Raw genomic sequence first — 62,379 nt, 5'->3', positions numbered from 1 at the left:
ACTTTGTATCCCCTAAATGTACAATGTTTAAATTGTAAGATACCTCAGACAAAATTGGAAACCATCAAATTACCAATGTTACATCACCAATACAGAAGCCTTCCTTTCAATGTACACCTTAATGTGTGTGGTACCAAAAAATGTTACATTTCCTGAAGAATGACATAACAGAAGCTTAAGAATTTCTTACAGTGAGATGAAGCCAAGAAGTGAGAAAAACCCATAAGCAGACTTCATTCTTGAAGCTCACACAACCAAAAATCACATGTTCAATGTAAGCCCTTCTTTAAGAGAGTGCGCAGCAAAGGCACTTGTGAAGGGGCTTAAGTGAAGTTTATTTCAAAGCCGGATCTTGCAATCAAACCAACACTGAATTCCTAAACTGATATAAAAAACCTTATCATATGTATCTTGAAAGTTAATGATTGGTTTTGATTCAATTGATCTCCTTGACTGTATATTCATGAAGAAAGTATTTCAAGAAACACAATTTCATCCCCCCCAAAAAAACCAAAACAAAACAAACAATGAAGATCTAAAACATCAAGGAATTCTTGAATACATACTATACAAGAGAAGAAATTCAATGATGAAAAGATAATGTGATATATGTTGTAGTCACAAGAAATTTGCAGAAAAACAAAAACAAAATCATATATTACAAAATTTAAAAAACCAACCTCAAATGAGCTATGCTTGAACCTTGATCAGCTTGGTTGAAAATTACAACAAGATAATCTAGGTCATAATGAATTCTAATTGGTTACCCTTTTTCGCCTCACCTTTAAATTATCTTTCCTTTATTCATCTTCATCTTCATAAAGACAAGATAAGTTAAAGAAAAACACTACACAATTCCAAAGTTCAAAACTTGGTTTTATCTTTTTTCCTACTTGATCCATTCTCACAGTTCCTTACATTACGGGTAAGGTTTGTAAGAAAGGTCAATCTTAGATTGGTTTGTACCAAATTACTATATTTGGTTTTTAACCTTTCTTAATTAGTTATAGAGACTTGCTGAGCAAGTCTCTACCTTTATCCTCAACCTTGGCTCCTAATCGTGGCTGAGGTTGAGGTCCTTTTGGGGGAGCCCGGGCGCGGGATCGGCACGGCATTGCGTCACGGTATAATAGCCGCTGACGCTTGCCAATCCCTCGCCCAGCTGGGTGGGTGGGTGGATTTAAAAACTTTGTTGAAATAAACGATTATTTCCACCCGTGAGAATGTAGAGTATAGTGTATTGAGTTTCGATCAGATGCTGAGTGAGAGAGGGAGGAGTTTGAATTGTTCTCTACTAATTCAAGCTCTCCCCGTGAAAACTCTGATTATGGGTTATGGGTTTTCCCTCTCACTACGAAACTGTATTATGGAACTTTGTCTTAAGTCGTTCCTTTGATAAGACTACCAATCCATTCTCACAGTTCCTTACATTACGGGTAAGGTTTGTAAGAAAGGTCAATCTTAGATTGGTTTGTACCAAATTACTATATTTGGTTTTTAACCTTTCTTAATTAGTTATAGAGACTTGCTGAGCAAGTCTCTACCTTTATCCTCAACCTTGGCTCCTAATCGTGGCTGAGGTTGAGGTCCTTTTGGGGGAGCCCGGGCGCGGGATCGGCACGGCATTGCGTCACGGTATAATAGCCGCTGACGCTTGCCAATCCCTCTTTGGGTCTGTCGATCTTGTTTGTGGGCTGCGTGAACCTCCTACTTAGGTGAGTCTCGTGAGAGCCTCAACTCGTTGAGAAGCCCACAACTCGCACGGGCTCAGCTCGGTCATCAGGTCTCCACTCGCTTATCAGATTAACAGGCATATGGGCTCAGCTCGGTCATCTTATCCTCAAGCTTTCACTCTCTGGTACTCTCAAGCTTTTGCTTACCGCTCATATTACGCAGTCTTTGAACTTTGATTTCACATCTCTGCTTCTCTTAGTTTCCCGAGTTTTTCCTTCTTTCCCTTTCTCTCCTTTCCCCTTCTGCCCTTCCGTTCCTTCTATCTATTATCCATAGGAATTCCTTTGTTTCTTCTCTTTCCTTCTCCGTACACTTCTTCAAATACACATCTACCGCGTTTGACTTCCATCTGCCCTCTTCCATTATCCTCTCTTTATCCCAACCCATATTAAACTTTAGCAACGCGCCTCCCACTCTGAAAGAGTGTCCGGACCACCCGCCTTCTTTCACTCCTCCTGGACCCCATACGCTTTCCAACATCTTCCGGAACCTTAACTTGGATAAGGTTTGGCGCTCACCTCCTACTACCGCTGAGAACAGTAGATCACTCCCCTTCCTCTTTACGTGTTCGCTCGCCAACAACCGTGTCAGAGCCGAGACCGGGTCAAGGACTGAGAACTGTTCGTATAATCTGTCAACATTGGGCAGCGGTGTTAGCTCTGTTTAGCCCTGTTTATCTCTTTCTACTGCTTTCCTTACCTTATATATTGGGGTTCACCGGGCTTGGCCGTTTTAGCTTTCCACAGCCTTAACACCGCAATTCTCCCCTTCTTTCCCTGTTTGAAAGATAAGTCTTCTACTTTAATCGCTCCATCTTCTGCTGATTCCCTTAAGATTTCCCCCAGTCGTGCCATTCCCCAAAAGGCTACTAAAGCTATCACCACCGCCAAGTCATGTAACTCTGATTTACCATTTAAGCCTGCCACCATCTCGAACAGGTCCATCACCGTTATCGCCTTCTTCTCTGTCTTCTCTTCTTTCGTCAGTTCTCTTTTCTCCGCCGATCTTTCTGTGGCTCTCAAAAGTCCGTCTATCATTGTTCTGTCCAGTTTTGGTTCTTCGTGATGCTTGGCCATGTGCCAAGCTTTTAAACCCGCTATATACTTCGCTATCGTTCTCGACTTCAGTTCCTTCCCTGGTGCTTCTGCTTTCCCTACTTCCGACGGCCCCGCCCATACGATAAATCCGTATACGTCTTCCGCCTTCATTGGTTCATCTCCTTTGAAATCTCTCCCTGTACTCTCTATGTAAGCTTTTCGTGTACCCCTTCAACGTCCCTGGTGTCCAAGCCCCCTTTACTAGATGCTCCGTCACTGCTTCCTTTTGCGATTCCCCGTCTCTAACCGTTGATCCTTCAAAACTTATGTCCTCCTTCTTTCTCGAGTTCCTCGTCGTTTTTGGGCTCATATTCTAGGTATTTTCGCAAATCGCTCGGTAGATCTGGCTTCAAATAGTAGTGGATGTACTTGTTTCCTCTCAGTCCTCTAGAGAGTGCGTCTGCATTGTTATCTCCAGTTGCTACTTGTTTCTCTTCTAACTCGCATCCTAAGTACGCTAGTCTCTTTTGTAGCTTCTTCCATTCATCATTGACCGATCAATCTCTCGACTTCAGGTTTTGAATCACTGCTTTGGTTCCGGTATTATCGGTTATCGCCAAGAACCTCTTCCCCTTTGTTTCATACAACATCCTTACCATTTCGAGTCCAATCCTCACTGCGACCGTCTCCGCCCACGCTATCCCTCGTTTTACTCCGTCTCGATCTCGTTTGTTCCACCCCTCTTTGTACCTCAACTGGGTCCAACATTTACCTACAATTACGCCTATCCCGTAGCCCGTCGACGCGTCGCCAATCCAACCTACATTGTCTACCCCTCTCTTTGGCAAAAGCCTATGGTTCTCAAAGTTCTCCAGGACTTCTTTCCACTCCTCTAGGTCCGATACCACCTCTTTCGGCAGCCTCCTGATTGCCATCTTGTTTCTCCACGACGCCATCAGTGCATGAAGATTCCTACAAAAGCACCTCATCTGCGGTACCATATAAGTCACGTGTACAAGCCTTCCCACTAACTTTTTGATTTCCTTAAAGGTATGTGGTCTTCCCTTTTCCAGAGCTTCCTTCACCTGCCTTATCCTTTCCTGCTTTTTCGCTTCTGGTAGTCTTACTGACCTGTCTTTCCCGTTCCAGATAAACCCGATGTACTTCTGCTCCTCATCGAACTCCGAATACTTGCCTTCATTGGTTTTCACCCCTAGCTTCGCGCTCGCCTCCACCACCTCTAGCATTGATACCTTCCTTGTTTCGTTCTTCCTTCTTACGAACAGATTGTCGTCTACCCAGCGAAAAACTTCCAAGAATTGGAACTTCAGCTTCATTATCGCTCTCCAAGCATCCGCTGGTCCCCCGAAGCTGCCACATCCGGCCACACCACCGAAAGTAACTCGTAAGTCTACCAATATCCAACCTTCAGGTGTCCTCACCATCAGGTACCTCCACTGACACGGCTTCGTTGGGATCTGCCGGTAGGCTTTTTCCCAGTTGAAAATTCCGACCTCTACCTCCTCCTTCAGATTGCTGAAGAACTTCTCTACTTTTTTGAAATCGTCCCAGCTGGTCTCAAACTCGGTCTTGTCTACTAGTGAGTTCACCGACATTATCTTTTCATGTCGTTTGGGATATGATAGATCGTTGATGATTCTCGTGCTTCCGTCTCCGTTTACTACCATTCCCATTGGACTTGTCCTAAAGAACCCCACTTTCTCTAACACTTCTTTCTCTGTGAACGGTCCCAGCATCCTTCCCGCCTTCAGCTCTTTCTTTATTTTTCTCGTATCTCCTCTCTGTCCTCGGCCGACGTTTTGTGATTGCCTGGCAAATAGAACTCGAGGCCTTCCAGGTCGTGCTCCGGTATCCCCTGCGTGAAACCTTCTCTAAACCCTACCACAACATATCCGTGTTCTTCCCACAGGCCTAGTTCTTGTAGCTCTTTTTCCCACGCATCGATGTCCATCTCGCACTTCACCTCGGTCGGCCACTCCCTACTTTCCGGGTAGTCGTGTTCAAGTGGTGTCTCCGATCCTTTGTCTCCCTCTTCTTCGCTTTGCTCTGCCTGTTCTTCTTCGTACTCTAGGTCGAATTCCTCTTGTACTTGTTCGTCTTCCGATACTGCTTGGCATCTTGTTTCGCCTTCTATTTCCGCTGCTATCTTGTTTCTTGTTCCTCCACCATCTTCCCCTGGCTCGTCTATTGTCCTTGCTACTCTTTCTATCTGTATCTGCTCTTCTGCCGGTGGCATCTCACTCACTTGAATTTCACCGACTAGGTCCTTTGTCATTTCGGGTTTGTTGCTCTCATACTTCTCATAGCTCTCCTCTCTTGTCTTGGGCTCTCTTAGGGTGTGGCGCGTGTCACTGGGCAATTAGGTATGTCATTACTTTCTCCTTACGTGACTTTGTCTACAACTAACGACATCTATCTCTGGACTAGACTTACTCCTTCCCGTTTGCCGCTACATTTCCTGCCCCACCACCTCTCGCTTTGGCCCACCAACCTGCACCTCTCCCTTGAAACCATCCGTTTCCTTGCGCTCTCTGGGCTCCACCTCCTAGTCCTCTCGCGTTCTGGCCAGTACCTCTGTTCGAGTACCCTCTGGCCCTTCCTCTGCCCGGTACGCCTCCTAACCATCAGAACGAAATGTACGTCAGTACCAGTCTCTCCCGTCTCTCTCTCCTCCAATCTACTGACCTCTACTTCCGCCCTGCTCTACTCCTTGGTAGCCTCCCCACGTCGACGGTGCCGACCAGCCTGTGGCTGGGTCTACGTGTTCCATACCTCCTCCTGGGGCATATGGATTGTCTACGAACTTTCTCTCCCCCTTCGCGTCCGCCTCTTCCTTGGCTTCCCTCAAGAGGTCCTCATGCATGTATCCGGCGTCTTCCATCACCCATCCTCCGCCTGGCGCCTTCTTCACCTTCATTGTCACCATCCTAACCTTCATGTCGTATCGTAACGCTACCATCCAACACTTCGTTATACGCTTCACCTTCACCACATTCACCCTGTGCCTCTCGAACATCTTCGCCGCCTTCGGTCGCTCATACTCCTCTCTCAAGTATCTTATGAATAGGTCAAAGGCGTCTATCCAGAAGCCGTACGTCATCAGGAGTTCCTCGTTGGGTGCTAGGCCCGAGTAAGTTGCTGAAGAATCATCTTCTTGAAGTTCTTTTATAGTCTTCACTTTCTTCTTCCCAGCGGCTCTCTGGTCTCTCTCTATCCAACTCAGATCGAAGATTGTGAGAGGTACGTAGGCCTTCAGCGTTTTCATTCGGTTCTCGAAATACGGCGTCAACGGCATCAACATTGAGGAGTTTCCCAGGGGTTTGCCTATCCTATAGGTTATACCTCCCTCGGTCTCTACGTTCAGTTACGGTCATCTCAGTATACTTCGTTTGACACTCTGCGACTATTCTTCTTACCTTCTTCTCCCTGGTTTTCCTCTACTTCCTTCGACTTCGTCGTCTCTTCTCTATCATTTCTTTCTTCTGAAGTATCTTCTCTTCTTCTCTTCATCAATGATTTCTTTCTTCTGTCTCTGCCTCTCTCATCTTGTACATCATCCACCGCTGTTGCGTTTTCTGCTTCATTCTCTTCGTCATCATCTTCTCCTACTATCAGTGACTGTGTTCGGGGTCTCTCGTCTCTGAACCTGACTGGTGATCGCTTCCGCCTCGTGCGACCTTCTACCGCTGCCTCAGTCTGTTCATTCTTGCCGTACATCAAGTTGAAGCCTTGCAGCATTGTCATAGCGAGCTCGTCTTGCTGCGTCTCGAAAGCAAATTCGATCGCTGACCACCACTTCGCTTGGGCCGACATTTCCTCCGGTTCTGTCTCTGCTTCAAACATACAAGCGTTCCTCCCATCAGTCTCTTCGTCTGATGCTCTCCTCGCTTCTCCGCCTTCGCCCCTACTGGCGTGTTCCTCTAATGGTGAGCTTTCTCCTCCTCGTCTCCGTTTCTCCCTCGTGCCTCTCTGCACTTCTCGTCACCCTCACGTGACTTCAACATAGAGGCAAGGTTGACCACCCCAACTACCTTCAGGGCTTCGTACACTCACCGTTATTTCCGCCGTCGCCTCCGTTTCCCTCAGGCGTCTCTCCTCTTTGGTTCGCATCTTGGTCACCTTCTGCTTCTTCACCGTCTGCTTCTTCTACCTGTTGCTGGTCGGTGTTGTTACCTTCACCACTACCACCCGCTTGTGGTCCTGCCGCGTCAGTTTCTCCACTGTTCTCTACTTCTGCCGCTGCTCTATTCTTAGATTGGCTCCTCGTTGTCGCGCTACTAGTTCCTTCACCTCTGTCCGCGTTTTCTTTTGATCCTATCCTCTTCATCTTTATCCCCGCTGCCTTCAACTTATCTTGTGTGCTTTTGAGCTCGTTGTCGAAAGATGTCATATTGTGAAGCTAAAGGTCTTATGTCCGGATTCTTGACTTGTCTTCTGTCTGAAATTTTAAAAACTTTGTTGAAATAAACGATTATTTCCACCCGTGAGAATGTAGAGTATAGTGTATTGAGTTTCGATCAGATGCTGAGTGAGAGAGGGAGGAGTTTGAATTGTTCTCTACTAATTCAAGCTCTCTCCGTGAAAACTCTGATTATGGGTTATGGGTTTTCCCTCTCACTACGAAACTGTATTATGGGACTTTGTCTTAAGTCGTTCCTTTGATAAGACTACCAAGGAAAATCAAACCTTTAAAAAAAATACAAAAATAACCTTTTACCAAACCCACTGCCAAGAAAAAACCCACAAATGATCACCTTTCAACACAAATCAAAGATCATTCCATATTTTCAAAAAAAATCCTTTATACAAATCACCCTTGGTGAGTTTCAAAACTAACTAATATGCAAAAAAAAAAAATTTAACTGATATACTTTAATTTTAAATAAAACAAAAACAACAAGGAGAAAAAAAATCAAACCAAGAAACTTAACAAACAATGAATTTTTGATAAAAAGAACACAATACATATCATAAACCGAATGATAACAAGATAGTCAAAAAAAACTCAATGTCGAAATCTACAAACTCATGCGTATCTTTTCCTCATAAAAACCCAATTGTTCAAAAACTTCTTCACTTCAAAAAAAACCCTCTTTCCCTTGACCCCGTCACACAAACCCAAGAATCCCAAAACCCTCGCCCAATCTTTTTCAATTTCTTAAAACAAAACCCTCAAGTACTACAACTTCTAAATTTTTCAAGATCAAGCTTTTGCCTTCCCTTTTGCCTTGCCTCTCCCTCTACCAGTACCATTCCCATTGCCTTTCCTACCATAAAGTGTTCCAATCCTACTAGATTTCCTACACCAAGGCGTACAACTTCTATTCCTATCACTCAAAAAATCCAACTCATCTACTTCTTCAACTTCTTCATCTTTTATCAATCGAATCTTCCCTTTACCTTTGATCAAACTTTCAACTTTTCTCATCTTTGGAATCCTTTCAATCCGATTTGATATTCTTAACTTTTTATTTTCTGGTGGCTTTGAACTTCCAGTTTGATACCTTTCTTTTATAAATGAAATCTCATCTTCTGATGATGAAGATGCAGAAGAAGACAGTTTCGTTTTTGATGAGCTACTGATACGGGTCTCTTGGATCGATCTTAACGGTGTTCTAAACAACTTTGAATCTTTTTCCATTTCTTCTTCTTCTTCTTCATTTTCCTCATCAGATTTCATATTCATTGAACTGCTTCGATAACTCTGATGATCTTTTCTCAATCCCGAAGAAACTCTAGATGATTTCGATTTGATGATCATTTCGTCATCCTCATCATCTGACGTGTTACCAAATGAACTATTTTGATGTCTTTGATGATCTTTTCCTGATTTCAATGTTCCTTTTCTAGACGATTTCGAATGGATGATCATTTCATCATCATCAGATTTAATAGCGAATCCAATCTTTCGACGTCCTTCATTCCTTTGACTCGATCTCAATGATCCTCCAAACGAACTCGATTCAATCTTTTCCTCTTCTTCATCAATTTTAACATCCACCAAACCTCTGTCCTCTTCGTACTCTTCATCTTCATCTTCATCTTCATCCAATTCAACATCATCATCTTCTTCTTCATCTGATTTAATCTCCACCGAGTTTCGATCTGGTATTGATTCAAATTTGACTCCAGACGATTTCGAATCCATCATCATTTCTTCACCTTCACCTTCATCTGATCCAACATCCAATAAACCAGTTTGCAAATCTTCATGATCCCCAAAACCTTCATCCACATCTGATTTAACATCTACCAAATCGATTTCTTGAACTTGATCATCTTGAACCGCTTTCAACACACCTCTCGAACCCTTTGAACCGATCCTCATCTCATCCTCATCCCCATCCTCATCCTCTCGTACATCCCTTCGACCACGTAAGCTAACCAACCGAATCCGATCCTCAGCCGGCTTGCTCAACCCTCGAATCTTCCTAAACTTTTTGCCACCAAGACTCAAAGTCTCCAAAGTCCAATCCACCTGTTTTTCCCTCTGATCCTGATCCTCATCCTGCTCATCCATTCGATCAATCTCATCAAACCTAGTGTACCAATCATCCAACCAATCTCTCACAAACCTAACCTGATCTTCTTTCCCATTCCACCATCCAATCGGATCTGTCTTCAACAAACATTCGATCCAAAGCTTTCCTAATCCGATCAAACTTTTCCGATCATCCGATCCATTGATCATCAATTCAAATAATTCATTTAATCCTCGGATCATCGTTTCATTTGGACTTAGAATCGAAAATAATTCCGTTGATTGATGTGATCTTAAGAAATGTTTTGAAACTTTAGATAACAGATGATGATCATGATTAATAAAGTTTAACAGTTTGATCAGTTTAGTGGGTTCTTGTTTAGTAAGCTTTAATGGAGTCGAAGTACTTGAACTGGTGTTAATGGTAGTGTATGGTAATTTAAAGATTGATAGATTCGAGAGTGTGAACCGATGTGATTCGATTAAAAGTGAAATAAAGATTAAAAGTTGATTAGATGGATTAAGATTGGTAGAATTCAGTGGATCACGAGAAGTAGAAGCAGATTGAGAAGTGGAATATGATCCATCAAATCGGATCTCATCAAACACCAAATCTGAAATGCCATCCAACTGATCTCTCGAAACTCTAGAATGAATCGAATTAGGCAACGAATTCTTGACCAAACCATCAATCCATTTCCCTAAAACCATTCCAGTCTTTTCATCAAACTCTTCAATCAATTCACAATTATACTGATGATCAAAATCCGAATCATTTAAATCTGATCTTAATCCTACTGAAACTTCTTCTTGTTTAATCAAATTCTCTTTCAAAACTCTTGATCTTTCTTTTACCCATTTTTGAAACCCAATCAAACCAAAATCATGTATCGATTTATCAATAAACCCAATCAAACCAAATTTCCAATTCGACCAATCTTTTAAAAAACTTGTCTCTTTTGTTCTTTGATGAAATTGGTTTAAAAACTCATGCTTTAATCCGAATTGATGAAATGATGCATCATATAATTCATACCAATCAATTTGAGGTAATTCAAATAATGCATTTAATAATTTAGAAGCTTGTGAACAAATCAAATCGGAACTCGCGTAAGTTCGATGTAATTCATGAAGTTTGTAAAGTAAATCGTATGAAAGATTACATGAACTTGAACGTTCATGTGTCAATTCATTTAAAATCAAACTCAGTGAATGTTGAGCTAAAGCATATCTAAAGAAAAAGCCCAAAATTCAGAACCCAAAACACTTTATGAGTCATGAATGAGAATCTGATGAACTTCAAAACTCACTTTCTATAATTGATTGGAATCGCATCATACCATTCATCCATCAAACTAGTTTTCCAATCTTCTTCTTCAATCAAACTAATCTGATTGGATTCCTCCTGATGATCATCATCATCATCATACCCATCCTCATCCAAACCAAACTGATTAACCAAAAGAGACTCAAGTTGAAATCCAATAACTTGAGCACAAATCACTGTCAATGGAATCCTCTCATTCGAAATCACTAATAAATCTGTCAAAGTAACCGAATCTAATACGTTTTTATAAGCTGCTAAAACTTTTGAAAGTTTCTGTTCGATTTGATTAGAGGTCTTGATCGAATTAGAATTCGTAGTAAAACTTGATGACTTTCCACGAGTGAATGGTAATCTTTTGATACATCTCTTTGGACCGTAGTATGGTTTCTTAGGGATCTTGTTGATCGTATTTGTTGATTCAAAGAGTGGTGAACTGATTAAACTTGGATGAGATTTGAAAGGAGTGATGGTAGTTGTGGTGGTTGATTTAGATGATAATCGTTTGATATTCTTTTTGATGATTAATGATTGTTGTTTTGGATTAGGATGATAATCTGATTGTTCTATTGTCTTTCGTTTGATTGATTTTGATTCATGATAGATATGGTGATGGTTTGGTTGTGATGCTTGTTGTTGATGTTGATGAATGAGTTCTTGTTTTAGTGAGATGATGGATGATTTGAGTGGTCTGAGTAATCTGTGAATCTTTGATAATGGGAATTTGATAGGATGTTGGGTTTGTTTTGAATTGGATGGGTTCATTTTGTTTTGAGTTGATACTTGTTTTGTTTTTGATTTTGTTGTTGTTGTTGATTTGTGAAGGGGTTGACTCTTTGAGACGCGTTCAGAGTGAAGAGTGAATTTGAGTGTTAAGTATGATAAGTTTAAGTATTGGTTAAGTTAAGTACACTTGATTAAATTTTCACTATCTTCATCTTCTCGATTCTCATCCCTCGACTAGCACTCACTCCATTCACCATTCGCACCATCTCACAACGACAACATGACCACTCTCAACACAGGTTTACCCATCGATCATCAAATCCCATCAAAACTAACACCAGCTCTAAGAATATCAATCCAAAAAGCAACATCAACCTTTCAAAAAGATTTCTGTTACGATTTTTTACAAGCGATTGTTGAAGAACCTGAAATTTCAGATACATTAGGAATCCGATTGTTTTTAAACTTTTGTTTAAAAAAACCTGAAACTCTTATCGAATCATGGCAAGATTCGATTGATCAAACCTTAGATTCAAATGATTTATACAATTCATCTGATTCAATCTTATGTGAAATTGATAATTTTTTAGATTTCATTGATGGATTCATTCAAATTATCAATACAACTGAACTATTTAAATTAGCTTATCATGAGATAGATGCATGGAATTTGTGTTTTAAATTACTTGATTCGATCCAACGAAAGTTATACGAATTAGCTTCTCTAGATCTATCTAATTTAAAATCCGATCCAAATCATCAACTTACCATTGCTTCAGATTCATCATCTTCTTCATTTTATCAAGCCTTCATGTCATTTGATAAATACTTAAAACATACATTTGATTCAAGAGTATTATTAGAACCGGCAAAATTGGTGGATCATCTTTCTGATCTAAACGAAAGACAAATCGAATTAAAGGCTTATCGAACTCGGTTTCCTACCATTCAATCTTCTACTGTCTTGACTAAAAAGTTTGGTAGGTTCGGTCGTGAAGAATTGGCTATTGATCAATTCTTAGAATCAGATAAGTTTAAAGATTTAATTAAAAAGAAAAACTCTGTAGGTGGTGGTAAGTTTCTCTCCTTACCTTATCTAGAACCAAACCAGAATCGAGTTTTGATCTTGTTTCTTTTCTTTTGGGTGTATAGCTCAATTAACCAGGCAACCATCTACCAGAGTAAGAAAATCGACTACTCAAACAGATCCACCAATCATCCCAACCAAATCAAAACCAAAACGATCGACTTCAACCCTCGAACCCGAATCGAATCCCAAAAGAAAATCACAAGTTCATCGATCTACTAGCCATTCAACCAAACCAAATTCTCCTCAACCTGATACTGGTGCTCATATCGATCCTTATTTACTAGACGTTGAAACTTCTCCTATCTTGGGAAAACTTGCTTTTGCAGACGCGTTCGTTTGCTTTCATCTTTTTTTCTTTCTTTCTTCTTATTCCCAAACTCAATTTGAATTGATGAGTTTTCTTTCGTCTGGGTAGTCCAAGATCAAGTCCAAGTTCGAATCCATCTCCAATCCAATCCCCAAAACCAAAACCAACCCAACCCAAACCCCCCAACGAATCTACTAAAAAAACGTCTTCTTCTTCTACAACAACCACTACAACCACTACCACTTCATCTTCCTTATCCAAACTGACTCGTAAACGAAAACCGAACCAAGAAGATTCCAAAAAACATGGATCTAATCGTCATTCTAACTCATCTGATTCGAATAAGAAACGAAAAAGTAAAGGGTTTGTTGAAGAAGAAATCAAACATCAAGATAAAAAGATCAGTATACAAGACGAAGATGATGAGGATGATGATGGGGATGGGGATGGGGATGGGGATGATGATGGGGTGTTTGTGATTGAAAAGATTATTGGAGAAAGGTTAGATGAAGAAGGTCAAGTGGTATACAAAGTCTTATGGGTACGTTTCTTTACCTCTTTCACTTTTTGATCTCATCAACTGATTTTCATTGAGAATTGGTGAACCCAACAGGCAGGTTATCCAGAATCAGAAGCTACATGGCAAGCCTTCAATACATTAGAAGATTGTGCAGCTATAGACGTTTGGGAAGAAGAAAAGAAAAGTAATGCTCAACTTGTTAAAAAGAATTTAAAGAAGATCGTTGAGGATTCAGATGCGGATGTGGATGCGGATGGTGAAGTTGATGAAGAACTAGTGGGCAATCGTGGTAAATCTCCGGCTGCTATTGTGTAGTGGGAATACTGATTAAGTAAGTGTTTGTGTTGGGGGGGTTGGAACGGATTGGAAAGGGGTTTTTGGAGAATCGGGTTGGGTTGGTACTTGTTGGGATTTAAGAGTATGAAGTTATATTATGATGGATTCATGGTTGGTTTCGAAAATTGATAAATTGATAATTCAGGGTTATAAAGAAAAAAGTTTAGTTTTCTTTAAACAAGACAAACAAAAATGATTATATAAACAAGGTGTGTGTGTGTGTTTTTGTGGGGGTTGGAAAATGGAAATGTGTTTGTGTTACTTTCACTGGTGTCTATTTGTTATATAATTAAATTAAAAAAAAATCACTTCTCTTTTACAATATTATCATCATGTTGATGATGATGATGATGATTGTGTTCTCTGAGTTTTCTAAATTGAATTGATGAAATTTTTGACAATCAAATCAATTAAAAAGTTTTTGTTTTTTTACTTTATTTTTATTTTGGTTTGGTTTTGAAAGAAAAAAAAATGGTTATAAATATATATTTAATTAAAACTTAAAAATAAGTTAATCAAAATGTTTTAAAGTTTTTACGAAAAAGAATGAGAACTTGGATGAGGGTTATAAAGGAATTCACATAAATTAAAAATGTAGATATTTTTTTCTTTTTTTGAAGACAGTTTGTTGTTTCTTTTGTGTACAAAAATCAATGATGAGTTAAAAGTTCTGTCATGAGGATTAATAAATTCTTGAAAAGATATAAATCAGATAAAACATCAACTGATCTTCCCATTTCCACACGTAGGGAAAATAATCCTTCCTACTTATAATTTTTTCAACTTTTTTTTGTTTCTCAGCCTATGTATCAAAGGGAAACCTCCCACACCTACTGTGATCCTCACAAACTCACCAATCAAATTTCTTACATTCTAATCATTCGACTGTCTCTACTAAATTTATTGAAGAAACCCATCCTCTTGTCTACGGTTTTTTCCTCAATTTGTTAAATTTGAGCAGGTGCGAATAACTTGCATGACCGTAAAACTGTGATACTCTCTTGTTTCACTCAAATACTCCAAACCAAAAAGATAATAAAAAAAATCAAATTTCTTGCATTGCTCATTGGTTTCAGAAACCAGATACGAACACACAAAAAAGATAAGCTCGACCATCCCAGGACTCGAACCTGGAGTCTCTTGCTATACCAACACGATCGCATCGCATGAAGATATCGTAGGCAAGCGCCTTAACCATTGGGCCAGACAGCCGGTGACGTCACGCGTGTTATAGCGCATTCGAGCCACGTGACAAAAATCAAAAAGAAGAATAAGTTTGTAGGAAAGATTTTATAGTGAGGAAGGGATGGAAGAAAGAAAGATGATGGGTTTGTAGAAGTTTAACCAAGTGAAGATGACAAAAAAGACGTGATGAAGTTGAGAAGTATTTAAACGCGTAACAAAATGAAATGAGTTTACAAATTAGATTTTGATTACATATTTCTCTTTAAAAAGATTTCCATCAAATCCATTTCATTTCATTTCATTTGTGAATCGAAAACTTCAACTTATAAAGTTATCGAATGATGTCCAAAACCAAGAATTCAAGTATCACTTCATTCTTCAAATCAACAACTCAACCTAAACCAACACCAACACCAACACCAATTATCATCATAGAAGAAGAAGACGAAGAAGATCAAACCAAATCGAATCAACTTCAATCTTCTACTACTTCTTCAAACCATCATTCATTCCAACCTCAAAATCCTAAACCAAACAATAAATCAAAACAATCGAACCCCAACACCTGTTCAACCAAACCTACCGATGAAGATGACGAAATCCAATTTATTTCAATCACAAAACCACCAGAACCCAAATCGAATCCTAAACCCAAACCGAAACCGAAATCGAAACCCAATCAAACTTTCTTAACCTTTGCAGAATTAGAAGCCATACGAAAATCAAAACAATCATCAAAACTAATAGCCACAGAAGCAAGTTGGCCAACCGATTCACTACAACACAATCGAGAATCATATCAATCTTATTCTACTCATCATCATCTATCTGAAATTCCGGTTCATCATCCACTCAAATTCAAAAAAGGAAAATCAAAACCCAAGACGCGTTTTACAGAAGAATTAAAATTAGATGAAATTACGTTCTCTGAACCATTGTTTCCTTCCAACAAATTACCAAGACTTGAACGATTAGATTTAGTTGAACCCTCACAATTGATTTCGGATTTACAAACCAATTCGGTTTATCAAAGCCCTTTGATTTCTAGAATCTTGAACTTTTTGAAACCTTTACCTCATCAAACTTCTATTAGGTTTGATCATCCTTCTTTACAAAGACAACATCATAGGTCTTCCGCTTCTTCTTCTTTACTATGGACTCAAAAATATGCTCCTAAAAGTTCTTTGGAGGTTCTGGGAGAACAGAATTTGAAAAATGTTCAGATTCTCAAGGCTTGGTTGAAAGAGATTGCCCTGAAGGAAGCAGATTCACAAGGTAAGTTTCAAAAAAAACATTTCCAAGTTCTTCTATAAAGTCTAAGTTGGTGTCTTTTTGAACATTTTCAGATCCTTCTGTATCTCAACAATCCAAAACCAGTCATGGAAAAAAATCAAAACGATCATCTAATCATTCCAACAAGACCGGTTCACAGAAACGTACGATCACTCGAAAAGTAGATCGAAAAAGTAAAAGAAGAAGAATGAATGATGAGGATGAGGATGATATACGGGATTTCATAGTGGAATCAGATGATGAAGATTCCGACACGATTTATGCAAAAGATGTAGATGTATTGGATTTTGAAGAAGACCAAAGTGAAGAAGAGATCAGTATGAATAAATCACCGAGAAAACGAATCGGATCATTTAAATTTGGATCTACTTCCATCGAAACCATCAACACACCAGAAAAGATTGAAGAACCTAAGATCGAGTTTGAGAATTTAACAAATCTAATGTTATTAACTGGACCGACTGGGATAGGTAAAACTTCATCTGTTTATGCACTGGCCAATGAAATCGGTTGGGATGTCTTTGAACTGAATTCAGGAGTCTTAAGAAATCGTAAAGAGATTGAAAGATTAGTTGGTGATGTAGCTAGGAATCATGTTTTACCTAATTCTTCGAATCATCAACCTATCAAATCTACCACCAAAAAGAAAGTGGAAAATCCAAAAGGAAAACTTGGGAATCTGTTTAGTGAAATGATGAAAGGAGAAAAAGGTAAGAAAGATCCAATCGAAACCAAAGAGAATGATTCGAACTCATCGATGGTGGAAGAAGTCGAAATCAAATTGAATGGAACTACCAAACAAACTTTGATTTTATTAGAAGAAGTGGATGTAGTCTATCAACAAGATAAAGAGTTTTGGTTAGGCGTCATTCAATTAATTTCACAATCTATGAGACCCGTGATCATGACGTGTAACGATCGAAACGTTTTACCAACCGAAAGCTTACCTATTCAAGATTGTTTAGAATTCACATCACCATCGATTGAAGAAGCTACCGGTTTGATGAAAGTGATTTGTTTGAATGAAGGTCATTTGATCGATCATCGAACTTTACAAAGCTTTTATTCATCTGAACATCAGTATCGAAAACCGATTGAGATGGGAATCGAATCAGAAATGGAAGGAATGGATCTAAGGAGATCTTTGAATATGTTACAGTTTTGGTGTCAATGGGCAATCGGATGTAAGATGGGAGGTGTGAGTTGGTTAGATTTGAAATCTGATAAAGAAAGCAAAATGTTGTTTTCTTCAAATTCGTTACCTATCTCTAGAATCGAACAAGATTTAAGTGAAATGAGTGTTGAAGAACGAATTAAAGAGATGGATAAGAAAGATTATCAGGGTTTGCAGGGTTTGTGGGATGGATTGGATTTGTTTGAAAAAACTGTCAAGGGTTTGGAAATCAGATCGTTTGTGGATGGGTTTATTGATAAACGTGAAAAAGTACAAATTCAAGTTGAGTAAGAATTTGAATTGAATATAAATCCAACTTCAACTTGACTGATTGGTTTTTGGTTTTGAATTTTAGAACTTTGAATGGGATTTAAATGTAGATGAAACTGATGAGATCGTCTTACCAAACCTAACGAAATGGTTAGAAAAAGATGAGTTTAATGAGTTTTGTTATAGAGAAAGTTTAGCAAGTGATGATCAAGAAAGAATGAATGCCATTCAGATTAGAATGAAGTTAATTGGAATCCTAGATGAATTTGATGAAAGGAAATTCCAAATCGAAAGGTAAAAAGATCTTTTCTCTTAAAACTGTTTGATCACTAATCAATACTACCAAACTAAAAGAAGAAATTGATCAGAAAACTGTTTTTTGTTTTGTGTTTTATCAAAAAAAATAGGAAAACCCATTCGAATTTAATCGAACTTTCAACCGAATTCTTACCATTATCCGCACCCTTAAATTCAACAGAAGGATTAATCCTAGATCACCTTCCATGGTTAAGAATGATCATTGAAATTGAAGATGAAGCAGAAGAATTGTATAAAAGATCATCTGAAATAGAAGTGAGCAAGATCAAGACTCAGAATCATAGGACGCTTAGAGAGAGTATGAATCGGACTAGGATGAGTTATAGATTGAATGCTGGGTTTGTTGAGTTTACTAGAAAGGTTTTGCTTGATGAAGTTTATGTGGATGGGATTAAGAAATCGGGAATTGGGTTTTGATTTGGATTTTGGGTTTTTGGAGGTGATGGAGTTGAATGGGTTTGGAATGGATTTCTTTTTTTTCTTGGTGGTTTTGAGGATTTGGTTTTCTTTATTATTGATTGGTTTATATGATTTTTGATTGAAAAGTTGAATTTATTGAATCTTTAGGTATGACTGATATGTGGAATGGATTTAAAGAAATGGAATTTGTAATATATTATATATATATATGATTTTTTTCCTCTTCCTGTTACAATTACAATCATGAAGTCGTGATCCCAAACTTCAAACCTTCAAGAAATCTAATACGAAGGATCTCAAAAATCTTGTTCAACTTTGAAGTACAAAGGAAAAAAAGTTTATGTAATGATATGAAAGGTGTTGTATTTGTTTCAAGTGTGAGGATGGGTAGGAAGGACACGAAAAAAAGAATGGTAAGATTGAAAAGATGGTAAAAGCGTAGGTAAGGTTTTGAGGATGAAATGATCAATGTCGAGTGGTAAACAGCTAAAGTAATGATGTCATTTGAATCTCATTCCAATGAAACTCGAACCAAACATCACAGCAAGAGCCAATGATCCGTAAGCCATTCTTGATTTCAGCGATGGATGTTTCATGCCAGTGGCGGTGACCAATTAGAAATGAGTTAGTCGAGAAAACTTACAAACCTCTGCATTCCTCACTCACCAGTTTCTGGTCGGATATTGGTCATGAGATAGGATTGGTATTGACCAAATTAAATCATAGCTGTTTAATATAAAATTAGTTCTTCATTCTAAATCTCTATTTCTATCATCACAATTTCATTGAATACCACATTACCGATAAGAAAGACTTTTTTTGATCAGGGAGATAAAGAGAATTCAATTCTAAAGTTTCATGTCTTGGTGCTTTAGAAATCAAATCAAATCTTTAGTCAAAGGTTATTCTGAATGGATTAAAGAATCAGTTTTGGCTTTTAATTAAGAGGTAAAACCATGAGATTTTTCCTCAAGTTTTAACTAGAGATCTACCTCTCATGACAATATGCACTTTTTATTTGGGATGTCAAAAGTTTCATGCCACATTCGACTTTTTTAGAAAAACGGTTTTGGACTGCTGTAAACATACAGGTTTGTGAGGGTTTTGGCTCGCTGAGATGGTAAAGTGAATGATCTTTCCACTCAAGTATAGGCTGAAGTCAATGAAGTCATTCAACTCATTTCAAGACATCTTCACTTATAAGAAATGGCCCGAGTATACGTGTTGGTTTACTAAGGGTTTTCAAGAGAATTGCATGCATGGTACACATCACAACCTAAGGTCAGAAGGAAAGTCTACTAGTGACGAATGATGAACAAGTCTATTGTAAGAAAGTATCGAAAGATGAAGTATAGAAAGCATAGTAGAACAAATCTTGGAATTCATTTAACAAAAGCTAAGAAAATTGTATCAACATATCAAGTAAGCTACTGGGTTGAGTTCTTCTTTGATGGTGTTGTGTTCGATCCTGACATGTTGGATTTGGTCCAGATATGAGGTCCAATGGGCATTGAGCTATTTCCAGTGCCGGTGCTGTTGTGCTTCATGATGGGAGGAGATACAATAGGAGCTGAAGCATTTGTAGTATGATTACCACCACCAAGCTTTGTAAACAGGCAGAAAAACATGATCAGTGAAAATCTAAGGGTGAGAATTGTGGGATTTACAAACCTTTACGAGCTTTTCTTTCTCAATGACTAATTTACTTTCTGCACGTTGAAGCTTTTGCTTATGTTCTGCTAACTTGGCTTCGAGTCTTGTGATTCTCTCATCAATAGTTGCGTTCTTTGGTAAAGGACCTAAGAGAGGGTTGGATGTGCCGTTACCAGTAGAGTTGGATGATCCAGTTAAATCGTCATCCGGATCTGGGCTACTGTCAGTACCATTGTTACCTGAGGTAGCATTCGTGCTGGATCCAATCGAGCTACCGTTTCCTGAAGAAGTCTTGTGATCAGGCTTAGGTTTCTTGCTGCCTCCAACTGAGCTGCTGTTGGTAGGGGTTCCGATCGAGCTACCGTTTCCAGAGGTGTGGTTGAGCGCATCAGACATGGGTTTCTGGCTGGCACGCGTCTATGTATGGGAAAGAGATCAGTCTTTAGTGAAGAATCCTAAGAGATCATAATGTAGGTCTCATGAAAATCAGCTACTAACCGCAAGTGATCCGGATCCAATCATAGAACTATGAACAGCTGAAGCGCTGAGCGAGGCAACAAGGGTGATCAATGTGAATCTCATCTTGAAAGTTTAGTAAAGGGCTTTGTGGAAATGAAGTCCGAAAATGTGAGGAAGAGTTGAATGGATAAGACAACAAAAAAGATAAGTTGAACTGGTTGAAGTATATACAGAGAAGGTCAAAGACTGGATGTAAGTGATGTAGAAGATAGGATGAGGAATAAAAGCTGCTGGTCACTTGCTTTGTTTATATACCTTTATTTTGGCGTATGATGAAAGATTTCGCCAAGGTGTAAGATAACCCAGCTTGTGAGTGAGAAAGAGATGATCGAAGACGCCAAGGTCGAAGATCAACTCATATCATCAGGGTTCTTTGCGCGTGTTGTTTTCTCAGTCGGTTCCTCTCACCTAGGTGGTAGTACCTGGAGACAAAAAGATGAGGGTTTATAGGCTGCCGCGCATGGGTTGATCAAGTGTGATATGATATGGGCTACAAGCGTCTCCATCTTGGACGTTGGAAGGGGTACAATGATTTTATCCTAGGCAGGCTCTCGATCACATAGAAACTATGGACAGGGAAAGGGTGGAAGGCAAATACCAACCAATAGCGCCGTGGCTATCGTGCCATTGCCTACTGACAATCAGCAATCATACGTTTTTTTGCTTCTCCTCTTCAACCGTAACGGTACACAAAGCCAAGTTACAGAGAGCACATAGAATTGCTTTGCCTCTTGAGAGGCGAGGGAAATCGATACATCTGAACAACTCTATCCAGGGAATTTAGTTCTGCTTGTATGTCCTTGAGTGAGGCTAGACCTGACTCGACTCATGGATCGAGATGAGGATCTTCGGAACGAAGAGAACGAGTGCCGTCAGCTTCTGGATATAAGCCGCTCACAATGATGACCTTCATTTAGCAGTTTTATCATGAATTTTTGGAGTGTTTCTCCTGTTGAAAACATTTCAACATCCACATGCATACATCTCATGTCAGAGTCAAATTTACACCATATAATGATCATCCACTAGTCTGATCACATAATACACCGAGGGAAAGGTGAGGCTTTAATCAGATTAGAGGCGCACAAGATGAATGACTTGATGAATCAAAAGAAATCAAAAAGAACCTCAATTGATACTTAAATTCAAGTATTGAGTGCAGATGATGAAGACACTCGACTCGTCTCTGAATATCACTCTTAAGGAGACACTCGGAAGTAAAATCACTGTTTTATGAGTAATTTCAAGATGATTATATGTTACAAATCACAATTCAAGCCTACAAGGAAATTCTACTAGTACAAGATGACGGACACGTCTATTGTAAAAGTAGCAAAGGACAAAGTATAGAAATCAAAAGAAGAAATCTCGAAGTGATTTTCAATTGGCTTTACACGCAATGAAAAAAATAGTATCAACACCTGGAAAGCTCTGGTGAATTGTGTTCTTTTGATGGCGTGGTACTTGATCCTGAAATGTTGGTAGTCTTTCAAGAGCGAGGTGCAATAGGTGCTGAGTTATTTCCAATGTGATCATGACCAGAAATCTGTGAGAAGAAGAAGATGATGATCAATGAGAGTCTAAGAGTTGAAATAAGTTTAGGATCTACAAACCTGTGATAGTTTCTGTTTTTCTGCGGCCAATTTGCTTTCTGCATGTTCAAGCTTTTGCTTGTGATCCACAATTTTAGCTTCGAGTCTTGCAATCTTTTGATCAATGTTTGCGTTCTTTGGAAGTGGACCTAAGAGTGGGTTCGCAGTGCCGTTTGTAACAGAGCTGGTACCGTTACCAGTAGAGTTGGATGCTCCAGTTAAATTGGTCTCGGGAGTTGGCCTACCATCGGTGCCGTTGACTGAAGTAGCATTGTTACCTTGTTCAATCGAACTACCGTTTCCAGTAGTGGTATTGAGAGAAGGCAAGGTGGAGTTGTTATCAGGCATAGATTGATTACCGCGTCCTTGTGTACCGTTAACTGAGCTGCTGTTGCTACTTGGTTCAATCAAGCTACCGTTTCCAGAGGTAGTATTGAGAGCATCGGACATGGATTTCTCGCCAGCTCGTGTCTGTAGGAAAGAAATCAACCTTTAGTGACTAATTCTGAGAGATCATGATGAAAGTCACATAAGAATCAACTACTAACCACAAGTGATCCGGATCCAATCATAGAACAATGAACAGCGGAAGCGCTGAGCGAAGCAACAATGGTGATCAATGTAAATCTCATCTTGAAAGTTTTTGGTAGGCTTATTGAACAATGAAGTCAGGAATATGGGGAAAAAATGGACGAGTGAGAATAAAAACCAGTGGAGGTAATTAAGGTTGTATATACAGAGAAGATCACAAGATGGATTATGTTTAACGTAAGGGATGCAGAAGGTGGAATGAGGAATAATGTTTCGGAGGCACTTACTTCAACTCTTTATATGCGTCCATCCTCAGTTGTAGGTTGGGCAAATCAGTCAAGGCGATCAAAAAGACCCCGGCTTTGAGATGGAAAGAGATCATCGGAAACGCCAAGTTCGAATAACCACTCGCCGAGTCAGGGTTCATTGCACATTTTCGTTTGACGGTCAGTTTGCCTAATTTTGGTGACACTGCCTGGAAGCCCAAAAATCAGGATCTGCAGGCTCTTGCGCCTGAGGAACCTACCTGTGATGTGTGCAATGAGCAAGTTATCTTCTGTAAGGCTTGCGCCGTGTTCACTTGGGACTTTGAAAGGGGCAGATTAATCCCTGTGAAACTGTTGGTTAGTTAGAAATCAAGGCGGTATAGCGCCGTGGTCATCGTTCCTACAACTTCAAAGTCGACAATCACAAGTGTTCACGAATTTGAATCACAGAACCCGAGACACTCTTGGCAAAGAAGACCCGAAATTCAGACCATGCGAGAAAAAGTCGGATCGCTTGATCTGCACAATCGCCATGAAGCAATCACCTCTCCGTACGCCTACAAACCATGAGGTACAAGCAGAGAAAATCCTTACCAGTCCGCGCCGAGCAACCCAAAAGATTGATTTTCGTACGATCTTTTTTTGGCAGTTGTGTTGCACACATCTTCAAAGAAGTGTTATTTGTTTGATACGCTCCAACACCTACGTCTTTATCATGTCATGGTCAGGTGCATCAGACTCAGAGGCTACACTGGGTTGGGATTTGGAGAATGAGATCACTTGCAATGAAAATGTGAATATTATGGCGGTAAGCTTTAGCCGCGCAACCGGGTGCTTGAATCTCATCTCTCATGGACAGAAGGAACGAATTCTTTTCGAAAGGGACTCTCAGAGGTTATGATGTGTGGACTTAAATGATTCGACATTTCAAAGTGGCATCAAACAATTGATTTGAGACTACAAAGACACACTACTTCACGATGAGAGAAACGACAGGAATTCACAACGAGACTGTAGATGTTCATTGGAGCTACAAAGGATGCAAGTAGTAAGATGAAAAAGACAAATATACTTCGAGTATATGAAACTTCGGAAAAAAAACAACTGTAACAATCAAAAAATGGGAATAGGTTGCATCAAAAAACGTAAAGATCTGTCTCTACTCCTCTAATGGCATAGTATTCACTCCTGAAGAGTTGCTTGCTGTGGTGAGCGGTGATGTAAGGTTTGTTGCTGTTCCAGAGACATCAGGTGTAGAGCTGGTTCCATTGGTTTCGGTACCACCGCCAGCCTATACACGCACAAAGAAAAACGTAACAGGATCAGTCCACATTCAAGAATTTTTCTTAGCAACATTGGCTGCAAACCTTTGCGAGTTTCTCCTTCTCGAGTGCCAATTTGCTTTCTGCGTTTTCAAGCTTTCGCTTATGTTCCTCGATCTTGGCCTCTAGTCTTTTTATTTTTTCATCGGGACTTGCGTTCGGAGGAAGGGGTGGTGAGTCATCCTTCAAGTGTGGTGGGGGGCCACAAGGTGGTGGTGGAGGAGGGTGACCGGAAGGAGGTGGTGGAGGAGGGTGACCGAAAGGCGGTGGTGGAGGAGGGGGACCGGAAGGTGGTGGTGGAGGGGGACCACAAGGTCCGTGTGGTGGGTGTGGTGGATGACCAAACGGAGGTGGTGGTGGTGGTGGTGGAATGCCCATACTGGCGTTTGCGGAACCGGTACCATTGCTAGAGAGAGTAGGCGGTCCAGTTAAATTGCCCATGGAGCTCCCATTCGAGAGTGAGGTGTTGTTCAACACAGGTTCCACTTCCGGAACACCGTCAGTGCCGTTGGTAGAGGGGGTAGGCAGTCCGGTCAGATTGCCCGTTGAGCTTCCATTCAAGTTTTCTGGGGTGAGTGACGTGTTGTTCAACATAGGATCCACTTCTGGGCTTCCGTTAGTGCCGTTTCCTGAAGTGACACCGGTAGGGTCTCCAGCAGCCTCTCGAGTCTACAATTAGAAGATTCGTTAGCGACGCACTCTGATAGGTCAAAACGAGGCTAATAAGACTACTAACCACCAAATATCTTGATCCGACGGCAGAGCCATGAACAGCTGAAGCGCTGAGTGAGGCCACAAGGGTGATCAAAGTGAACTTCATCTTGGAGCTTTGTGAGGGCGTATGTAAAAATGAAATCTGAGGTGGGATGGATCTGTGCGAGCAAGAAAGAGGATGACTATGTGGTCTGTGTTGAGTATATACAATATACAAGTGAAGGAAAAATTCAGTGAGCTGTTGACTGCAATTCGATGCGGATAGGTAGGCAAAAGATATGCAGGGATGGGTAAGTCCTTTATAGATGTCCAAAGAGCCATACGTGATGGTTTAGTTAGATGACAGAGCGTCTACCCTGAGGATAAGAAGCAGCAAAAGACAAAGAATGACGCCAAATTCTAACAGCTATGCGATCAAGAAGGGGTCTGCGTACTTTTGGCGAGCGTATCGATTTCTCATCGCGTTTACCTTGCTGGGAATGCCGATACCTGACCAAGGCAAGATGAGGGTCTTCATGAAGGATTAGCTCATATGCCGGAACCGCTCACCAATACCATCGTGCCGCGCCAGGGTCGCCACAGCCGAATCGCAGAGCGGAAGTTGGATTATTCAAAGTCAAGACAGCCAACTTGAAAGTATGGCTTTGGGAATATCATCGAGAGCTCTAGATCGCTTGGGTGTGATATGATGTTGCTCATTAAAACTTCCAAGTTTATCTTGTAGGACGTTGCGATTCCGATAAATCCCGATCCTGACTCTTGTCACCATCTCCTGGCCCCCTCAAATACCAATCTGGAGGGATCGTAGCCTACCGATCCATCATATCAATAGCAAAGTTAAAAGCGGTAGTGAAAACCACTCATCGAATCATTTGGCATGCGCGCCTATATCGAATGTAAGGCCAGAGGGTTCGTTTTTGTGGTTTCCAAGGATCGTTTTGCGTCTGAGATCTTGTTAAAGAAGATACGTAGGAGATACGTATCTTCTTTGAAAACTTCTAGTCCCATCATTGTGTTCGTTTTATGACCTATGTATGTATGCCGTGCACGAGGCCAAAAGTTAAACTCGATCAACCCCGCCGTCCACGGGCATAACTTATCAGCTGTACCACAAGTCTTGGTCATGGCCTTCCAGAGCAAACCACAGTGTCAGCAGCTCGTATTAGTATCATGGACGTGAGTTGAGAAGGCTGACCTTCTGTGTACCTGTCTTCAAGGTAAGAATTGGTAAGGAAAAAAATCACACCTTGACATCTCAAATCCTATCTCAAAATCAACACATGACATCAATCAAATTAATTTTACTTCATGATGGATCTCTTAAACCCCTTGGAAGCCTTGAGCCCTAATCCCCAAGCCTATAAACTGACTATACTAATTCATAGATCGGGGTCATGACCAAACCTCACATCTTCATAATCTTCTGATGAATGATAGTGATACTTTGGTCCAATATTTGTGAAAAAACTAATCTTTAGACTATCATTTTGATAAGACTACACCACGGGGCAATTGTTGAGCCAAAAGCTGAGCTCAAAAGTCGTCGTGTCCGAAATTCGGTCAAAGGCTGGCCGAAAGCTGAAGTTTCGGTCAGATCTTGACGGTCAGGTGAGACCGGCTGTTTTCTGGCCGAAACCTGAGCTTTCGGCTTGAAAAAAGCCGGTCGGTTGGCTGGTCGATCTGGCCGTATATCAACCAGCCGTATGGCTGTCAAAGGTTGGCCCAAAACCGAGCTTTCGGCCAGCTTTTCAAGCGTTCAAAAAGCTGGCCTTGAGACGGTCAAACAGACGGCCAAAAGATGGGTATGGAGTAGAGTGGGCTCCACACGATTTAAATAAGTTTGAATCACTTGTGACTGTAAGATGTCACAAGTTAATGACGATATAAGGTGAAGTCTGTGATGAACTTCTTGGTAAAGTCCTTATCCACATTCCTTTTGACCTCCATCATCAATCAACATTGCCAGCTTTCTTTCCATCTTTCTCAAGACTCTCACATCAATGCAGAGATGTCCAACCCCACATACAGTATAGCTTCCTCATCATCGCCTCGTCTTCGTCTTCAGCAAATGGAAGCAGTTTTTCTTGAGCTTTCTACTGCCGGACTAGGTAGTTCTTCGCTCTGGAAGAATACCGACAGTCAACTCTCCCGATTCCGATCAAAAGGACCTCGTTATACCAAAGCGTGAGTGATCCGTTTTCAATTTCTTATTGATTTTAATCACACTGATTTCATATTGGTCCAATAGCTTCTACAAGCTTGTCATCGACGAAGACAAACGACTTTTTGATGGCCAACACACCGCTGAAGATTTAAGAAAATTAAATTTAACTGACTTCAAGCTTCCAACTGAATCACAAGTCGATGCAGCTATTGCTGCCTTACCTCAACACCCCTCTGCAGATACTTAAATTACGTTCTACACATCAACATCATCCATATTGTTATCCTTTCAGATTATCTTTGTTTCATTCTATTACATATGTATCTTTTTTGTATCGCATAAACAATAAAATATGTACATAAATTGCAATTCAATCGTATCAATCAAAATAAAAGCCAGTCAAGAAGCGACTGGATCTGAGCCAGCAGAACGATAATGGTCAAATACCGGCTACAGACCATCAATTGACCAGCAGACAGCTAGTCGATTGATCGATCAAGAGCCCACGCGGATCATCTCAATTGGCTCGAAGCTGGCCGCTTGATCGGCTCACGGCCGTCTTTTGGCCAGCTCACGGCCGCCAGCGAAGACCAGCCAAAAGACGGCCATTCCACTGACCGGTTTTCGGCGGCCAGCCACCACCAAGCAAATCTGGTCTATTGGCGGTCTTTCCCGACCATCAAACGGCGAGCTCAATTGCCCCGTGGTGTAGTAGTGAGTAAAAAGAACACAACTAGCTTGTGACTAGAAACACAGATGAAGTGTCTAAAGCAAATCAAAATGAAAATAAAGACCCAAGAATAATCTTTATATAAGAAGTGCAAGAATGATTGTATTGTAAGTTGACAATTCAGAGTTATAAACCAAGAAGAAATCCAAATACCAAAGCAATTGAAAAGTTTACTCAAATGAAACCTCCAAAAGACTTTAAATCTTAATGATCTTCTGATGAATCATATAGCAATCTAGTAAACACTTTGTTTCTATACATGTAAAAAAACTAATCTTTAAAATTAGACTATTATGGTATAAAGGAGTATGTAAAAAGAACACAACTAGCTTGTAACTAGAAACAACAGTGATCTCTAAAACAAATCAATACCAAATCAAAGACTCAAGAATAATCTGTATATAAGAAGTGTAAGAATGGTTTTAAGTTGACAATGACAATCACATTGACAAGTTATAAACCATGAAGAAATTTATCCAATCTACCAAACTAATTGAAAAGTTTATAGAAATGAAACCATTGGATTTGTTCTGTTCATATTGATCATCACTTCTCATCAGTTTTTGGAAAATTAAAGACTATGAATTTCGGATATATAGGATTAATAGATTTGGGATCTTCAAAAGAAATCAAGTGTGTAGAAAAGATGTTGAACTTGTTTATAAGAAGTCTGTTAGTTGATAAGAAATGTAACCAATGTGCACTATCACCTGGTTAGGAGTCAAGTGGAAGGTCTAAAAAGATCATAGTCTGACTCAAGACATGTACCATATGATTGAAGTTTTTGATGTTATTATCAGGATCTCAAGACATCAAAAGCTGATTATTTGAGCTGAAAAGAATATATCAGAAGGATTCCTTTGTGATAGGAAATCAAGTGATACTATAGACAGGTAAACAACAAATAGAAAATAATCCAACTACTCATACTTCATGATCTGAACTTATATCCCATGAGAATAACAAGTTCAACAGATGAAAATGTCTTGATGATCAACTTTACTTATTCTCATATATAACACATTCAAAGAAAACTTCAGTTGTGATAATGTATAATCTATTTGATTGGATTTTCAAATGAAGACTTCTTGACAATCATGATTCATTTGTGTGTATGGATTTGTAAAGACCTTTTTTATCTTGGCTGATTTGACATAGTGGCATCTTTTTGATTTGGATTATAAGATCCATATAGTCAACTTTTTTTTATAGATTTCTAACCTTATTTTATGACATGGTTTAGGATACCAATCAACTGGATTGCTTTTTTTTTGCAAGATGTGATGTATGATGTTGGGTTGAGATTGGTAAATTGTATTGGTTTACATGTTGTAATGAAATGATTATGACTATATAATTCATCATTCATTTCACAACATCTTTATTACATTACAAAGATATCTTTTTACTTTGTTTATGATGGTGTAGTAAATGTAAGTTATGTTTGATTTTGAGTTTTGTAATACCATAGTGAAGAATCAAGAAAGAATGAATGATGAGTTTTCTTCTTTTATATTAAAGGTTATTTGATTTAATTATTTTGGATCAGCGTTGAACTTGAGCTCACAAAGAATAAATAATTTGTAAGGTGAAATGAAGTTTTCTTAGAAGAAATGATTCTGAATAAGTTCATGAGCTCATGTGATTGTGGGTGGGTGTGGGGGGTGATGATGAAGTTAAGAAGAATAATATGATTTTTAAAGTTAAATCAACTTTTTGAAACACCTGATCCATTTGAAGCCATTTGATCCGTATGACTATCAGGTCATTTGCAAAAGAAACTCTCATAGAATTTCACAATTTTCCAATTCCAATTCCAAATTCCAATCTAAACTTTTCTTTTCTTTTGCCAAGCTTCAGAAGTCAGAACTCAGAAGTAGTGGGTGGCTGTGTCAAAATAGAAAAAAGGTGTGGGGTTTGAATTGAATTTCATGTGTATTCTGATTTTGAGAGGTCATGTGTGTTTTTTGGTAATTTACAATTTGAAGTTGGATTTGTTATGACCTCAGCGTGTCACTGTCACGTCCCTAAATTGAATTTCCTTTGGTTTGTAAGTTGTTGCTAGTGCCGTGCTCTTTACTCCTAAATACAATTATAAGAAGTTAATCAAGGATTGTTTCTTCGTTTCATCATCATCAAATTAAAGCTGAATTGACATTCATTATCGATTAACTATTCTCCTCAAAACCCAACTCATCTCATTCTCATCCATTAGATTTACCCTTCACTCAAATCAAAATAAAACACCACCATGTCATCAACGAACTCAAACTCGAACGATCCTAAACCACAAACCAATCCAAACCATCAAACTCCATACCAACACCATCGATCCTCATCAATCTTTTCATCCATCATCTCACTAGCCATCCCTCCCACTCCAACCCACAACACCAACCCCAACACCAACCCCAACACCAACCCCAGTCCAACTTGTACCAGTCCCTCATCTTCCCTCTTCAGTTCTCCTAACCTACCTACCCACGGAGGAAGTTATTCACCCACTTCTTCCATCAACCCAAACTCGCCTCATTCTTTAAAAGAAACCGACTTTATCCCTTCTCATCCTGTTTCGAACCAACGTCGATCTTCTATCTCGGGCTTTGGCTCGCTTACTAATGGGTTTCGTTGGCCTGCTGGTCCAGTCACTTCGAATCCGATTGCTATTCCTCAAACAAACTCAGCCGAATCTGAAACCCTATGCTCTGGACAAGTGATGGGAAGCAGTTTACCGAACCGTAAAGTCAGTGGCGGGTCCAGCTTTAGAGTAAGTCTTCTCTCCCTTTCAATCAATCTATTCAAACTAATTCTTTTTTTTCTTCTTTGGGTATGAAAAGCGTCCGTTTGAGTTGCCTCATTATTCGAGTGTTACAGAAGAAGAAGAATACCCGAATACTAGAAGAGGTAGATCGGGTTCTTTGTTTAGTTCGTTTGGGAGTACTCCTACTAGGAATGAACCTCCATCTGAAGCTTCTAAAGTGGCTAGACGTCCTAGAAGAAAGTTGAGTCCTATGGGTGAAAGGGTTCGTTGGTTTACACTTTTCTTTTTTTTTTTTTGGTTTTTGAATTGGAATTTTGATGAGTTTTGGATTTGGATTTTGTTTTTCGGATGGGTTTTATTAGATGTTACGTGATCATCCATTTTGATGATCTTATGACCTATTCCAAGGAAACTTTTTTCAATGATTTACAACCACTTGATTTTCAAGAAATAAACGTTCCAAGAAACTTAGTTCGTCAAAACAAAAACGTGTTCCTTTAACTTTTTTCTTTTCTTTTCAAAATCGTCTTTTTTTATTTGTAATTGTAAAACCGTCCTAAACTTTACTACTTTTCTTTAAACTCCTTTTTTATGATGATTCTTTTGATGATTTTTTGTTGTAATAATTTGTAATACTAATTTACAAACCCTTGATATTTTTTCAAGAAAAAAGAATTTTTTTATCTTTTTTATTTATGATATATATGATACAAATGTAAACCTTTTATTTTTTTATTTCTTTACAAACTCTTTTTGATCAAAGTTTAAAACGTTTTGAACCTCAAAAAAAAACTTTCAAATCCATCTATGATCTTTTTCCTTTTTTTTCTTTGTTGTTTTAAATATGATATACATGTGATTTTTTTCTCAAAGGAGGAGGTTTATTTCTACAAGTTTGTTAAGAACTTGGTTTAACTTTACAAGAAAATGATAATCTTTTTTTTGATGTTGTTGTACAAAGTAAGAAAGAAGTTTTGGTTTGACTAGAAATCAAAATTAATCAACCAAATTCTCTTTATATACCAAGAACTTTGCTCTGCATACTAATTTTGATTTCTGGATCCGTTGAAGTCACAAAAAGCTTTGAAAAATTGAACAAGTGTTTATGTCTTGGGTTTATTGATCAGATGTTACAAAATTTATTGAACATCTAGATTTTGTATGCCGCCCCAGTTTCTTGGTTGTCAAAAAAACCAAAAAAAAAGAAACAGTTTCTTATTTCTTGGTTTATTAGATCATCTGATCTACCAGTTTTGTAAGTTGATCCCAAAAGAGTGATGAGAAAACCATTCAAAAGAAATAAAATAAATGTCTTTGATTTCAAGAGGTACACTCACTTTTTTTGATTCAGACAGTTTCTTGATGATTTGTTAGAAATATGTTTGATCATAAAAGGATCACTAGTATTGATCACGCAAAGCCTTTTATCATTTTTGATCAAGTTGAGTTTTGAACTTATTAGGAAGTTGATAGAAACTTATTGCCGATCGAATGAGAATGAGGTTTGTGATGAATTGAAGAAGTTTAATGGGGAGAGGGTTAATGAATTGTATAGTGAGAGGACCCAGGAATGCGCCTACAGAGGTATCTGATGAAACCTGTTTTTCAGTTTTTGGGCTCTACACAACACACCACTCCTTGTCTCAAGGTCCAGAGCACTTCAAAAGATGCGCATGGACTAGGGCTATCAAATGAGCCTACTCCCAGCCCCTCAACTCCCCTCACTTTCGCGCAAAATTTATTGGCGCAATTTTTTTTCGTGCCTCCAAGGCCTGATTCCGACGTTCGATTTTAAGGCTCTTTTTGACCGTTACATACCATTATCTCAGGAATTATTGGTGCTATGAGGTTGAAAGCTAGCTTAAACGAAAGCCTTTAATGTCACGCACATTTTGCACTACTGTAGGTGCTGTGAATGTGTCGTTTAGTGCCCTCAAAACCCGCCAACAAAACGTCGGAATTTACATCAGATACCTCTGTAGGCGCATTCCTGAGTCCTATAGTGAGTGAGTTAAAGGGTATTTTTAGTAATTGAGTCTTTACAATTCTAGATCCAGTGCCCTGCTCAATGGATGTGCCCTGAAGAGAAAAACTCAACTCTCACTTCTGACCATCTTGACCTTACTCCCATTCTGATAACCGATTACTTATTACTTATTTATCATCATCAACAAAATGGACAACAACAACCAGAATAACATTCAAACTACAAACAAAAGTACATCCAATGCTCAATCAAATTCTCAATCAATCCATTCATTCGATTCTTCAACCGGTGCTTCGATTCATAATGTTGAAATTCCTTATATCCTTCAAATCGGAACTGAAATGGTCAAGGTGTCTGCTAAGAAAACTATTCGGATTAAAGTTTCTTTGAATCATGAACGAGGTCAAATCGTTTGGGAAAGTAAAAAAGGAGGTTCATGTCAGTTTATCAATTTCACTACAATTCTCCATATCTCTCTAAACTTTTTCTTGACTCTGAACCATGTTTGTTTTGGTCTTTGGTCTTTTGGTAGTAAATATTGAATCGATTCGAGAAATTCGATTTGGTCAAGACGCAGGATATTATAGATCTCAATACAAGATTCATCCTGAATATGAATCAGTTTGGCTAACGATTATATATATTTCGAAAAAATCAACTTATAAGATGTTACATCTCTTTGCCATTCAACCTGATCATTTTAAGATATGGAAAGTAACTTTGGAAAAGATTTTGGAGTTTAGAAGAGAATTGTTGGGTGGATTGAATCATATACGTAAACGTCAGGCTTATTGGCTTAAACAACATTGGATTGAGGTATGTTCTTGAGAGGAGTTTGGTTGGGTTTCTTTGAGATAGATAGATTGAGATTTGCTGGGTTTAGATTTGGTTTTGTTGACTTTTTTTTTGGATTTTAACTTTGTTTATTCAACTTCGATTCTTGATTATTTTCAAAAGGCTAATGCCAACTCAGATCCAAAATTGAACTTCAAAGAAACCGTTGAATTGTGTAAAAGATTAAATATCTCAATCCCAGAATCATCTATCAGGACGAATTTCAATGTAATGATCAGTTTTTCTTCTTTTTGAATGATTTTATAACTTATCACTGATTTGATTTTAATCTGATGAGTTTAGATGGCAGATTCAGAACAGAAAGGTTATTTGGACTTTTCGGGATTCCAACAGTTTATTAAACTCGTTAAAAGACGTACAGATCTTGATGAGATCTTTCAAAACATCACGTCTGGTAAAGAGACCATGAGTGTTGAAGACTTCATTACATTCATGCAGACCGTTCAACGTGTTGGTCACTTTACATTCACCCGATGCTTTTCCTCAATCGTCCTAATTCTTGAACTGATGTTTTATTTTGAATCTTATTCTTTCATCATCAGTCTCCATTATCAACATCTAGCTTACAATCGATTTACTCCAAGTTTCTAGATGAACCCGATGAATCGGTTTCGAATCCTAATCCTGAGTTACCTATCCCTTCAAAGTTAATGAATATCGAATCATTCAATAGCTTTCTTCAATCATCTGATAACTCACCTACCAATGAGGCACACCTTCGGGTTTGTCAAGACATGACTCATCCGATTTGTGACTACTTTATCTCAAGTTCACATAATGTAAGTTATCAAATATCTTTAGAAAATCTCATTCAGTTTTTTTGAAAAGCCTAACAAACGATTCTTGATAGACTTATTTGGTGGGAAATCAACTCAAGGGTGAGAGTACGGTTGAGGGTTATATCCGAGCGTTACAAGAAGGTTGTCGGAGCGTTGAACGTGGGTAATGAGTGCATTTAGTATAGATCCTACGGACTACTAACGCTCTTATTTTTCACAGTTGATTGCTGGGATGGAGATTCAGGCGAACCTGTAATATACCATGGTCGTACATTAACGAGCAAGTTATTAGTTTCAGAAGCACTCAAGGCGATCTCAAAATACGCATTTGCTGCTACACCTTATCCACTTATCTTATCATTAGAAGTACATTGTCAACCAGTACAACAAGATCGATTGGCTGAATTGTTAAAGATTCATTTGGGTGATGCTTTAGTGGATCAAAGGTTAGATGGAGTGGATGTGGGGATCTTACCTAGTCCTCAACAATTGATGTATAGGATCTTGATTAAGGTTGGTCAGATTTTTTCATTCTTGTTGCTTTTTTTTTCAAGATGTTGATATTTGATTCACTTTCTCAATCAATAGGCTAAAAAACCAACTTTGGCTCTTAATTCATCTGACCTATCACCTGGGCTCTCATCTGAAGCTGATCAACCTGTTTCTGCTACTGCTACTACTACTACTACATCGGGATCATCTACCAGTTCAGATTCAGATCTCAAGCGCAGTGAGTCATCCCTTTCCTGATTCTTTCCTTCGTTTCAATTTTGATCCTCAGAAACCATTTGTCCGAAATCCCACAAAAGCCTATCTATGTTTCCTACCAAGAATTGAGAGGTCTGAAATGAAAATCTTGGTGCTTGGATCTACTACGAATTCTTTTAAAGTGTTTTCAAATGCGTCTAGTCGATTGGGTCATCGATTTAAACGAATCTCAACTAAAGTCATCTCACCACAACCTTCAACACTCGATTCGATCCCATTCGAAACCTTGACAGTTTCTTCACAACTCACTTCAACCCCTTTACCAAGTCAAAGTATGAAAAAGATACCAAGTGAACCGATCACCCATACGCTTTCAGATATAGCAGTTTATACTATCGGAGTCAAAGCTAGAGGTTTCAATAAGATTACCAAGTATGAATTAGAAGATTGTGTTTCGTTGAGTGAAAGAGCTGTGAATAAGTTTTTGAAGAGTGGATCGACAGATTTGATTGGTCATACTCGGTCTCATCTTACTAGAGCTTATCCTGCTCCTACTAGAGTGTTTAGTGGAAACTTTTTGCCTCATCGGTTTTGGGGACTTGGAATTCAATTAGTGGCTTTTAATTGGCAAACGTTTGGTATGATTCTTCTTCTTTTTCTTTTTCTGTTTTTTTTTGTTTTTTTGAAAGGTGGGGATTTGATTGATTTTGGTTTTTTGGTTTCTTGGTTTCTTGGTTTCATTTAGATTTAGGAATGGAATTGAATCAGGCAATGTTTAATTTGAAGAACGGAAGAGCTGGATATGTTTTGAAACCTGAGGTTTTGAGAATCAAAGGAAAAGAAAAAGATGCAGCGATTAGGATACATAAGTATGAACTTGAGATTGAGGTATTGAAAAGTTTTTTTTAAAAAATTGATAAGTTGAGATCGATTGACTTATTGTTTTTGCTTTTTTTGGGCGGGGATGATAGATAATTTCTGCTCAACAGTTACCTAGGTGTTCTGGTGCTTTAGAAGATGAGAATGGACCTGATTCGGTAGTGGAAGTTCAGCTTATTAGTCATTCTTGTCAGAATAATCAAATCCCTAGTTCTATGAAACGGAAAACTAAAGTGGTGAAGTCAGTCTTTCTTTTATTTTTCTTTCTTTTTTTTCTTTTTTTGCTCTTTCTTTTTTCTTTTTGGGTTTACATTTTGGTTGATCTTTTGGTTTTGGTTTGCTTTGGTTTTGGTTGATTTTAGGAGGAACGGATTGAATCCGATTTTCAATGTAAGTGGGGTTTTTTGTTTTATGACACAATGGTTTCTTACTGACTTTTTTGTTTTTGTTGAAAATCCTAATTCCACAAAAAAAATGTCTTTTTTTTTGTTTTGAAAATGTCTTTTTTTTGTTTTGATTAGGAAAAGTTCAAAATCCCATTTGATGTACAAGGAGGAATGTTATCATTAAGTTTTTTAAGATTATTAGTTTGTGATGATCAACTTGGAGAGAATGATGAGATACTTGGTAGGATTTCGATTGGATTAGATTCACTTCAACCTGGTTTGTTTGATCCATTCCATTCATTGAGATTAATGATGTTTTATTTATTTGAATTATCAAATTGACAAAAGTTTGATGGTTGATTTTTTTGTAGGGTATAGACATTTACCTTTGGTAGATGAAGTAGGTCATCCATTGATGTTTGCTTCTTTATTTATTAAAAGTCAAATTAAAGAAATCGTGGAAGGATGAAGGGATGAAGTTTGAGTGAAAGAATGAAAAGATTAAAAACATATGGAAGTCTTTTTTTTTTGGTTCTTTTTGAAGTTGGAGTTGAAGTTGGGGTTTTTTGGTATGCACTTTTTTTGTACTTTTTTGTTTGAAGGGTTTTTGGTTTATGGTTTTTTTGAATAGGATTGGGTTTTTGGATTTAGGTTTTTGAATTGACTTGGCTTTTTTTTGAATAAATAAATTGAAATTTTGGACGAGGTTCTTTATGATCTGTGTCACTTTGTTTTTTTTGTAAAATCTTGTACATTTGATCTTTGGGGTGGTTTTCTCGCTTTGGGTTCTTCGTATTTGTATATCTTGGTATTTTATTCATATTTATATATATATATCCTCAGAAAGAAAAAAATGACTATTTGGTGTATTAAAATCAAAATATATGGGTTTCTTTAGTTTTTGATCAAGAGATTTTGTTGGTGTGTTGTATATAAAGAAGAATTAGTTTAAGTAATATTTAGTTATGTATGTAGATGTAGATGTAGATGTAGTTTTTTTTTGGAAGTTTAGAATTGGGTTTTGAGGAATTGGGTTTGTTTGTTTTTGAATCTGTTTGGTTTTTTAATTGATTGATTGGTTAGACTCAGAGGGTTTTTGAATGAAATGTTGAAATGCAAATGGTGGTGGTTTTTTCTTGAATAGGATTTCATTTCATTTTTTTGGTTTATATTTCAATTAGATTGTTTTCTGGTTATGTTAACAGAGTATGTTGGTATTTTTCCATTTTACCATATTCTCCTTTCATTTTGTTGAGAGTACTGTCACTATTTATCTTCATCTCCAATGATTCTGATTTCTTGGATCAGAGAGATTACTCGCATTGGAAAAAACATTTGATTGCTTTATTGAAACTTGGGCAGTCAAGGATAAGTTGACAAAGTTTTGATTTGACAGATCAAGTTCTTGTTTATTTCAAGTAGCTTTACCAAAGTCGCGTGAAGAAATAAGTTGCAATTTACAAACATACGAAAAGAAGTGTTCAAGATTTATCAAGAAGTTGATCAGTCTGACTTGTTGAAGATTTATTAAAGTTTTACTGGGTCAATCGGTATCTAGAACGATGAAACCACTGCAGTTTCAACTCGAGTGCGTGGGGATGTTTCAAAGTCGAGTTAGAGAAAGGATGGAGGTTATCTTCTACTCTTCAGTCGACCTAGGCGATCCCTTTTGGTTTTAAAGTGGTTCATGAAGGGTTAGGAGACCTCTTGGGGAAATTCACTTCCATTCACTTCTTGTCTCAAAGCAACGCAGTCTTCAACCTTGCGTGCATGAGGTCGAAGGGAGATTTCATCGATATGAATCAAGTCATCCTACAATTAAAGGAGCCAATGGTGTTAACGACGTCAATCATACTAGAAACTTGAATCAGATTATCTTTAACCCAAGAAATTCGTGTTTGATTGACTGTTTATATTTACTTTTACCTTTCAATTTTTTTTCTACACTCCTTCTTCATCTCGCGAATTGGATTTTGAAACTTCCTTCAAAAACAAAACAAACACCATGCACATTCATTTATTTTTAATACTTCATTCATTCATATCTACATGTTATGGAAACCTTGCTCATGATCTGGTTGGTGTTACAAAATTAGGAGTTGAACCTGATACTCATGAAGCTGCTGAAACTTTAATGATGATATCTGAACATCAAGGAAATCGTCAAGAATCAATTATGAAACCAATCAGTATACCTCAAAGTTCTCAATCAAGTCATGAAGTTTTATCTGATACTACACCTTTTGAAAACTTTCGAAAATCTCCATCTTTCAAAGATAATCTGATTAACAAAGAAATCCTCACTTCAACTGATCCTTCACCTAGGTTCTCGATAGCCACTCAAGAATCTAGAACATCTTCTTTAAATAAGTTTCATCATTCCCCTGCGACCACTGAAGATGAATCTACCCCGCGCTCATCAATCGATACTCTCTCAGAGATCAGAGGAGAGTTTGGCACACCTGATGAGCTCAGAGAAAATCGTCAGTATTGGCAAGGTAGACGGACTCAATCACCGAAAAGTCCAAGGAAAAGACCTTGGGGAGCCGATTTCTTAACAGAAACCAATGAAGCTCCTGCCACCAAGGTTAGGAAAATAGTAGTCCCAGAGGGTTATGCGTGAGGATTTAGAGTCTTTAATCATAACCGCCATTCGATCACTGACTAAATTGATCTTTATAGGCCGCTAAACACAGAAAAGGTTCTGGAGCTTTTTTCAAATGGAGCTACGAAGGAACTTGGCTCACTCACCACAGTCAAGGAACAATTGAGCCCCGGCCTACTCGCCAAATATCTTCAAAAAGGTAGCGGAGGTTCAGATTGTAAGTTTGGTTTTGTAATCAAATCAATCACAAAGAGTTGGTTTAACTTTTAGTCTGAGTGCTGATATACTCATGCTGGTTTCTTAATATAAAGATTTCACTAGCACAGCTCCACAGAGAGAATTTATTAGTCTAGGTATATCAGTTCCAGCAATGGAAGAAAGAACAAATGTCAAGAAATTTTTAAAATTTGTGGCACTAGGAAACAAAAAACAAAAAATTACTGAGGTATCCATCAAAGGTTTTCATCAACGAGCAAGGGAGAGCGCAGTAGATTGGCAACTACTTTTGAGTTTAGAAAACCAAGCGAAATTCAAATTTGAAGGAATGTTAAAAGCTTTATCGGATTGGAACCCTCAATGGACAAATGAACAAAGTCTTGAAAGATTAAATAATATAAAAACTTATATTGAAAGTCATTCTAATTTAAAGGCTGATTTTATCACTCCTAGTGTTATTCAGAGCACTCAAAAATGGGAAAATGGTCAGTAGAATTCTTCAACTCGTTTCCTTACATATATCAATACCCATTTGATTATAGGTTTTGACTCTTTTGGTTCTGGTTTTGTCTTGTATATAGGAGGTTACATCAAGTTCCTAGAACCGTTTAAAGCTTTAAGCACAGATTCAAAATTCACAGACCCAAACATTGCCCTCTTCTTACGTCACACGGTTAAAATGTTGGATAAAGATAGCTTAGTCAAGATCCAAGAATTATCCAAAGATTTAGATGATATATCGGTAAGCAATCAAAGGAAACCTAGAAAAAAGTCTGAAGAATTATCAATGAGCTGAAGTTTTATTAACCTTTTTAGAGTTTCGCACGAGTTTCTGGTTCTCGATTTTTGGAGAACACTGGGTCTTTAGGAAAAGGTTCGATTAGGAAATCAGATGATCAACGAATTTTAAACTTTTACCAGGAGTACGCTGAAGGTTCAAGGTGGTTATTAAAAACTCAGTTTTCCAAAGATAGCTTAAGCAAAGCTGTGGAAGCAAGGGTAGAGGAGTTGAAAATTCTCAATCATTAGGGGCCAATTATTGGTTAAACTTCACCTTTGGTATTTGTGACCTGATGCATTAGTTCAGGCTCAGCATCATGAACAACCCGAAACTCCAAAGTGATGATTCCTTTCGGGGACTAAAAATGAAATAGGGGTAAGTTCAAGACTACTGAGATGACCAAGTCCTCGATTCATCCAAAGAGTAAAGGAAATCTTGAACTTTCTCACCTTAAATGAAACCAAAAAACTTACCTTTGAGTAATCAGCACTTTCAAACCTTCGTTTTTCAACATATAAGCTTGTACTTACTTCATCGGACTCTTTATAGAACTTCAGTAATCGTCTTTTCGTCACTCTTTTGTAGTCTGAACTTCGTGATTGTTTGTTAGCATCTTTGTTGTGTTCTTGAATTTTGGGTATATATATATTGGTCTTACCAAACTATTCTAAAGATATGATCAGATCAAACAATCGTATCGCTCATTAATCTGTATCTATATCTGACCAAAAAGATGAGAAATGGTATTCTGAAGACCACGAATATGTAGACTCCTGACCGGGTTACAAATCCCATTCCTCAATTAGCTGAGCTGATGGGTTGGAGAAAGGAAAGTCACTATGCTCATAGCGCACGCTACATCAGTGATTAGAGGCAGGGCGCTTAATCAGAGTGAGCCGCTTTGGGAGCAATTCTCGAGCTTATTTAGTCAACAACTTTAGAATCACTCTCACTTGGAGATTTGTATATCTACAGGCGCGCTAGGAGGGCGATGAAGTGAAGTACACACTTCTTTGAACAGAGGCAAAGTGAAGGGCTTTGATAAAGGAAGCACCGAAGGCGGTATCCTTGGAAAAAGTCTGAGGTGAGGGGTGCAATTTACCAGGAAAACTTCTCAGCTGCCCGACTGTGCAAAAGTCAAACTTACTATACATGTCAAAAAGAATCTCTTAAACAGTAGATCAAAGGCTATGATCACTATCTTTATGGAATGGGACAACAATCTCAAATAAGGTATCTAATCTCAAAAGGTAATGACGGGGGAAGACCACGACTTCACCAGGGACCTCAAGAGGATGGCAAAATGGAACTTCGAAAGCAAGGTCACGTTCATCATCATGATATAAAAATATGATACGATTATAAAAATATATATTCCAATTCCTAATTCCAATAAACATAACCAAAATTACGTAACATATCTACCAAGTATTTCGCCACATAGAGGATTCAACAGATGATTCGCCATATTCAGAAGAGTAAGAAATATTGTTCGCATGTGATTCATCTACTACTTCAGTCTTAATCTCAGGCTTTCCTTCATTTCCAACCCAAAGTCGCAAAGCTTCTCCAACATCTTGACCATCGGCCACCACGAATCCACGATGCTTCAAGCGTGGTTTGACAATGAAACTTGGAACTGTTTCAAAGTCTGCATCATCTGGTGAGGTAAATGTGAACAGAAAAAGAAAAAGATTTAGAATAAAGTCTTACTGATTGTTAAATTGATTGGAAGAAATTTCGGAATGAAAAAGTAAACAAATAACATACCGTTGGCCAAGGCCTTCCCTTTTCCTTTAGACTCAACCATTTCTTCTTCCTCAGGCTCCTCAGGAATAGTGTAGAGTACTCTCTTGAGGGGCTCGAATGGGGGCAAGACGAAGTACTATAATGCAAAGTAGGAAAACACGGTGGAAACTGATGAGCGCCAGGGAATCAAGAAGAATGATAAACACAATTTAGAAACACTCACCAAGTCTATTAAATCAAGTTCCGTGATGCAAACTTTCTTGATACCGCCTTTGATGATTAGGTCGGGTTTTCGATGAGGTGATTGGACACTACCATCGGGGTTCATAACTAATGGTGGTCCATAGTAGAGAGAAGAAGCTTGTGATTCAATACGAGAGGAGGCAGGAGTCTTGAATGATTCGGAGTACCAAGAAGAAAAGCAAGAGGAAACGCAAAGTGGAGAGAGTCAGCAAGTGAATAGAAAATTGAGAATGATAAGTGGATACATCTACAATACTCACCATAGGAAGGACGGCAAATCCTTCGGAGAAAGCATTTCTGATAGAGCTTCTGATGCGCAGGGGGCGCTCCAAGATTGGTGATGGTAGAGGGTCCTCAAGGTTGAACATCGCCAGTCTAGCTGGGGAGAGACCACCAAATTCTAACTCCAAAGAGCTTTGCTCGCTGCCTGAGGCGCAGCTCTGGAGAAGGAGAAGCAAACGAATAAGAGTGAGAAAGTGAAACTGGAAATGATGAAAGGATGAAAGGGGTTCAGGAAGTGAATGAAAAGAAAGAAGAACTCACTGCATCCGCATCATTGATATGGTTGGTGAACACTTTTTTGATTCTACAATTCTTAAGATTGAGAGCCGGAGGACGCATCGTGATAATGATCAATCAAAAGGTTGTGGATGGGAAGTGTTGAAGAGAGATGGAAGGGACGGAATATGGAGTTGGGAATCGAAGTGGTGAGTTGTGGCAAGGTCTCTGAGTAAGAAATACAATCAATAAGAGTTAAATAATGACTGGGACGATCAGCATCAGGATCAGCTTTGCCGCATTTCTTATTGTTATCCAGCATTAACATTAAAAAATAATGCAAGTACATTATTTTATCCGGTGTACTCGTAATAATGAAGTAGAACCTGTACAAAAATGATCGTGCTGGCGACTTCACCAATTTTCAGCATTAATTTGTGAAAACAAAGTATGTGCCCTTCACCCTTACAATTCTACTGAATGATCCCGAAAATACAACCCATAATTCCAATCCCTTGAATTGTTGAGCATCAAGGATTCGTAGCTTCAATATATGCCTAATGAATGTTTGGTGAGCGTGGCTTTCAGCTCTTTAGCTTGCCCACAATTTGGGTACTGATCACGTCATCACATAGAGTACTTTGACTATATCTGTTTACATTCATTATACTCAAAATAAGAAAACAGAAGCAATCAAGAAATGTTTGCTATATTGTCGAACACCAGAATCCTGTTCTTGACACGAGCTGCCTCCAGTCTTGTATCTTGGTTTGATGACCCTAAAATTTTGTCAATCAATCAAGACTTTGGCCGCGATTGATTAGCAGTCCAAAGATTTCAAACCCTTGGCTATCAAACATATCGTCGGCAGCTCCTTTGGCACGTCGTTTTCAGAAATTCGGTTAACAAAGTCAGTATCCAGTCTTTTTTTTGGTCTGGGGTCAAAAAGGTTTTCAAACAAATGTTAGATGAAAGCTTTTGCCCATCTAAAATCTGTTTTGATGCTTTCAGAGACGTCTCACACGTCATTTTGTGATCTTAAGACGCACGAAATGACAATCTAGACTCTATAGAGTCCCTCTCATATCAGTCAGTAATCGGGAACTGGATATCCTTGTGATGACTCCAGATCCCCCTGACATCGAGTGGCTAGAGGCCCTGTACTTCTGATACTGGAAACCTACAGTCGGTACAGATGTTTTTATGCCTTTAAGCCTCTTCCGAAGGTTGCAATGGTATTTCCATAAAGGGATTGAGTGTGCAAGTCATGCTTGAGACGGACTATTCTCCCTGCGACATCCAATCTTGAGGCCATGATGTGATCAACAGTTTCGAGTCGATCACGCCAATCTTGGGACGTCCTCACTTTGATTGCATCCAAGACGAGTGCTTGTGCTCGCTCCTTCCAACTAAGCTCAAAGCATCAGTGCTATTTTTCGGTAGCGCGACTAAATGCATTATTCAACATGTATGCGACTAGAGCGCGAAATATACATTTCAGGAGCAAAGCATATGTGGAGGAGTTAAGTCGCTTGACAATCGGTCTCCGGGAAGCAGACCGGGAAGCACAAAACCCCTTTTTACCCTGAAGGCCAGCTGTGGTCAGGTAAAACAAAAGCCATATCGCTTTGGTAGTGAGAGGTCATGCGTTGGATGCGGGTAATCGTGGGCTTTCTGGAAAGCGATTGGAAGTACAATGCGAAACATCCACCCTTCGAGCCACGAGATGGCACATCGACGTTTGGTTACAGACGTTTTGCTTTGAATATGGTGAAATAGATGTGTAGGTAGCATGAAAAATGAGCGCTGATGAGAATTGTGCGATCACCACAAACAGAACAAATCATTCTTCAAACTGACCAAGGACTTGAATGTCAGTGTGGCTAATATTTGAGGGTATTGGGAGTTTATGCCTTTTTTGACGGGGGGGTGGAATTTTACACAGTGCACTTTACACCGCCCACTCCGGTGTAAAGGGGGCACAGTGTAAAATTCGAAAAAGGGCCCAGTGTTTTAGATTTTTATACTTCTTTTGATTTTTTTTCGTCCGTGTAAAACATCCCTGTGTTAAAATTCCGGTGTAAGAATAACCAGACCCAGCATGGTATTGAATTTTACACAGGAATTTTTTACACCGAAACTCCCGGTGTAAAAGTCTCTGTGCAAAAATCAAGAATCCTCCACAAATGTCCAATTTAACACAGACTCAATTTACACCGTGCATTCCAGTGTAAAAAATCACAGTGTAAAAATGCATTCCATAGCCTACAAATTGCAATTTTACACCGTCCCAAACACCATTTAACACTGACTTTCAAGAAACATACTAAAACGCAAAAAAAACAAATATTGTCTTTGTTATCCAACTGATGTTCAAGGATAACAACGACTATAAATCATGGTAAATGATTCTGCCAAAGAAAATATGAGAAAAGAGAAAATAAAAATCATTGATAAGAAAAAAGAGGATTGGAAGGAACATATCCAACATCGCATCACTTGCGTCGTTGACGCTTCACTCTGGTTTGTACACCCACCTCATCAGCATCTTGGGTAGCCTCGACGGGATCATCTACTTTGAGTTCATCCACATTGGCGGCATCCTCCTCCTCACCGTCTTCAACAATCACCCAACCTTTCCACTTTGTTTTCTTAGGAGACTTTGCTTTCTTACGTCCTGCTGATCGACAACGAATCAGCAGAAAGCCCCTAACTATTTTTATACATTAAGAGATAGACGACGCACCTTTAGAAGATATCTTTTCGGCCACAACGATTTCTGCTTGTGTTTCCACATGTTTAACTGTAGACTTCGCCACATGTTTAACTGTAGACTTCGCCTTCCGTATTCTGGTCACTGTGATGCACATACAAGCGATTAGCAAATACTATTATTAATAAATGTATTAATAAATCATACTAACCCTGTTTCGCCTTGGTTGCTTCTGCTGTCATCATGGCGAAAGGCTCCTGATCCAATTCTTCCGGGTGAGACATTTGTGATTGCAAATCATACTCTACATCAACATCATCATTGTGAGAATCGTCAATGATGTTGTCTTCTTCCTTAATCTTGAGGTCTGGCCTTTCTAATTGGTCACTTTTGTCAGGTTCGGGAAGACCCCCTCCAAAAGGAAATCGACGAGTCGGCATGGAAAAGGTGATAGTCGTGTGATTCTTATGGAAGACCTTCATAAGTGAAAGGATAGATGATTTGATATGTGAAGTTTCGTCTTCACACGGCATGCATGAGTAAAACAACCAGCTGGTATGCTCAGAACAGCCAGCTATGCTGGAAACATCAGTCCCTTCAAGCTGAGCTATTCCAGCATTCTCGTGCTCATTGTAAAGCCAAACCCCAAGAATCCCTTCAATACACCTGACCACCTTACACCAATAATGGGAATGGGCCCAATATCCACGCGAAACCATCACGTATTCCACACCGTTGAGTTCAATTCGAGCTGGCCAATTGGTGTCGCCCTGGTACGCTTGGCGCTCTTCGGGAGCTAATCCAGCAACACCATCCAAGAAAAAATACAGATGTAATGGAGCGGTTTCGGGATCAATCTCCATTCGATGATTGATTTCGTAAAAGGATGGATCTTTGACTGGTTTTGAAGTTCTCTCCGTGTGAGGGTGACATTGATCGCACAAGGTTCCTTCGGTTGTACATCCTTCAGACATCATTGAGTTTATAAAGGTTGAAACATCTGAGTATGGAATGTCCGCGGAGGTAAACATGTTTGGCGTCAACGCAATGACGGTGCACTGTTGGTGATGAACTCGTCCGTGTTCTGGATTGCGAAGACATGAGATAGTTTTGACCTTGTTGTATTCGAAGAGGGGTTTCATAGTCAAAAGATTGTCTTTAACATCGCCCAGTAAGATCTCCATAAAGCCGTCCGCGGAGCAGAAAACATCAAAAGGATAAGAAGGCGATTTTTCTTGCAAAGCTTCGTGAATTAGTTGCTGCCATCTTTTGGTGCTTTGGCCACGACTTTCTCCAGAGATCTTGGAATTGCAATGTGCCGTGACATGTTGAGCAACTACATTGACCACATTAGTGCTGTTGACGGTCAGATACTTACTCCAACACGGTCCAAAAATTGCGTAAAGGGACTCGAGGGTTGCTGACTGCCAACACCTGTTCTTGTCGCCTTTGGTAGTCCCAGCGGTGTAAGATTAATAAGTCGTGAGGGCAGTTCGGTTGATGTTCTGCGAGCCAATTGGTTGGCCAGGTTTACTGGATTTTGCTTTCTTCTTCTTTCCTTTGGTAGGTTCAAGCAATTCATCGGTGGTATCCGGCGCGCGACCGTCGTTGCGAGTGTATCGACGTTTTGTAGGTGGCGCCATTCCAATGGCCTTCACCACTTCTTGCCAAGTGGTTTGCGCGTGTCCACCGTAAGCTATAGCAACACCTTTCTTGACTTGCTGGTAATCTTTTTCCAAACACTGCGCGAAAGCAATGAGGTGAATGATTCCCGGTATGATTCCACATTTTCCTTCACTGCTTTCATGATTATCAGTAACTGACTTTAATCAAAAGGTGAAGGTGAAGGAAAGAGTACGCACCACAAAGTGTAATATACCCTATGCATACTTTCCTAGCCATTTGTAGTCGAAGGTAGATCCGCACGACGTCGTGGTCCTGCTGGTTCCATGATCTCGTCCTCACTGTCTTCTCCAGGCAAGGGTGGGTCGTCCAGAGGCATCCTTTTCCGCGCAGGGAATAGCATGGCTTGGACGTCGGCTGTGCTCCACCATTCAATCCATCTCTTGGCTAGAGGGAACAATCGTCGTAATTCCTCGAACCGCGTGTCAAGGTCATCCACCCCAGGGCCATCTGGTTGAAGTAAGGCCTTGCACTTCTTCTCCCAAGTACCCTGCAAACCAAAAACATAGCCTCTAATCAGCACTACCATTCATCAAGTCAACAATTCATAACAGAAGAATTACTCACCACCTGTTTCGCTTTAACAATTTTCCCGTTTTTTTGATTTCGAGCAACTGCCTGCAGGTAGTGCCACTTACAACCATGTAATTTCGATAATGCTACATCTTTATCATTACAATTGAATACTTCCATGTATGCGTCTTGAAAGCCGATCTTCCGAGCATATGAAAAATCCACAACTTGCTCTACCATCATTCCCTTGTTCTTGTCGGACATTGATGTTTTCTGGATTTGTTGAAGCAAAATTGTGAAATGAATCTTATAATGTTTGGCCTGAAGACCACCCAGCCAGGAAAACAGAACAGGTACCCATCTCTTGAGGGTCTCACATTATTTTGAAGTTGTCATTAAGTAGCCTATCTTGAAAAAACGATACGTGACATCGGATAGAAGGCCGCCGGTATAGGTATCGGATCTCTCGTCTGGTTCTATCGTCACGTCTTGCATCCATTTGGTCTGAAACAATACGTGGGCATTTTCGCCAGCCACAGATGAAGATACAATCGTCAGGCCCTTCCTGAAAGACAAAACATATTGTTAGACAGGTTAAATGTGTCAGATATGTTAAATTTGACCAATCTGACCTTGACCAGTCCATGAAGGTAGTGAGCCATTTGTCACCGCCTTCGGGGTGTCAAGAGTTGGTCATTGTCAGTCCTCGAGTGTTTCTAGCTGAGAAATCACCAAAAGAACTTCTCAAAATCATACCATCACATTTCATTTTAATAATCATACACCAGTTAAGAGAAATTCTCTCAACAAAATTACAACATAAGAATCCAGTCTCAAAGATTCAAAATAAAATAATAAAAACAAAAAATAATAATAACATCTTAAACGACCTAGTCTCAAAGGTCTACTAGAAAACTAACACAAATACTAAAGAAATCTCCAAGAGAATATATCGAAGACACACATATATATTTCTTTGACTAAGGAGAGAATATTAAAAGGAACTAAAGAAAAGAAGTGTCAACAAGAAACGAAATAGAAATAAGAATGAATTAAGATATCACTTACCAAGATTATGATAACGTACTCGGGAGGAGAAAACAGCAAGTAAAGACCCGGAAGGACCAAAGAGTAGCCCACTACGTAAACAAACTAGATCAAGGAGAGTTAACTGGCAATATAATCAGAATAAGAAAATTACGAGAACCACGTAAAAGTCAAACCTTTAGTCTATAAAGAATTTACGTAAAACTTACCTATCACGGACGGAGAACTAGATACTAGCTAAATCTTCACAGAGCCCAATCTTATCGAGGAAAAACTATAAGAAGTCCCTATTTGCGCGAACGAGAAGAAGGGCATCGAATTTTACCTTTCTAGATTAAAGAAACAGTTAGTGCTCTCTTTCAAAAGTCCAGCAAATGAACCATTAGAAATTTATAGTTACTTACTTTAAAACTCTAACCCTTCCTTTGTTCCACTTCTTAAAGTAGTTCCCTAAAACAGATTTCTATCATCTCGAATTATCGTAAAATAAACGTACGAACAACTCTTTTATTCAGATTAGCGGATCAGTTACTCATATATTGATAATTTCTTTTCTCGCTTGATACACCGTAGTTAACTAGTTAGCTACCCTGCTTCGATATCCAGCTCTAAGCCTTTAATCATTCCAGATTCAGTTCTTTCGTCAAGACATCCTTTTCTTACTAGATCCCGAGTAAGTTTAGTCTATTTGGTCAATACCGCAGTTCTCGCAACGTATAGTTGGCCGAGATCCCTGTCTATTTCTAATAGCAGGCAAATCTAAGCTTCACGCTTTAGATATAAAACCCGGGTCTAGGATTGACCATCCTCTACTGTTTCCACAGTAGGCCCGTGGATTTCTTTAAACCAAGACTAATACTAGTCATAATCTAATTGGTATACTAATAACCCGTGTATTATTCGTGTTAGGTAATTAACACGATCTTGTGTATTCCACATACCCAGAGGAATACGTAGTCAGGAACCTACTGTGTAAGTACTAGACCTTAACAGTGACCTTTTTAAGGTAGCCACCCTGACAAAAAGATGAATGCAAATCAATGACTGAGGTAATCAGCTCTTTACCAACATGGACGCGTCCCACCTAGAGAGTTGTGTCAATTGGAAGTCAGTGTTTGTCCGACAGGAATGAAAGCAATGAGACCATGTACCTTCAAACCTAAGGGTCCGGTTTTGGTGTCGTTGATCACCCTTTCCTTCAGCTTCTCTTTGGATATGGGATCAGCCTTCTTGACCTCAGCCCAATCATGTCAATGAATACCTTGATGGCGGAGTAATCCCCATTGCTCTACTCCTTGTTCATCTAATTCCGTGTCAATTTGACATTTGGCGTCACATGATATGTGCACTTGATAGCCTTCACATGCTGATATAGGGCACGTTTTGAGTCTTTTGCAAATATTGATTGCATTTTTTTTAAAAGAAAGGGATATCAATAACATGGATAGAAAGGAATCAACGCAAGGCAACGGTCCTCACCCATCTGAAACCTCTGCAAGTTTTTTGGGTCCAGTTGGGGGTGAACCACCAAATGGACAACCTTCTTCAGAGCACTACATAACACCCAAACAGTAGTATCTTCTAGTAATCCAGTCTTTCTTCTTTGTGGTTTCGGTACGCATCGTGTGAGTCCAAGCAACATAGCAAAAGTTGGAGGCTCAATGCTCAGGTTCATTTACATATACTGTTTCGCCATTTGGATGGGTGGGATAATCTTCTTTGTCGAATTCTGTCCCATGATCAATAAACGTTTTGTAGATGGACTTGTTGTTAGGTAATTGTAGATTAGAGCGGCGTGTATCAGCTGTCTCTTTTGCCGTCGTGGAATTACCGGTGGACTGGCTTCCTAAAGACTCTACTCTAGAAGAGGAAGACGATATTTCAATCATTGAAAAACGAGGTGGTGACTTTGGATATTGCAATTAGGTACGGTAGTATTGTGGTATCAAGTGTGACAAATTATAAGACATAGAGAAATTAAAATCTTCAATGCGATAAGGAAAAATGTTTGGATCTTTGCAAAAATCCAACGGAGACAGTATATTTTCATGAGGTTCTGGTATTGGGGTTTCTCTCCCTTTGGGAATGATAATTCCACCATCATCTCGAGATGCGGCGTGTCCCATCTTCGAAGAAATAATCAATCTAAACGTCCCCGAATTGGAACCAATTCAAGACTTTGAACGATGATTAATCCGTCTTTGGAATTATAGCGCGCTCCTATATGGTGAAGATGAAGTGGAGTTGATCGAAGAGGAATCAACTTCACGTCACATCCTTCTCCGGTCTCACGGATGTGAGGGTATTGATATTGTCGAACTTTATTCAGATATCAAAGAAGTTTAATCATGCTTTGATTTCTTCTTATCTGGTGTTTGGTTCCCAATATGTGGGCCATTCAACCCTGCTTCGGATGTTTGTCTTCATGGGAATCAACCTCCATGGTTCGATGAAACCTGTGCGGTGTAAAGTAATAGATGCTTTCGGTGTAAAATTGTAGAGTGGTACACTCGAAGTGATTTTGACACTGGGTACTTTTACACCACAAGGGGCCTGTGTGACCCGGCCCGGTGCAAAATTCAACCTAGGCGTCGGGTCCCCGGTATTTACACTGTAGCTTATTACACAGGAACTTTCTGTGTAAAAGTTCCGGTGTAAAATTCAATGTCACGCTGGGTTCACTTAGTATTACACCGGAACTTTCACACCGGAATAATTTACACGGACAACAAATTTTCAAAATATGTATAAAAATCAAAAACACAGGCCCCGTTTTCGAATTTTACACAGACCTCACTTTACACAGGGTCAGCCTGTGCAAAGCGGCCTGTGTAAAATTCTCCTACCCCTTTTTTGACCCAAAATTTACACCTCATTGCTTTTCTGCATCCCAAGTTCCAACTAACAGTTGAATCATACTTCACATCATCGAGAGTCTTTGCTTTTTGATTCTCTTTGATTATTTGTGCTAGTGTGAAGACAAAGCCTGGTGTGAAAGACAGCACTCGATGATCTTTCTACCAGACATGAATACTCGGAGATATGGTGTTGTATTGCAAAGAAATCAAGAATTACAACTGAGTGTCATTGAGTATCATGATGGCCAAAAAAACATGCCTTCTGATATAGTTGAACTTGAAATACTTGTACTCAGAAACCTGGAATACCAGAAGTTGTCTTCCTTCATGACATGCTCTTCAAAAGAGACAGAGTACCAATTTTTCACAAAAGCAATATGTACCACTCTTAGAAACATTGTAGCAAAACACTCATCTAAAATGATTATCAACAGAACTTTGATATTCACCTCAATACAATGGACAAAAGATCTCAAATAGGGCAACCAGGGTCAAGGTGGCAGATAAGACCATGAATCAAAGACAGACCTCACGAGTGATCAAGATCAAACAAAGGCGCTTTGAAGGCAAGGTGTGGTTCATCCTCATGATACTTCCCATAATCTCAACACAATTAAACAAAGATATATTCCACTTCCTAATTCCTTACAATTCCTAATTCCAATAAACATAACCAAAATTACGTAACATATCTACCAAGTATTTCGCCACATAGAGGATTCAACAGATGATTTGCCATATTCAGAGGAGGAAGAAATATCGTTTGCATGACATTCATCTACTACTTCAGTCTTAATCTCAGGCTTTTCTTCATTTCCTACCCAAAGTCGCAAAGCTTCTCCGACATCTTGACCATCAGCCACCACGAATCCGCGATGCTTCAAGCGTGGTTTGACAATGAAGTTCGGAACTGTTTCAAAGTCTTCATCATCTGGTAAAGGAAATGTGAATAGAAACGGAAAAGATTTAGAATAAAGTCTTACTGATTGTTAAATTGATTGGAAGAAATTTCGGAATGAAAAAGCAAACAAATAACATACCGTTGGCCAAGGCCTTCCCTTTGTCTTTAGACTCAACCATTTCTTCTTCCTCAGGCTCCTCAGGAATAGTGTAGAGTACTCTCTTGAGGGGCTCGAATGGGGGCAAGACGAAGTACTATAATGCAAAGTAGGAAAACACGGTGGAAACTGATAAGCTCCAGGAATCAAGAAGAATGATCAACACGATTTAGAAACACTCACCAAGTCTATTAAAGCAAGTTCCGTGATGCAAACTTTCTTGATACCGCCTTTGATGATTAGGTCGGGTTTTCGATGAGGTGATTGGACACTACCATCGGGGTTCATAACTAATGGTGGTCCATAGTAGAGAGAAGAAGCTTGTGATTCAATACGAGAGGAGTCGGGAGTCTTGAATGATTCGGAGTACCAAGAAGAAAGGGAGGAGGAAACGCAAAGTGGAGAGAGATAAGTCAGCAAGTGAATAGAAGATTGAAAACAATAAGTGGATACATCTACAATACTCACCATAGGAAGGACAGAGGATCCTTCAGAGAAAACATTTCTGATAGGGCTTCTGATGCGCAGGGGGCGCTCCAAAATTGGTGATGGTAGAGGGTCCTCGAGGTTGAACATCGCCAGTCTAGCTGGGGAGAGACCACCGAATTCCAACTCCAAAGACCTTTGCTCGCTGCCTGAGGCATAGCTCTGGAGAAGCAAAAGAGTAATAGTGAGAAAGTGAAACTGGAAAGGATGAAAGGATGAAGGAGGTTCAGGAAGTGAATGAAAAGAAACAAGGACTCACTGCATCGGCATCATTGATATTGTTGGTGAAAACTTTCTTGATTCTACAATTCTTAAGATTGAGGGCAGGAGGCCGCATCGTGATAGTGATCAATCAAAAGGTTGTAGACGAGAAGTTTTGAAGGGAGACGGAAGGGACGGAATATGGAGTTGGGAATCGAAGTGGTGAGTTGTGGAAAGGTCTCTGAGTAAGAAATACAACCGATACGAGCTAAATGGTGACTGGGAGGATCAGCATCAGGATCAGCTTTGCCGCATTTCTTATGTCCATCCAGCAGTAACAATAATGCAAGTACATTAATTTATCATTTGTACTCAAAATAATGAAGTCGAAGCTGTACAAAATGATTGTGATGGCTACTTCACCGAGTTCCAGTAGCAATCTGTCACAAGAAAATCTGTGTCCATCACTCTTACAATTTGACTGAACAATCCTGAAAATTCAACCCATAATTTTTACCATTTGGATTGTTGAGCATCATGGATAGGTAGTTTCGATATCTCGCTATCGAATGCTTGGTGAGCGTGGCTTTCAGGTTTTAGCTGGTCCACAATTCGGGTACTGATCACTTCATCACCTAGAACACTTTGAGTAAATTTGTTGACGTGTGTTATGCTCAAGATAACAAACCAAAGCAATCCAGAATTGTTCGCTACATCGTTTAGCACCAGAATCATCCTTCTTGAGGGAAGTACATCAGCACATCAATACACTCCTACTCGAAATATCACAGATAATATCTATACATTAGTGGGTTGACTCTCATTAATCCGAATTACTTAATTCTTAACACTTGAATATCAAACACGGCGCAAGGAGTTTCATTGGAATCGATCCCTTTGACATTGTAAAATTTGCTCATCTCCGATTGTATCTTCCTACAAACAAAGACCATAACTAAAGTATTCCCAAATTTGGATTGATCTGATTCGATTACTTCAACTTCAAAGACACCTTTCACGGCATTTTTTGATGTTTAGAAAGAACAACACGAGGTGAAAAGTCTTGAGAGTCTCTGGTACATATCATTCCCGACAGAAATTGTGATCTGGACTTTTTGGTATGTCCCTGATATCAAGTCACTGGATGTGCCAACGTTTATATACCTTCTCATTCAGTCATCCCAAAGATCTAATGGGTCATCTATATGTTGATCTTGATTGTCAAAATTTTGCAATCCAAGATCTTGACATTCGGCTACCGAGTATTCCACAAAGAGCTTTCTAAGTTTCCATACTTGGTTGATATAGGACCGATTTATTCAATCGCATGTTGCATGCAAACCGTTCACAAATCTAAAGTGATCAGATTGGACTTTTCTCAAAGATGACCTAAAAGTCGTTTTTCGATCTTTCAACAGACGAACGTAAATATCAACGCCTCCCAGGACTGTTGCGTATGATTTATTCTCTGATATAAATTGAGAGCTGGACATTTTTTGCTCTGTCTCGATGCACATCGAGTGGCTATATGCGCTAAACTTTCAAGTAGACAAGTTCAGTCTCGATATGTTTACACCTCCAAGTTTCCTTCAAAGAGTATGGTATTAGAAAGCCATTTTATCTCACTAGCATCTCCATGAAGTGCTTGATTGGGCAAGTCACAAATAAGAAACACTTGGAATATTCGCAGCGGACCAATTGGCCTTGAAGTTGAGGCCATCAAATCGAAGCTTTAAGTCAATCAAGCCAATTTCCATATCTCTTCTCTGTTCTTAGATGCATGAAAACTGCGTGTGCTTGTTACTGCCAACTCAAGTATGAAACACCACAAGACTTTGACGGATACGCGGCCACCAGAAGGGCGGAATGCAGATTTCAGCAGGAAAGCCTAATATACAAGTCGTCTGAGCATCTGCCGTCCGGGTTCCACCACAAATCAACTTGTTTACCCTTAAAGGTAGTGAATGTGTGGCCAAGGCATGATCAAATACGTAGATGTGACCGATCGGCCTGGGTGTAGTCGTTGGCTTGTCGGAAAGCTCTTGTTACTCGATTTTTTAGCCTTGCGCGTCATGAGAATCTCATTATATCCCAACCTCGAGTTAACAGACGTTCTGTTTTTCAAATTCGATGAGATTCATTTGATAAGATAAAAAATGCAAGTCGATGAAGTTGTTCGATAGCTACAAATGTGATACTGATGCAAATGAGCGGCTCGGTGCTCAAGAGGGACTTAGTTAAGTTTGGTGCAAGCTTAACTAAGCCCCTCTCCGCGGCTGCGTCCGCGACCTCAAGCTACCTCAAGGCTTAAGTTTGGTGTTATATGCAATTTTAGCCAAAAGCACTTAAAAATTATTGATCGATAATTTGTTGGAAACATAAATCTGATCGTGGTCACATATCGCGAGAAAGATTCTGGTAAGGTGAGGTGGTGAAGGATTGTGGGAAAGTGATATTGTATACGTGACTGGACGAGAGTCAATCTGATGGACATGCTGGATGACAGAGAATTGGTAAACAGAAGAACAAATCCTCGGCTTTTTGATATCATCATGCCAATGCAATCTGATACACTACGTCATCAGCTCACTCACCCAGTAAGACCATCACTTCGATCCTTCTGTATCTTTCACAGACTCATTCATGGCTGCATCATTTCACAGATGTCTTTTATCACCTTCAACCAAGCTTCCCAAAAGGGAAAAGGTTTGATCGTGTAGACATAGCGTCGGACGGTAATACAAGCTGTGAAGTGATGTTGAGTAATAAGCAGTTATCAATGACCCTTAATAAGACGTCCTTTGTTCACACTTGACTCCAAAGATGTTGTTATGTGAGAGAGCACGAGGTCAAGCTATGATAGCTTTGTGAGCCATTCCACCTAATTCTATACAGCGTTGATTTTCAAACCAAGCTCCGCAATCATCATCACATACCAAAAAGAGACTTCTAAAGAAAGAGAGTTAAATAAGTAACGCTTTTGTTTCGACTGAAAAACTGAAGATGTGAAAGGTTTTTTTTTTGAAATTACAGTATACGTTTAACATTCTCAGAATTTTTTGGAGTATCAGACATATTGAGTGAAGATGGAGTTTGAACATCTGGGAATCGATAACCAGGTACATGAACTGGATTGAATGTTCTTTGACAATCGGAATATGAAGCTCCTAAACCACTACCGATGCCAAGCCATACTGGAAATGCTCGGCCTTTGAGAGATTTGAATGTAATCAAAACAAAAAGAAAAGTCAGATCTTTTTAAATTACGTGTGTTCGTCAAGGATTGCGATTTAAAACTTACGTCGGAATAGAATTGCACTTAATACCACTCCAGCACCGAAACCAATACCGGTTTTGACGATTGCATTGGCAACACACACATCCGTCTACAAACAGAGTATCATTTCATACGTAAGTTGAATTGAAATTATTCATGCATTTAAAGTGTATCTCATCAGTTTGCTTCACCTTTTCGGATAGAATGTTTTCACTGGTTGAAGGTCGCGAAGCAGCCATTTTGTCCAAGAAGATGAATATGTTTCTTTGATTTCAGGTCTATTATTAATTGGACCGAATTAACTTGAGAGCCGGATTGTGAGGATGTTGTGGGCTCGGCGATGTTGAGGTTGGCGAGTGTGAGAGTGGAGGTCAACTTGGTGGATGATGGTGTGTGGTGTGTCTAGAAAGGAAAGACTCGGGTGGGGTGTTTGATTTGATGCAAAGACTTGTTTAAACCCATACCTTACACATCTCACCTATGGCTAAATACCCAAAGGCGAACTTTGGTTCTCGATCAATCAAAAGTTTTCTTTCATTCTTCTCATCTGGCTCATTTAGCAGGCGGTTTCAACACCGATATCAGCAATATTTCTTTCGATCGCCTGAACATCTCAAATGTCGATTGAAGCTCGAAGAGTTGGGAGCGTTTCCTCAACTCGCAGCGTAAAACTTGTTTTTGCTGAGCAACACGCGTCAATTCGGTTATGGAATTTGAATCCAATGATGACTGATCCTATTATGGTTTTTATCCAAACTCTCAACTTCGTCGACAACGGAACAAAAGATTGTGACGAAGGCACGAGGAGGGATTTTGAAAATTTATCTGGCGTATCGATGATTCCATGTACAAGAGGAGATCATCGAATTACGCAAGTCCTCAAATCAGATTCAGGTTCTTTGTGCTGTGCCATCCTTCCAGTGCACGAATTCGATTTTGGAATTCCAAAGCACAAATGACTGAACATATGATTAATTCCTATCTACAATCTCAACTTCAATGTCAAAGGAAGAAAGGATGTACTACGAAGGCACGAAAAAGAATTTGAAGAGTCTTTCTGCAGTCTAGATGATACTTTGTACTTTGGGTACGAATCTACTGGATGGAATCATAATCAAATCGAAGTTGCTTGAACGGATTTAAAGCATCCTTATCAGTAATACGTTTGTACATAATTAGATGTAGGATCATTACTGAATAAAATACAATATTCGAAAATGTACAAGTTGTCTGGGAGTATGGATCAGCCTAATGAAATGCATCATCTAAAACATACATTTCGCGAAGGCGTCTCACTGAGAGCTCAGAGCGTATAGCCAAGCTGAGCATGACCTGCAATAGCTGGACACCCTAAATGAAGATATGCGGGGTTGAGATCCCAATGCCTCTTGTTAAATATGAGTACACATCCAATATGTTTTGTTGTGAATGAAATACATCTCTTATCTATTTCTCAAGTCACAGCGAAAGGTACTAATAAGCATTATCGAGATGATTGAGATCAAACGGTTCAGATATCCATGGTTCTGAATTTATAACCTAAACTGCACTTCTACACCAATCGAAATCAAAGTTAATCTAATAGATGAACAATAGCATTATAAATAATTTGAAGAATAATTCTTTAGAGGTCGCATGTAAGAAGAGGTCGAGGAGAACTAGGAAGACCGTAGTTTGATGAAAATCGAGCTGACAAGTGTGGAGAAAGCAAACATCAGAGTCCGAGCAAAAGGAAACAAGCTTGAAATCAAAAGAAACTACATACCAAGGTTGACTTCAGAAGCTCAGGTTGAAGCGTGCATCTAGATTTTGTTTTGGAGGAGTGGGTGTATAGCATCGAGAGGGGTCGGAGGAGGAGCTACTGGACCAAGCTCGTTATCTTTCTCGGTGACAGTAGAGAAACACAAAAACTCTCTGAAGATGTCAAAGGTTGTAAAAGGCAATTCTCACAATAACAGCCTTATGATGAAGAAAGCAAGCTTGTACTTTGGTATCTTTGAAATCCCTATTCATTTGGTCACTTCAATGCATTTGAAAGGAGATGTTGATATATATCTTTTGATTACAAATGAGATTGAAAGATAGAAGTAAAGGAGCTCAGAGTGAGGGTATTTAAAGTACTAATTGATTCAAATATCGGCAACGACTCGATACGAATATTCAAAAAGTAAACTCCTACTCATCATCGCAAAACAATAACAACAAGAACACATTTCAAACGAGAGAATGGAATGGTCAAACAAGACATTGAGATAAGGAAATCAATCAAGGAACGTGTCGCCTGCCAAGTCACAAGAGATTTGGGGAGAGTCAAAATGATTAGACAAGATACATAATGAATTTGTGCTCAGAAAAGATGAATAGATGACGAATGAAGGCAGAGATAACATACCAAGATGAAATCGAGTCAAGTTTTTCAAACTTCACATGTTAAAAAAGGTCGAGGAGGACCAGGAAGACCGCAGTTTGAGGGACCTTCACCTAGAAGCAAATGAAGAGTTTGTTAGACTGGTTTATAAAATCATGAGAAAGAAGAAATGTAGGAAAGATAACATACCTAGATCAATTTCAACAAATTCGGCTGGAAGAGGGGTTGGAGCATCGAGAGGTTTCGGAAGAGGAGCTACTGGACCGAGTTCGATATCTTTCTCAGGAATAGTCGAACGCTCCTTTGGAAGAGTGTCGTGGCGAGAGTAAAGAATATGGGAATAGAAATAAGCCCAAGGAAGAATGATGTACAACTTTTTAGCGATGAGTTTAAGGAGGAACGACTCTGGAACTTTGCGAGGAGAGATCTTGTGAGTGACCCAAATCAAAAAGATAACAAAGAAGAAGTTCAACGGGAAGTAAACAAAGAGGGTTTTTTGAAAACGAGGACCGAAGATCTTTTTAAAAGTTAACTTGGGGAGATTCATGATGAAAGAGAAATGGAAGAGAAGTGGGAAGAATTCAGGAAATAGTAAATGTTTTTATGAAATGGTATGTTGGTGTGGTGGTTGGTGTGGTGGTTGGTTTGGTGGTTGAAAGTCGTGGTGGTAGAGAGTCAGGATGAGGAGGAACGGCGATCAGAGAAAAGTAAGATATTTATATCCTATACATACAGCTTCGACGCTGATCCACACGTGACATTTACAGGAAATGCTAGTAGCATTTTGACCCGGTATGATAATGTTGAATGTGTACATTGATTGTTTATTCTTCCCGCTCAGTAGCATCCCTTTGCCTTTGTGATGGTCCTGTATGCTGACACCAAGCTTTCTGTCTGTATGTTTGAACACTACGCCCGTAATTTTTGAGATTTCCAAGTGACATGGCCTTGGCTCTCAATATGCTCGTTAATATTGGTTGCCGCGGAATGGAAGCCATCTGAGGAAATCGACAAAGCTAAAGTAAATGCCCTCCTCCGTTTGGTGCAAGCGGTTTCAAGATAGTTGTGCTAAAATCACAGGCCAAGTCGAATCATGTGGAACATATGATCAGGTCCAAGTCATAATTCCTCGCCAATCATTTGGATTGAGTGAATCCGAAGAAAACTACGCTGTTGATACGGGCCAGTTTTGATAGCGCTTTTGTCTCCTAAGTCTTTGCTGCGTATCGCGAAAAAGGCATGAAATTGCGACTAAACCGGCAAATCACACCTTGAGATGAGGGTCTCGCAATTGGTAATGATTATCTTTCTGTCAAGTCATAACAGCTTAAGAGGCGTTTCACTGAATATATTGCCTTTCCGCCTACTTTTTCGGTGTTGCAGGCAATGCATGCTAGTGGATACTGTGCAAGGTGATGCTTCTCAATATGATAGTGCCTCTGGATCTGAAGAAGCTTGTGGTGGAATTACTTTTAACGAGCTACTTTTTGATAGTGTTTCTCACTTAAGAATTGTATTTGGGAGGATGCATGCCAAGAAACAAAATATGAGTTACGATTCCATCTTAATTTTCTAATGACCAGTTCGAAAGCTGATGGGAACATCCCATGGAATCACAGGTTGGTCACATGTAACTTTCTTTCGGCCTCTTTTTCATGGATCAGTTACGCTGTCATTCAAGTGGGAAACTCTACTTCTTTTGCTTTACGATTGATCAACACATTCAATACTGATCACCTAACAAAAGTGAGCGCTCTTCAAAAATTCAAAATCTGAAGATGTCAACCAGTATGGTTGCAAGAGCAAATCTAATAACAAAAGTAATGTCTCGAATAATAGGACAATGTAAGTATATAATTACAAACAATGTCAGCAATCCGGCGTCAAGACACTCAAAATCAGAGCCGACAAAACTATACTTTATGATCAGGCATTTTGATCACCTTTTGACCTGGTCATTCCTTTTCTGTTCTTGATAAAACATACAAATTAGAATGTTGTTTATAAGATATGGTATTGACTTCATGAAGATATACTACATTTTTAACGCATCAAATCAAATAAATGGCTCAAAATAAAGTGGTGAGTGGTTTGGCCTTGAAAGCGTGACAAAGAAAATCGGCAAGTACAAATCCATAAAGTTTGCAACAAATACCAGGGTAGGTCTCACGCTGATAGGTGATTGTGCAAACTAGAGTTGAAGAGAGAGTCAGGAAACTTGCCATTCAGTCAGTAATCATAAGGTGTCTGATATTTCTGCCTTCTCTCAATTGTAATGTGGCATATAATAGATTCTTAACCAACTTGAGTAAAGAAATGAGTGTCGCAAGCTTGCCCAATCCAGAAGGAAGCAGGTGCATCTATGACATAGTATTAGTGAATGAACCTGTAGGATACCAGAAAAAGAGGCAAGTGAGACTTGCATGCAAAGATGAAGATAGCTAGAAGACGCTCATCTGAGCCATCTGCTGTGCATAGAGACTCACTGAAAAGTTAGATGACTGTAGCATACTATCCCTACATAGACCGGGCGGTGTTAATTGCTGTCAAGCAACACAGTCACCATTTATGATAGTGGGTGATCACAGGATGTCTGCTCAACGATTTCTTCTTGACATGTATTGTATCAGAGGTATGACTCAAAAGCTTCTGTTCCAAGCGCTGATTGTGCTCACATCACACGCTATAAGCCCCGGTTAAATATTAAGCAAAGGCTAAACTACAGGAAGGTCTTTTACAAAGCAAGGAAGATCCGACAACAATATTTCAATCACAAAGAATATGAACCAGTTAACCTCTTAATCTTGATATTGATATAGATTTTAATCGACCATAGTACTTGATTTCATACCAAGCTCACATCACGACTTTGTTCCATCATGTTTCTTGTCATGTTTTTCACCGCAATCCTTGTCCTTATTAGGATTCTCGTCAGAGGTATGAATCAAAAGCTTCTGTTCCAAGCGCTGATTGTGCGAACCCACCTTGCTGCCATCATAAAGTTCTATTAAGCAAAGGCTAAACTACAGGAAGGTCTTTTACAAAGCAAGGAAGATCCGACAACAATATTTCAATCACAAAGAATATGAACCAGTTAACCTCTTAATCTTGATATTGATATAGATTTTAATCGACCATAGTACTTGATTTCATACCAAGCTCACATCACGACTTTGTTCCATCATGTTTCTTGTCATGTTTTTCACCGCAATCCTTGTCCTTATTAGGATTCTCGACATTTACCAAACCAGACCCCCGTTCCTTGTGCCCGCTAGAATTAATAGGAACCCACCTTGCTGCCATCATAAAGTTCATTAAGATGGCCATTGAGGCGCATCTTGATTCCATATCCTGTAGCCAACTGTAGCAATCCATGTACGCTAGCCGAGGATTCAAACGCTGTTGAATGCCAGATGATGAACTTTGTCAGCTTGGGCCAGATTTCACTCTGGAGCCATGTTGTCACGTCTAGTTCATGCAACATAGGAGTCTCACATAAGTGAATTTTGGATATATTCTTTGAAGCTTGAAAGGCTCTTAAGAATCCTACTGGAAGACAGTGTGATGAGGTGAAGAATTTGAGGTTGGGCAATTCAAATGAGAGTTCTCCACTCCAGAGTGCCTGTGAAATTGGATCAGCGTTCCAATCTTCACCAGTGTGTAATGCTAAGGAGTGCAAACTAAGTTTGATCAAAGTAGATGCAAATAATTTGGTGAAGGCGTGCAAGACGCCTATTGAGGCTTGATCACAAACGTCCAGATAGATCTCTTCGAGTGGACCTTTCCAGACAGGCCGGGTCCAACTGCCGTCGAAAATAACATGAGCTGAAGCTAATCAGACTTTACATACATTGCTTGATATATGTACAACTTACCTAGGCACACATTTGTTGTAGAGTGTGTGCTGTGCACGACTGTGCCACAGCGTGTCACGTGATGTTTGTACAGTTTTCTTGTAGTTATGTTCTCTGCATCCCCGCAGAAGCTTCCACACTACCATC

At 39.3% G+C, this 62,379-nt stretch overlaps 16 protein-coding genes across 16 annotated transcripts; 5 read left to right on the top strand and 11 right to left on the bottom strand.

Annotated features, from left to right (window-relative positions):
* Nucleotides 1-5,221: 5,221 nt before the first annotated feature.
* Nucleotides 5,222-7,182, bottom strand: MELLADRAFT_93955 (uncharacterized protein; the record flags this gene model as incomplete). The annotated part of the gene is made up of 4 exons (XM_007416703.1): nucleotides 5,222-5,409; nucleotides 5,478-6,146; nucleotides 6,209-6,769; nucleotides 6,846-7,182. 4 exons carry the CDS (start codon nucleotides 7,180-7,182, stop codon nucleotides 5,222-5,224), a joined length of 1,755 nt encoding a protein of 584 aa, XP_007416765.1.
* Nucleotides 7,183-7,995: 813 nt separating this feature from the next.
* Nucleotides 7,996-11,394, bottom strand: MELLADRAFT_118176 (uncharacterized protein; the record flags this gene model as incomplete). The annotated part of the gene is made up of 2 exons (XM_007416723.1): nucleotides 7,996-10,504; nucleotides 10,584-11,394. 2 exons carry the CDS (start codon nucleotides 11,360-11,362, stop codon nucleotides 7,996-7,998), a joined length of 3,288 nt encoding a protein of 1,095 aa, XP_007416785.1.
* Nucleotides 11,395-11,603: 209 nt separating this feature from the next.
* MELLADRAFT_68185 (uncharacterized protein) lies at nucleotides 11,604-13,555 on the top strand (the record flags this gene model as incomplete). The annotated part of the gene is made up of 4 exons (XM_007416682.1): nucleotides 11,604-12,396; nucleotides 12,476-12,743; nucleotides 12,829-13,261; nucleotides 13,334-13,555. 4 exons carry the CDS (start codon nucleotides 11,604-11,606, stop codon nucleotides 13,553-13,555), a joined length of 1,716 nt encoding a protein of 571 aa, XP_007416744.1.
* A 1,544-nt stretch (nucleotides 13,556-15,099) lies between these two features.
* Nucleotides 15,100-17,796, top strand: MELLADRAFT_93952 (uncharacterized protein; the record flags this gene model as incomplete). The annotated part of the gene is made up of 3 exons (XM_007416702.1): nucleotides 15,100-16,036; nucleotides 16,108-17,510; nucleotides 17,584-17,796. The coding sequence occupies 3 exons, from the start codon at nucleotides 15,100-15,102 to the stop codon at nucleotides 17,794-17,796; spliced, it is 2,553 nt and encodes an 850-aa protein (XP_007416764.1).
* Nucleotides 17,797-18,000: 204 nt separating this feature from the next.
* MELLADRAFT_73286 (uncharacterized protein) lies at nucleotides 18,001-18,495 on the top strand (the record flags this gene model as incomplete). The annotated part of the gene is made up of 1 exon (XM_007416692.1): nucleotides 18,001-18,495. The coding sequence occupies one exon, from the start codon at nucleotides 18,012-18,014 to the stop codon at nucleotides 18,231-18,233; it is 222 nt and encodes a 73-aa protein (XP_007416754.1).
* A 1,168-nt stretch (nucleotides 18,496-19,663) lies between these two features.
* Nucleotides 19,664-20,471, bottom strand: MELLADRAFT_112253 (uncharacterized protein; the record flags this gene model as incomplete). The annotated part of the gene is made up of 3 exons (XM_007416722.1): nucleotides 19,664-19,840; nucleotides 19,908-20,306; nucleotides 20,388-20,471. 3 exons carry the CDS (start codon nucleotides 20,469-20,471, stop codon nucleotides 19,664-19,666), a joined length of 660 nt encoding a protein of 219 aa, XP_007416784.1.
* A 1,426-nt stretch (nucleotides 20,472-21,897) lies between these two features.
* MELLADRAFT_68182 (uncharacterized protein) lies at nucleotides 21,898-22,632 on the bottom strand (the record flags this gene model as incomplete). Its single annotated transcript, XM_007416681.1, has 3 exons — nucleotides 21,898-21,954; nucleotides 22,022-22,471; nucleotides 22,549-22,632. The coding sequence occupies 3 exons, from the start codon at nucleotides 22,630-22,632 to the stop codon at nucleotides 21,898-21,900; spliced, it is 591 nt and encodes a 196-aa protein (XP_007416743.1).
* Nucleotides 22,633-23,696: 1,064 nt separating this feature from the next.
* On the bottom strand, nucleotides 23,697-24,941 carry MELLADRAFT_118174 (uncharacterized protein; the record flags this gene model as incomplete). The annotated part of the gene is made up of 3 exons (XM_007416721.1): nucleotides 23,697-24,088; nucleotides 24,165-24,788; nucleotides 24,856-24,941. Coding segments are annotated over 3 exons (842 nt in total), but the record flags the coding sequence as incomplete, so codon positions are not given.
* A 7,722-nt stretch (nucleotides 24,942-32,663) lies between these two features.
* MELLADRAFT_112249 (uncharacterized protein) lies at nucleotides 32,664-36,551 on the top strand (the record flags this gene model as incomplete). The annotated part of the gene is made up of 14 exons (XM_007416647.1): nucleotides 32,664-32,913; nucleotides 33,008-33,291; nucleotides 33,433-33,537; nucleotides 33,613-33,780; nucleotides 33,873-34,109; nucleotides 34,181-34,268; nucleotides 34,330-34,622; nucleotides 34,698-34,839; nucleotides 35,000-35,455; nucleotides 35,563-35,705; nucleotides 35,789-35,937; nucleotides 36,059-36,086; nucleotides 36,218-36,359; nucleotides 36,454-36,551. The coding sequence occupies 14 exons, from the start codon at nucleotides 32,664-32,666 to the stop codon at nucleotides 36,549-36,551; spliced, it is 2,583 nt and encodes an 860-aa protein (XP_007416709.1).
* A 1,536-nt stretch (nucleotides 36,552-38,087) lies between these two features.
* Nucleotides 38,088-39,932, top strand: MELLADRAFT_68178 (uncharacterized protein; the record flags this gene model as incomplete). The annotated part of the gene is made up of 5 exons (XM_007416648.1): nucleotides 38,088-38,701; nucleotides 38,765-38,904; nucleotides 38,999-39,388; nucleotides 39,446-39,645; nucleotides 39,720-39,932. The coding sequence occupies 5 exons, from the start codon at nucleotides 38,088-38,090 to the stop codon at nucleotides 39,930-39,932; spliced, it is 1,557 nt and encodes a 518-aa protein (XP_007416710.1).
* A 1,173-nt stretch (nucleotides 39,933-41,105) lies between these two features.
* Nucleotides 41,106-42,297, bottom strand: MELLADRAFT_93945 (uncharacterized protein; the record flags this gene model as incomplete). The annotated part of the gene is made up of 5 exons (XM_007416701.1): nucleotides 41,106-41,344; nucleotides 41,455-41,569; nucleotides 41,657-41,824; nucleotides 41,937-42,158; nucleotides 42,220-42,297. The coding sequence occupies 5 exons, from the start codon at nucleotides 42,295-42,297 to the stop codon at nucleotides 41,106-41,108; spliced, it is 822 nt and encodes a 273-aa protein (XP_007416763.1).
* A 2,372-nt stretch (nucleotides 42,298-44,669) lies between these two features.
* On the bottom strand, nucleotides 44,670-45,327 carry MELLADRAFT_79353 (uncharacterized protein; the record flags this gene model as incomplete). The annotated part of the gene is made up of 3 exons (XM_007416694.1): nucleotides 44,670-44,887; nucleotides 44,921-45,031; nucleotides 45,099-45,327. The coding sequence occupies 3 exons, from the start codon at nucleotides 45,325-45,327 to the stop codon at nucleotides 44,670-44,672; spliced, it is 558 nt and encodes a 185-aa protein (XP_007416756.1).
* Nucleotides 45,328-49,135: 3,808 nt separating this feature from the next.
* On the bottom strand, nucleotides 49,136-50,050 carry MELLADRAFT_57718 (uncharacterized protein; the record flags this gene model as incomplete). Its single annotated transcript, XM_007416674.1, has 3 exons — nucleotides 49,136-49,214; nucleotides 49,282-49,519; nucleotides 49,610-50,050. The coding sequence occupies one exon, from the start codon at nucleotides 50,017-50,019 to the stop codon at nucleotides 49,789-49,791; it is 231 nt and encodes a 76-aa protein (XP_007416736.1).
* A 1,630-nt stretch (nucleotides 50,051-51,680) lies between these two features.
* MELLADRAFT_68175 (uncharacterized protein) lies at nucleotides 51,681-52,869 on the bottom strand (the record flags this gene model as incomplete). The annotated part of the gene is made up of 4 exons (XM_007416680.1): nucleotides 51,681-51,919; nucleotides 52,029-52,143; nucleotides 52,230-52,694; nucleotides 52,792-52,869. The coding sequence occupies 4 exons, from the start codon at nucleotides 52,867-52,869 to the stop codon at nucleotides 51,681-51,683; spliced, it is 897 nt and encodes a 298-aa protein (XP_007416742.1).
* Nucleotides 52,870-55,760: 2,891 nt separating this feature from the next.
* On the bottom strand, nucleotides 55,761-56,249 carry MELLADRAFT_68174 (uncharacterized protein; the record flags this gene model as incomplete). The annotated part of the gene is made up of 3 exons (XM_007416679.1): nucleotides 55,761-55,942; nucleotides 56,035-56,119; nucleotides 56,202-56,249. The coding sequence occupies 3 exons, from the start codon at nucleotides 56,247-56,249 to the stop codon at nucleotides 55,761-55,763; spliced, it is 315 nt and encodes a 104-aa protein (XP_007416741.1).
* Nucleotides 56,250-61,543: 5,294 nt separating this feature from the next.
* Nucleotides 61,544-62,200, bottom strand: MELLADRAFT_112243 (uncharacterized protein; the record flags this gene model as incomplete). Its single annotated transcript, XM_007416720.1, has 3 exons — nucleotides 61,544-61,609; nucleotides 61,671-62,058; nucleotides 62,133-62,200. The coding sequence occupies 3 exons, from the start codon at nucleotides 62,198-62,200 to the stop codon at nucleotides 61,544-61,546; spliced, it is 522 nt and encodes a 173-aa protein (XP_007416782.1).
* Between the last annotated feature and the right edge of the window lie 179 nt (nucleotides 62,201-62,379).

This window comes from Melampsora larici-populina, assembly GCF_000204055.1.
Source record: "Melampsora larici-populina 98AG31 unplaced genomic scaffold MELLAscaffold_63, whole genome shotgun sequence".
Lineage (NCBI taxonomy): Eukaryota > Fungi > Basidiomycota > Pucciniomycetes > Pucciniales > Melampsoraceae > Melampsora > Melampsora laricis-populina.
The sequence above is the reverse complement of the archived record's forward strand: the minus strand, read 5'-3'. Positions and strand labels throughout refer to the sequence as shown.